This window comes from Malania oleifera, chromosome 9 (assembly GCF_029873635.1).
Source record: "Malania oleifera isolate guangnan ecotype guangnan chromosome 9, ASM2987363v1, whole genome shotgun sequence".
Taxonomy (NCBI): Eukaryota; Viridiplantae; Streptophyta; class Magnoliopsida; order Santalales; family Ximeniaceae; genus Malania; species Malania oleifera.
Genome location: NC_080425.1, coordinates 5,890,522 through 5,962,610, shown reverse-complemented (window position 1 = coordinate 5,962,610; position 72,089 = coordinate 5,890,522). Strand labels below are relative to the sequence as shown.

General features: G+C 37.7%; 4 protein-coding genes across 5 annotated transcripts; 2 read left to right on the top strand and 2 right to left on the bottom strand.

Moving 5' to 3' along the window:
* Nucleotides 1-40,282: 40,282 nt before the first annotated feature.
* Nucleotides 40,283-41,545, bottom strand: LOC131164321 (probable purine permease 11). The gene has a single exon (XM_058121430.1). The coding sequence runs from the start codon at nucleotides 41,543-41,545 to the stop codon at nucleotides 40,466-40,468; it is 1,080 nt and encodes a 359-aa protein (XP_057977413.1). The 3' UTR covers nucleotides 40,283-40,465.
* LOC131164320 (probable purine permease 11) lies at nucleotides 40,283-45,803 on the bottom strand. 2 transcript variants are annotated; one of them, XM_058121429.1, is made up of 2 exons: nucleotides 45,564-45,803; nucleotides 40,283-44,821 (listed from the first exon to the last, which is right to left on the bottom strand). In XM_058121429.1, exon 2 carries the CDS (start codon nucleotides 44,778-44,780, stop codon nucleotides 43,713-43,715), a length of 1,068 nt encoding a protein of 355 aa, XP_057977412.1. In that variant the 5' UTR covers nucleotides 44,781-44,821; nucleotides 45,564-45,803; the 3' UTR covers nucleotides 40,283-43,712. The 2 variants fall into 2 exon arrangements, with proteins under 2 accessions (XP_057977412.1, XP_057977410.1); XM_058121427.1 differs by having other exon boundaries at nucleotides 43,652-44,817.
* Nucleotides 45,804-54,258: 8,455 nt separating this feature from the next.
* On the top strand, nucleotides 54,259-57,333 carry LOC131164319 (protein transport protein Sec61 subunit beta-like). The gene is made up of 2 exons (XM_058121426.1): nucleotides 54,259-54,416; nucleotides 56,859-57,333. Exon 2 carries the CDS (start codon nucleotides 56,861-56,863, stop codon nucleotides 57,107-57,109), a length of 249 nt encoding a protein of 82 aa, XP_057977409.1. The 5' UTR covers nucleotides 54,259-54,416; nucleotides 56,859-56,860; the 3' UTR covers nucleotides 57,110-57,333.
* Nucleotides 57,334-64,627: 7,294 nt separating this feature from the next.
* Nucleotides 64,628-66,004, top strand: LOC131164971 (remorin 4.1-like). The gene is made up of 3 exons (XM_058122541.1): nucleotides 64,628-64,922; nucleotides 64,995-65,076; nucleotides 65,243-66,004. Exons 1-3 carry the CDS (start codon nucleotides 64,645-64,647, stop codon nucleotides 65,447-65,449), a joined length of 567 nt encoding a protein of 188 aa, XP_057978524.1. The 5' UTR covers nucleotides 64,628-64,644; the 3' UTR covers nucleotides 65,450-66,004.
* The last annotated feature ends 6,085 nt before the right edge of the window (nucleotides 66,005-72,089 follow it).

The following is a 72,089-nucleotide window of genomic DNA, read 5'->3' as shown; positions in this document are numbered from 1 at the left end:
TAAATCGTCTCAGGAGTTCACAATAACACACACTCCCAACGACTAACCACCTATCCTAACCCAAAGTAGGGTAGTATACACATACTCAGAACAACTGTGGATACTTTTGGCGTATTTGCACTTCCAACTCCCAAGAAGCTTTCTCAACCTCGTGATTCTGCCACAATACCTTCACTAACGGTATTTCCATGGTACGTAACTTCTGAACTTTACGGTCCAGAATTTGAATAGGTACTTCCTTGTATGCTAAAGTATCCCCAATCTCCAAGTCCTCGTAACTAACAACATGCGATGGATCCAACATGTACCTTCTCAATACGTGAAACACATCGTGGATTCTCGAAAGTGCTGAAGGTAGTGCAATCCTATAAGCCACTGGACCCCATCGCTCAAGAACCTCAAATGGTCCGATATACCTCGAGCTCAGCTTGCCCTTCTTTCCGAATCTCATCACCCCTTTCATCGGAGCGATCTTCAGAAATACTTTACCCCCCACCTCGAGTTTCAACTCACGACAGCGAACATCTACGTAACTCTTCTGCCGACTCTGAGCCAATTTAAACCTATCCCAGATCAAACCCACCTTCTCAGACGTTTGCTGCACAAGTTCAGGTCCTAACACCTAACGTTCACCAACCTCACTCCAATACAGAGAAGATCGACATCTCCACCCATACAAAGCCTCGAACGGTGCCATTTTGATACTAGCCTAAAATATGTTGTTATAGGAGAACTCTACTAGTGGCATAAACTGTATCCAACTACCACCAAAGTCTAACACACAAGCCTGCAACATATCTTCCAAGATATGTATTGTCCTCTCTGACTGTACATCAGTCTGAGGGTGGAACGCTGTACTGAAAGTAAGCTTTGTCCCCAGTGCTTCCTACAAGCTCATCCAGAATCAAGGAGTAAACCTCAGGTCTCGATCTGACACAATGGACATCGGTACCCCATGCATCTCAACTATTTCATGCACGTACATATCTACTAGCCTACTCAAAGGGTAGCAAACCTTCATCGGTAAAAAGTGAGCAGATTTCGTCAACTTGTCCACAATCACCCAGATAACATTTTGCCTATGAAGTGTTGGTGGCAATTCGGTCATAAAATCCATGGAAATATGTTCCCATTTCAATTTCAGAATAGCTAAGGGCTGTAATGGCCTTGCCGGTCTCTGATGTTTAGCTTTCACCTACTGACATGTTTAGACACTACTCCACTAGCCTGCACGGCTTTATACGCTCAAATAAAGTCGGTTGGACCACCAAACTAGCAATGGAAGCCTAATGATCACCAAGCACTAACTCTACACCTAAGCTCTCCAGATCCCGTCTGATGTGATGCTGAGCTACGATTGTAGATATCACAACATGTTCCGACTTCCAACTTAACGCATCAGCTACCACATTAGCTTTCCCCGGGTGATAATTGATGGTGCAATTGTAGTCCTTAAACAACTCAAGCCACTATCTCTACCTCATATTCAACTCCTTCTACGTGAAAAAGTACTTGAGGCTTTTGTAATCAGTGAAAATCTCACACTGCACACCATACAAGTAGTGTCGCCAGATCTTCAATGCATAGACAACAGTAGCTAATTCCACATTATGCGTAGGGTAATTTTTCTTGTATTCCTTCAGTTGCCAAGAAGCATAAGCTATTACCTTACCATGCTACATAAGTACACACCCCAGAACCTTCAGGGATGCGTCGCTATAAATCACAAAACTGTCATCCCCAAAAGGAATGGTTAAAACTGGAGTAGTAACCAGCTGGTGCTTCAACTCCTGAAAACATTGTTCGCAATCAGAAGTATATTCGAACTTCACCCCCTTCCTAGTCAATCGAGTTAAAGGCCCAAATAGCTTAGAAAACCCCTCCATGAATTGACGATAATAACCCGCCAGTCCTAGAAAACTTCGAACCTCCTGTACACTCTTCGGCCTCACTCAGTCGACCACAACTTCAATCTTGCTAGGATCAACTGAGATACCATCCTTAGACACCACATGGCCTAAGAATGCAACCTGATTCAACCAAAATTCACACTTCTTCAGTTTAGCATACAACTTCTTCTTCCGCAAAATCTGTAATACTAACCTCAGATGGCTTTCATGCTCTTCCGAACTCCTCGAGTAAACCAGAATATCATCAATAAACACCACTACACACCTGTCTAGGTACTCGTGGAAAACCTTATTCATAAGATCCATGAACACTGCCAAAGCATTCATCAACCCAAAAGGCATGACTAAGAACTCATAATGGTCGTATTTGGTTCGGAAAGCAGTCTTCGCAACATCTTTAGACCTAACCCTCACCTGATGATATCCTGACCGTAGGTCGATCTTCAAAAAGATGCGAGTCCCCTGCAACTGGTCAAAGATATCATCAATACGAGGCAAAGGGTAACGGTTCTTCACAGTCACCTTATTGATCTCATAGTAATCAGTGCACATGCACATCGACCCGTCCTTATTCTTTACAAATAGAATTGGAGCTACCCAGGGCAAAACACTAGGTCGAATGAAACCCATGTCTAGTAATTCCTGCAACTGCTTCTTTAATTCCTAAAGTTCTTCTAGAGCCATCTGGTACGGAGCTTTAGAGATCGGTGCCTTACCAGGCAACAACTCTATCGCAAACTCCATCTCACGATTTAGAGGTAAACCTGGTAAGTCTTCTAGAAACACATCCAGGAACTCGTTGACCACCTAAATATCCTCGAGCCTTAACTCATCCCGCGGCAGTTCCCTCACGTAAGCCAAGTAGCCCTAACATCTATCCAAGAGTAACCTCCTCACTTGTAGCGCCGATAGAACGTGTGACATTGAACGCACTCACAATCCTACAAACTCGTACTCCTGCTCCCTAGGAGGTTTGAACACCACCACCTTTCTACGACAGTCGATCACAGCATAGCTAGAGAATAACCAATCTATCCCCAATACGACATCAAATCCTGACATATCGTATACGACAAAATTCATCGGTAGCAACTTCCCCTGAATTACCACTGGGGAGTCTTCTAACATCCTCCTACAAAACGATACACTCCCAAATGGTGTAGCTACAAACAATACTTTATCCATGACTTGGGTCTCCCCCCACACAGTTTCACAAAATTAATAGATATAAAGGAGTGGGTCGCACCCAAATCAAATAAAACCACAGCTCTATTTAAAAGCAACATCATAGTATCCGTCACCACATTCCCTCCATGCATATCATCCGCTGAAGTAAGCGAGTACACTCTTGCTAGAGCTATGTTCTCCTGCTAAATCCTCTAGGATACCTGATTACCTCCCCGATTTTGACTCAAAGAAGGCGTACCATTCTTTGGTGCATGACAATCCCGAGCCATGTGACTTGACTGGCCACAATTGTAGTAGTTACCCCCAAACAACTGACACTCACCACTATGCCATTTGTGGCACCTGGTATAATGATCACCCGACTGGCTCGCCTTAGAACTCTGATGCTCAGTATTCTGTCAGTAAACCGAGCCCTGTTCATCTTCTTCCACGATCCCTGACGAGATCTAGACTGAGAACTAGAAGGAACTGGCCTCTTCTTTGGCCCCTGATCTGTCTCATCCTCTTAAATACCAGTCTCGATCATAATGGTCTTATCTACCAAGACCAAAAAGTCACGAATCTGAAGCATACCTACTAATCTATAGATGTCCTTCCTCAGGCCCTTCTCGAACCTCCGAGTCTTCTCATACTCATTTGAGATCAAGCATGGTGCGAACTGGGATAGCTCTATATACCGAGCAGTATACCCCTGCACCATCATACTTCCCTAAGTCAGAGCAGAAAACTCATCCGCTTTAGTGTCACATGGGGAAGTCGGGAAGTATTTATCGAAGAACATCTCCTTGAAATGGCTCCACGTCATCTCCACCGGACCAGCTCTCTGCTTCTCCAACAAACTCACAATAGTCCACCATCGCCCTACCTCCCTAGATAGCTGGAAAGTAGCATAAAGGACTCTCTGCCTATTTGTGCATTGTAAGACCTCTTGGTCTTCTCAACCCAATCCTCAACTATCATCGGGTTGGGTCCTCCAGAGAACGTTAAAGGGTGCATGCGTGTGAACCTCTCAATGGTGCACCCCACAGACGTAGGAGAGCGTTCACGTCTTCTGACACTCTGCTCGATCTCCCGCAAGACCTGCCTCATCAAACCTTGAGGCACAGAGGGAGACTCATCACTCGCAATCTCCTCAGAGCCACTTCTCAGGTCATTATCCTTGGGCTCCATTCTGAAAACACAATAGGCACCTATTAATACTCCTACAACACATATAGTTAACCCAATTATCTATCACTAATCATGTTAACCACCACCTGACAGGTTCAGGTCTGTCTTATCACATCGACACAAATGTCATCAATGGGTTGCAATGGTTTTACTAAAATCATCATTCTAGAAAAAACACGAAACTCTACCGATGAGTCCCAGTCTAGCAACAGAACAACCCTCAACCCACTCTACCCATTTCCAACATCCTATACTTTGGTATGTACACACAACTATACCTAACCAAGTCTACAAGACCTAATAACCTGGTTAGCTCTGATACCAAGCTGTCACGCCCTGAACCCGGTAATATGACCCAGGGGTGATTAAGTATCCTAACTTGTCCCTGTATCATACAAAATATCATGATACTCCACAATGAATGAGGGTCCGACCCCGTGGGGTTCTCAGACACCCTATACACATCCATATACAATCACGATATACGCAGCAAAAAAAGGTCATTCTATACATAAACTATACCATACCAGAGTTATACAAAAGGAGTTAGAGCTCCATAATACAAAATACCAAAATACAACCCGGGTGTCAATCATAACCACAAAAGACCACCCAGCACAGTCCTAATGCTTACCCAAGTACTATCCACAGTACACCGACCACTATGCTCCCACACAAGGACGCTAGTTTTACTTACTCGATGGACCTGAAAAATATGTACGTTGAGACACCTCTTAGTAAGGGCAGATATAGGTTATATCGGTGTGTGGCATTTGAGTGTCATCATGACACACAACATACATAGTTAAATGCAATTTCAGTATTTTCATAAAATAGTTCTAGTACAATGCATACACACACACACACACACACACACATAATCAAGCAACCCGGTGTCGTCACACCCTTCAGCCCGAAGCTGGCCTGAATTACACGGCATCCTGGCATATGGCTAGTCTCAGACTCCCATGGAATCGTATATGTATAAACTGGTGGATCCACACCCTTCGGTGATCAGCTGGTAAGGCTCACACCCTTAGATATAGAGTTGGACACTCTTTCAGTACCTGGAACAAGTCGGAACCCAGTTCCTATTGCATATCCACAAAACAACCATGCATGCTCATATAACCAAACATACCACACCCATTTGGTAATATAAAATCATGATTTTCCAAACATATATAGTTTAAACAAGTAAAGGCATGACCATCCCTATAACACAATATATATCACAATATATCTAAGGTTTTCCAACAAAACCAGGGATGTAGCCCATCACCCCCTTTTCCCAAAACTGTAACATGAAAAACCCATAATTTTTACCCATTAGATTCCCCAAAATAAGTAACCAAAACGCACACAGGACCGTGAATCACAGTTCTACTGAGTCCAATTTCAAAAATAACCGACATAAACTGAATCCCCTTACCTTTCCCCCAAATAAAAAATCCCGAACTCCAATGCTCCCAAACAGCGAACCGAGTTTCAAAACCTATAAGTCATAGTACAAAAAATACTCACAATACTGTTCTCTACTGAACTATCAGATCAGAATTGAAAACCAAGCCTTACCTCGATTTTGAGCCAAAACCCGAGAATGCCCGAAATGAAAATCCGATTCGTAGATATTGTAGAGAATCCTTCCACGGTCCTTATGGTAATGTCGAATCAATGATTCCCACAACAAACGGCGAGGAAATCTAGAGAGAGAGAGAGAGTAGGTTGAGTTCCTAGAGAGATAGAGATAGGATTTGAGTTTTTTTAGCCGAGAAGTAATGAAAATATCTATTTATAGCCCTTTAACTCGACCACCCCTCATCGACGAATGGTGTCTTCGTCGACGAGCTCATATAGATATCTCATCAATGAAGTGGTGACCTCATTGATAAGCCTTAGATCTCTGATTTTTCAAAACTCCTCGGCTTCTTCTCGTCGACGAGCACCTGAAATTTGTCGCCGAGAAACATGGGGCCTTCGTCGACGAACTCTAGCTTCGTCGACAAAGCTTGCTCAATTCCCATTTTACCCTTCTCTTTATTTATTATTTCATATATATCACAGTTCAGGTTCTTACATATACAATAATCAATAATAATCAAACCTTTGTCAAATAACAAAACTCTAATACCACATATCAAGTTAAACCGACTCGAAGTGGGGTACCGGGTAATCAGTCTACCACATACAAATATACCTAACAACGGAAGTCAATATTTACATACCATCTTGAATACAAATAACCAGAGTTCTAAACATCCATACACATTCCTAAAAATCCATATCATACTCTAGGGAATTATACATTCCTAGCCCAAAACACTTAACCTAACTACCAGGGTACCAACTCCCTCTATCTCGGAGCTCTATCTACTCGTCAGTCTTGATTCACTGAAAAGTTTAAATTTATAGGTGATACACCTCTCAGTAAGACAGAATAAATTATTCACAGTATATGGCACTATGAGTTCAGTTTATACTTACACAATCATTCAAATAATTACATCAATTGGGAAATGAAATTAGGAATAACTTCCCAAGAGGGGGGGTGAATTGGCTTTTAAAAATTTCTTTTTAGTTCTTTCAAAGTCCTTAACTTCTTTTAATATTTAACCAATTCTTTTACTTGTTTATCTATTTTGTCAATCAAACAAGAACTAAGTAAACATTCAATCTTCAACCACAACACTTATTGCTTAACCAAACAAGTAATCAATTATCCAAGTAGCCAAGCCAATCAATCATAAATTAAAAGTAAACAACCAAACCAAAATTAACACATACACCACTTTAGCAATGTAAGCACTTAAAATAGTTTGTTTGTTTATATAAGCCCTGTATATATGAAATTTGTACTTGTTGATATAAAAACCATGTATTGATGGTATTGCTTCTTCAATATGATGTGCAATATAACACCCAATCAACATAATATCTACACTCTTCTCAATATTCAGAATTCAACTAAACTCTCAGTTAATTTATCCTTGGGCTATTAACCAAGTAACGTACTCCCATATGGTTTCTGCAAGATATGGTATAACCAACGCACTCCCTTTCGGTTTCCGCAACCCAAATCAAAAATCAAACTTAAAGTTTACTTGATTTCTAAATCTATGTAGTTTATATGATTTTCAAATTTAAACCATCCACTCAATTGAAATATGTACTGAAAATAAAGAATAGGGAAAAAGAGAGTGAGATGAAGATTTTTATGAGGTTCGGCTTCAACACAGCCTACGTCCTCACCTTTGGCAAACCACCAAAGGATTCACTAAACCTGTTCCATTGACGGGTGGAGCAAAACCTGATTACAAGCGATACCCCATGCTCAAACACTCCTTCACTTAGGCTAGAGCCCGCCTCTCCAAACGATGTCCCCTCGTTCGGTCACTCCTTTAGGCTAGAGCCCGCCTCTCTAAGCAATATCCCCTTGCTTAACCAACGATCCAAACAATCCTTGGAACGTCAAAGAACTACAAGAAACACAAGATAAGATCTGCGTACAAGTATACTCTCTCAAAGAGCAAGTTAGTATAAGTTTAACACTATATACTTCAATGTAAAATATCAATATGAAATAGAATAAAGCTCAAGTGTAGAATTCACCAATATCCTTCTTAGATGTGGATTAGCACTAGGAATTCAGAGAAGAAAGGATTAGAACTTTAGAATATCTCAGCAAAAGAGTTTTGCAATGAGTGAGCAAGAGAACTTGTAAGAACAAGAGTGCTTTCAGTTTCACAAACAGATTTTTCAATTCTTGGTGTGTTTTTTATTTGCAAAACCATGTATTTATAGGGTTTCAAAATTTTCCTTGTTGCAAAAATTTCCTTAGAGAGTTTCTCAAATTGTTAGAAAATTTGGAGCTCAAATAGCTATAATTTTAAAATATTAGATTTTAAAAAATTTGCCCGTTAAACAGTGTTTAGATGACTGAAGAGTCGAGTTCAGACATCTGAAGTTCCTGAAACCCTTTAAAAAATGAACTGGACACAGGGTCAAATGACTAAAGAGTGGGTTCAGATGTCTGAAGTGTCGAGTTCAGACGTCTAAACAGCTATTGCCTGTTTCAGTTTTGTCCTGGAAAATCTTCATACATCTGAGCTTATTCTTCATATGTCTGAAGTAATTCTTTAGACATCTGAACAGTGAGTTCAGTCATCTGAACAGACAAAAAGCTATTTTAAAAATATTTTTCATTAAAAATGATTTGCTCTCTTATTCTGATTTTTACAAAACTTGTTTCAATAATCCTAAATAGGTATTTAGGTCTAATAAGTTAGCCTAAGAGCTTCAAAATATTTCAAAAGATATTTTAAACATTAAAGCACTTACATGAGACTTCTAAGACATTAACATTCTAAACGCTCAAGTCTTCATGCTCGCTTTGGCTCTTTCTTGGTCTTCAAGCTTTAATATTCTTTGAGCTCTCTCACTTTACTTTTCTTTAGCTCTTTTGACTTTAAACATTCCTTGGCTTTTAAAAAATCAAACATTCCTTGGCTTTCAACAAATCATGCATGACCTCATATTCTTCAAGGTTTAATATATCACCTTGAAATCCATGCTTTGACTCATTTAAGTTTCATTTGATCCTTGTGAGCACTTTGACCTTACTTTCTCATATATGAGCCCTAAAATAACATTACTCACACAAATATGTTAAATCCCACTTGTTTGTTAGCATCAAAAAAAGATAACAAGATTTTAAGCCTTATAAGGCCAACAGGAAAATATATACATATATAGATATGTATTCATGTTCATACATATATATATATATATGTAAACATATCTTCAAAAGCTTATATTTCCCGAATTCGTATTTCAATAGCTTTCATAAGCTTTCATATCCCATATTCATATTTCAATAACTTTCATATCCACATTTTCCAGCCTATGGGTATCCACCAGTATACTGCACAACGTGTCTATAACCTGTTCATTTCTCGTTTTCATAATCTAGCTCATGAGTTTTCGCCAATATAGAATCCACTACGTGCCTGTAACTCATGGTTATTCATTATCGTGTTTGTAATGAGTAACCATCCTGAGGGTAAATTCCAATCTCATCATCATGCTTTCCCCCAAGACTGGGTTGTATGGCCCGAAGGCTGGACCTAACTGCGGTTGGCCTACCCGATTAGATCAAGGGGGAACGCATCTGTAGTACGAATGGCCTACCCAATCCTAGTGTGGACCCCAAGAGGGCATCACAACCATTCACAGGTCCATTCTGTAATGACTCGAATAATAATAATATAATTTAAATAAAGAGGAAGGGAAATGGAAATAGTAACAGAAGGAGGCAGTCGAGAACATTGCACTTGGAAGGAATAACCAAGGGAAATTATCAGGGCCTCATTGATGAACACAGGGGATTCTTCGTTCATCGATGAGGGTATAAGAGGACCTTGTCGACGAAGACAAGATTCGTCGACGAGAAGATACCGAGAGAGGGTTTTGGAGAAGTCTGAAATTCGTAGATGAAGGTGCAGGTTTGTTGACGAACTTTCTATAGGACTCATCAATGAGGTGACGTGTCTCGTTGACGAATCCAGTCCTATAAATATCAAAAACCAGGATTTAAACATCAAAATTAATAAATCTCTCACTCTCTCTCTTCCCCTTCGGTTTTTCTCTCCACTCTCTTCTATTCCGGCTCCATCGCTCGCCAGATTGACGATCTGAGGCTACCATAACACTCCTGGCGAAGTTCTTTACATATTTTCCGAAGTGGATTGTTGGTTGAACTCTATTGAAAATCATCCTTGAGTTGAGGTAAGGCTTTTTATACAGAATTTGGTCCTATTGTAGTTATAGGAAATGATATTCGCATGAAAATACTGAAGTTTAGTACTAGGAGTTTTCATTTTCAGGGTATTGATTAGGAAATCCTACGGGTGTGAGACCAAAATTTATAGGGGCTTTTCTCAGTAGTCAGGTAAGGGAATAAACTAAAGCAGTTATTTTCCATGCAAATTAATATTATGTATGAGTAAACTTATTTTCAGGAAAGCATGTATTATATCTGCATATTACAAAGGAAATGCACGTTTGAGAAAATACTGCTTTTACGTTGAAATGTATATATATGTATGAGATGCCAGAAATTATGTTTTTTAGAATACAATGTATGGTTTTACACAACAAATGTGTGACATGAATATTACTTTACGTGAAATGTATTACGCTATGACTTTTTTACGAATGAAGCATGTTTTCAGGAATATGAAATGTTACAGTACAAATGATGTTGAAAATACATGATAATTGATTTATTTTCAGAATGATATATATGAAATGATTTCGGCGCGAGGCCGTATTTATGAAATGATTTTTGGCGCGAGGTCGTATTTATGAAATGATGAAAAATGCTATAATATCATGTATTATATGTTATCAGAACCCAGATGTTAGTTTAATTCAGTTCAGAAGCACGGTACCGTAACTTATAGATCAGATATCTATGATCAAATTAGTGCTACTCACCCCACAAGGGGGTGGGAGATGGATAGTTGACGTGGCTTTTAGTGTAGAGTGCAGACATCCACCTGGCAGTCCGGACCAGGGTGTGGCGGGCCCATCATACTTACAGACATTTTTGACTCGGCAGTGGTCAGCCAGCCATTGTCGAGTCTCACCTTCGGGCTGCACAACCCGTCATAGGGGGTAATACATGACATCAGCTAACTATTCATCCTGAGTGTATTTTTTGTATTATCAGCTATAACAGACATTTTATGATCAGTATGAATTATTAGAAAATATGAAAGCATATGATTATTCCACCATGTTATGATGTATGTTTTTAGATATATGAAACGTACTGAGTATGTATAACTGCAATAAATATTCATGTTGCCACACAACTGTATTTAGTTTATTTTCCCTTACTAAGAAGTGTCTCAACCCCGAACATTAAATGATTTTCAGGAAACCCAAAGAGACCGACAAGTTAAGGCTACCGTTGAGTTTATCGAGTTGCCCTGTTAGGAGGGTAAGTCTTGTACTAGGATCAGGAGATTTTTGTTGTATGATCCTAGGTTTATTTTGGCACTTTTGGAGATTATATATAAACACAGTATTATGGAATTACAGTAGACTCTGGTGTTATGTATTCTATGATTTTGAGAATGTGATTTATATTTACTGCTACTTAGGTTTCTGCTGTAATTGACAGGTGTCCCCGTTACCCATGGGTTCGGGTTGACTTTTCTATTTATTATGTTTCATTTTATATTAATATTTTTGAGGTCGTTATAGTTTGGTATCAGAGCCTAGGATACTAGGTTCTATAGACTCTAGAGTGCAGCAGTAATAGTACCAGAGTATAGGATAAGGGAATTTGAGGTCTAGTTTTGTAGTTTAAATGCAGGACTTCCGTGGTGGTTTGTGTGATTTTCCTAGGATGACGATTTCAGAAAATTCATGGTAAACTATCGTCGAGTTAGGTATCTAGGTTACAGGATTGAACATTGAATTAAGATCAGGAGAGATGAATTAATTAGGAGAATACATTATAGGAGTTGGATGATATATACAATGAAGGGGTTTCGAGTTAAATTATTTGTTTTTCAGGATGGACCCTGGTGGTAGTAGTGCCCACGCTAGTGGGAATGAGGGTACTGGACCCTCAGGTGTTGCAGGCAGTGATTCAAATGCAGTTTTACGCAGTGTGGCACAGTAAATTATGGCAGAAATAGCCAAGAGTTCGAGGGAATAGGGTGGTCCATCAGCAAGTTACGGTAGCTCGATCGAGAAATTCATAAAGATGAATCCTCCAGATTTCTCAGGAGGAACAGATCCTACAGTTGCTGAAAATTGGGTGCAAGAGATAAAGAAAATATTTGTAGTGCTGCAGTGTTCAGAGGAGTAGAGGGTGTTGTTTGTCACCTACAAACTGAATGAGGAGGCTGAGAGATGGTGGTCGGCAGTGAGACTTTTAGAGCAATAGAGGATAGTACCTGTGGAGATGACGTGGGAGTGGTTTAAGGAGACATTCTTTGACAGGTATTTTCCAGCCTTGTCTAGGGAAGCGAAGATTGAGGAGTTCTTGAATTTGAAATAGGGAGAGCAGACCGTATGGCAGCACGTGGTGAGGTTCATCGAATTATCTCGCTTCGCCCTGTACATTATACCAAATGAAGCAAATAAGGTACGATAGTTTGAGAGAGGTCCGAGGAGAGAAACTTATAAGCAGGTGTCAATACTGAAGTTGCAGGGTTTTTCTAAGCTAGTGGATAGAGCCACTATAGCGAAGATTGGGGAGTGGTTGGAGGCTGAGGAGCAGAGGTAGAAGAAGAGATCCGCACCTTCCGGTTCCCAGCAGGGAGTCAACCTTCATGGAAGAGAGGTGGCTATTATAGAGATCGGAGACAGGAGACCGGGAATCGCGGTTTCTAGGGTGTGCAGCCATCTCTAGCTTGCCTATTTTGCGGGAAGAGACACCTGGGGAAGTGTCGTGCCAGGCGAGGTGTCTGCTATAGGTGCGGGGAGCCAAGACATATGATGAGAGAGTGTCTGACATAGATTGGTGCTGCTCCTGTTCCTAGACCTGCTCGAGGAGGCTACCAGGCGCCACGTGGAAGCTAGCAGAGAAATATGGCCCCAGCAAGGGTTTTCGCTTTGACGTTAGGCGATGCTGAGGCAGCCGGCGACGGGGTGACAAGTACGGTTAATATGTTTTCATTTAAAGTTATTACACCTTTTGATTCTGGTGCCACACACTCATTTGTGTCCTTGAGATGTGTTAAATTGTGTGGTGTTAAAACACAATCACAAGATGTTAGGTTATTAGTGGCTACACCGACCGGGTCAGTGGTGAGATGTAGTAGGGTACTCCATGGTTGTCCAGTTGATGTTCAAAGGAAGATTCTATCTGCTGAGTTGGTGGTGCTAGATATGCACGAGTTTGATATCATCTTTGACATGGATTGGTTAGTAGCTAATTCTGCTATTATAGACTGTCGTGTTAGAGAAGTGATATTCAGACCTCCAGGGAAACCAGAATTCATATTTACAGGGTCGCGAGTGCAATCTTTACCTCAGATGGTCTCCGCTGTTAAAGCAAGGAAGCTGCTCCAGAGTGGCTATTTGGGATTCGTGGCTTTTGTGAAGGAAATGTCAGAAAATGAATTAAAGCTTATCAATACACCTGTGGTGAAAGAATTTACGGATGTGTTCCTATATGAATTACCAGGTCTACCACCTAATCATGAGGTAGATTTCCCTGTTGATCTACTTCCAAGTATAGCACTGATCTTTAAAGCATCGTATCGAATGGCGCCAGCAGAGTTGGCAAAACTGAAAGATCAATTGCAGGATTTGCTTGATAAAGGCTTCATACGACCTAGTGTATCTCCGCAGGGAGCTCTAGTACTGTTCGTGAAGAAAAAGGACGGGTCTATGAGGATGTGCATAGATTACAGAGAGATTAATAAAGTGACCATCAAAAACAAGTATCCTCTACCCCGTATCGATGATTTGTTTGACTGGCTCCAGGGTACACGGGTGTATCCCAAGATTGATTTCAGATCAAGCTACCATTAGGTAAAGGTGAGAGCAGAAGATGTATCAAAAACGACCTTCAGGACTAGATATGAGCATTATGAGTTTCTTGTTATGCCATTTGGTCTGACGAATGCTCTTGCGATATTTATGGATTTGATGAATGGGATTTTTCATCCATATTTAGATCAGTTTGTAGTTGTTTTTATTGATGATGTACTGGTCTATTCGAGGAGCTATGAGGAGCACGAGATACATTTGAGGCAAATTTTGCAGATGCTCAAGGAGAAGAAGTTGTATGCAAAGTTCAGCAAATGCGACTTCTGGCTTGAAAAAGTTGTGTTTTTGGGGCATGTAATCTCAGGAAACGAAATTTCTATGGATCCTAACAAGATTGAGGTGGTAGTAAGTTGGGCTAGATCGAGGAATGTACAGGAGATCAGGAGTTTCTTGGGGTTAGCCGAATATTACCGTCGTTTTGTCGAGGGGTTCTCAACTTTATCAGGGCCTCTGACACAATTGACTAAGAAGAATGCCAGATTTGAATGGGACGACAGCTATGAATAGAGTTTTCAGGAACTGAAGCAGAGGCTAGTCACAATGCCAATACTGATCATCCCGTCTGGGGGTGAGGGGTATACTATCTATAGTGATGCATCCTTGAAAGGACTTGGCTGTGTATTGATGCAGCATAGTAGGGTGGTGGCATATGCGTCCAAACTGTTGAAAGACTATGAAAAGAACTACCTTACCCATGATCTTGAGTTGGTTGCAGTAGTACGCGCATTGAAAATTTGCAGGCATTATCTGTACTATGAGCAGTGCGAAATTTTTTCTGACCACAAGAGCTTAAAATATTTCTTCACTAAGAAGGAATTGAATATGAGACAGAGAAGGTAGTTAGAGTTAATTAAAGATTTTGATTGTAGTATTAGTTACCACCCAGGGAAAGCAAATGTGGTAGTTGATGCACTGAGTAAGAAATATGAGGAATCAGTGTTGAGGGCTATGGAGATCCAGCATTCGATCATGATGGATCTGAAGAGACTCAGCATCGAGTTGGTTGAGAGTGACCCACAGGTATATATCGCCAGTCTAGTGGTACAACCTACACTACAAGAAAGAATTAAAGCTGCTCAAAAAGAAGACCCAGAATTAGTAGAGGTGATGGACAGAGTGCAGGATGATTAGGGAGAGGAATTCTGCATTTCAGATGAGGAGCTTTACGGTTCCGTTCTAGATTATGTGTTCCTGCTGATGCTAACATTAGGAGGACTATTTTAAAGGAGGCTCATAGATCCTTGTATACGGTTCATCCCGGTACTACGAAAATGTACAGGGATCTGCGAGAGTTTTACTGGTGGAGTGGTATGAAAAGGGAGATTGTCGAGTATGTAGCTCAGTGCTTGACGTGCTAGCAGGTAAAAGCTGAGCACCAGAGGCCAGTGGGTCAGTTGCATCCGCCATTTATTTCAGAGTGGAAGTGGGATCATATATCCATGGACTTCGTTTCAGGACTACCGTCGACATCGCATGACCAAAATGCGATTTGGGTGATAATGGACCAGTTAAGTAAGACCTCCCATTTTCTCCTTATCAAGATCAGCTATCCCCTCAGCCGATTGGCAGAGATTTACGTACAGGAGATAGTTCGTTCTTATGGGGTGCCAGTATCCATAGTGTCAGATCGAGACCCGCGTTTCATGTCACGTTTCTGAGGAAGCTTGCAGGAAGCTTTAGAGTCTTAGCTATCGTTTAGTACGATATTTCATCCTCAATCAGACGGGCAAACTGAGAGGATGATACAGATACTAGAAGATATGCTCTGAGCGTGTGTATTAGATTTTGGGGGTAGTTGGACTCAGTTCATGCCGCTGGTAGAGTTCGCGTATAATAACATTTACCAATCCAGTATTGGCATGGCACCATTTAAAACACTGTACGGTAGGAGATGTAGATCTCCTTTGTATTGGGATGAGATGGGTGAGCGGCGAGTTGTGGGGCAAGAGCTGGAATAGCAGGCGTATGATAAAGTTTGACTTATCAGGGATAGAATCAGTGCAGCTCAGAGCCGACAGAAGAGTTATGTCGACAATCGCCACAGGAATTTGGAGTTCGATGTGGGTGATCATGTATTTTTAAAGATAGCTCTATTAAAAGGAGTCATGAGGTTTGGTAGGAAGGGTAAACTTAGCCCTAGGTTTATCGGTTCGTTGAAGATTTTAGCGAAAGTGGGGCCGGTGGCCTTCAGGCTAGCTTTGCCACCTACACTATCTAGGATGTATCATGTATTCCACGTATCTATGTTGAGAAAATACATCCCATATCCTTCTCATATTATCAGCTATGGTGAGTAAGAGCTTAGTGATTCGCTAGTCTATGAGGAGGTACCAGTGCAGATTCTGGACCAAAAGGAACAGAAACTACGTAATAAGAAGATTCTGCTGGTAAAGGTTTTATGGAGGAATCATGCAATAGAAGAGGCTTCTTGGGAGCTTGAGGAACAGATCAGACAGAAGTATCCACAATTTTTCCAAGAAGTCCATACGTAATTAAGAAATGTGAGTAAATATGTAATGTTTCTTTTACAGGTACATGTAATGTTGTACGTAGTATGTGGTATTTTAGTTTCGGGGGAAATTTTCTTTTGGTATATGTAATCTCCCAAGACTTGAAATGTAACCACGATATTCCTCTGCCATAAGTGAGGGTAAGTAATAAAATAAGTAGACCATTTTGCCTTTATGGGATGATAGAAGGAAATACAGATAGTAAATTTCGAGGACGAAATTTTATAAGGAGGGGAGAATGTAATGACCCGAATAATAATAATGTAATTTAAATAAAGAGGAAGGGAAATGGAAATAGTAACAGAAGGAGGCTGTCGACAACATTGCACTTGGAAGGAATAACCAAGGGAAATTATTAGGGCCTCGACGACGAATATAAGGGATTCGTCGACGAGGGTATAAGAGGACCTCATCGATGAAGACAAGATTCGTCAATGAGAAGATACCGAGAGAGGGTTTTGGGGAAGTCTAAAATTCGTCGACGAAGGTGCAGGTTCGTCGACGAACTTTCTACAGGACTCGTCGACGAGGTGACATGTCTCGTCGACAAATCCAGTCCTATAAATATCAAAAACTCAGATTTAAACGTCAAAATTAAGAAATCTCTCACTCTCTCTCTCTTCCCCTTCGGTTTGTCTCTCCTCTCTCTTCTATTCCGGCTTCATCGCTCACCGGATCGATGATCTGAGGCCACCACGACACTTCTGGAGAAGTTCTCTGCATATCTGCCGGAGCGGATCGTTGGTGGAACTCTGTTGAAAATCATCTCAGAGTTGAGGTAAGACTTTTTATGCCGAATTTGGTCCTATTGTAGTTATAGGAAATGATATTCGCATGAAAATACTGAAGTTTAGTATTGGAAGTTTTCATTTTCAATGTATTGATTAAGAAATCCTATGGGTGTGAGACCAAAATTTACAGGGGCTTTTCTCAAAAGCCAAGTAAGGGAATAAATTAAAACAGTTATTTACCATGCAAATTAATATTATGTATGAGTAAACTTATTTTCAGGAAAACATGTATTATATCTATATATTACAAAGGAAATGCACGTTTGAGAAAATACTATTATTATGTTGAAATGTATATATATGTATAAGATGCCAGAAATTATGATTTTTAGAATACAATATATGACTGTATATAACAAATGTGTGGCATGAATATTACTTTACTTGAAATGTATTACGATATGACTTTGTTACGAATGACACAATTGGCTGAACCCCGATAACATATCGTGCGTGCTCTTTATATTTCAGCAAATTTATTTTTCGCACCTTTATTTTCAGCATATGTATGTTGTATGTTTGATTCATTATATGTAGTACATGTGTTGATTGGGTGTATTATTAAATAGAAAGACTCTAGGTTTGTATAATGCTGCTGTTGAATTAGTTAAACCAAGGAATAAAATTTTAATACCCAATTCAGCCCCCTTTTGGGAATACACCAAAGCTAACACTTAAAATAAACTGTTTTTATGAATTTTCTATTCATAATACTTCTAATACCCATAGGTATATATATGGTTTCTGTAAATCTAGATATATATATATATATATATATATAATAACTAAGAAAATTTCCTTAAAAATTTTCCTGGATGGGTAACTAAAAGTCATGATTTAACCCCTCATGACAGAGTTGTGCAGCCCGTAGGCGGGACCTATCACTGGCTGGCCGATCAGGACAAGTCAACTGAACTCCGAAAGTCAGATCGGCCTCCTCAACCCTAATTGACGAGGAGCCTATCCACAACATAGGCACAATCGACTGCAGAAAATTCACATACTATCTGAGTTATGTGGTTGCACTCTAAACTAAAAATACTACGATACCGTGCTCTACTGACTGAATCTGGTCCATCAAAATCTGATACTATATATATACGTAATTGATATTTCTATATTACTGTTTTACCATGATTTTGAAATAACCATAACACTGTAAAACTGATCTGAGAAATCTGAAAATCTAAATAACTGACTGAATATTTAATATCTGTATATCTAAATATCTGATTGAATATTTGTTTAACAACCCAAAGAATAATGGTATTTAAATAATAACAAGAAAGGAAAATGGAAACAGGAACAAAAGGAGGTAGCTTTGTTGACGACATTGCATTTTAGATGGGATAATCTCGAGGAATTTTTTAACTCCTCGTCGACGAACACAGGGGACTCATCGACGATGGTATAAGAGGAGCTCGTCGACGAGGACAGGATTCATCAATGAGAAGATACCAAGAGAGGTTTATTTGGACGATTGAAATTCGTCGGCGAGGGTTGAGGTTCGTCGACAAACTTTCTACAGGACTCATCGATGAGGTGATGTAGCTCGTCAACGAATCTCGTAGTATAAGTAGGGTTAAATGTGATTTTTTAGCCATTTTCCTACACAAAACTTCTCTCTCTCTCTCTCATCCTTTGGTTCTCTACCATTCTCTTTTCGATTTCGGGCCGAATTTCTGTCTGTTCGACGATCTAAAGCCACCATAACGCTCCTGGGAAAGTTCTCTACAAGTCTGCCGGAGTGGATTGTCGGTGGGGTTGAATTGGAAAACATCCCAAATCCAGGGTAAGGCTTTCTACCCAATATTTGGTTATTTGACAGTTGTAGAAAGCGTAGCACGCGTAGAAATACTGAACTTTAGTTCTGGGGAATGTTATTTCCAGGTGTTGAGTAGGGAACCCTGCGGGTGCAGGAGTATTTCTTTTAGGGGCTTTTCAGGACTCAGGTAAAGAGATAAACTAAGCTAGTTCTTTTATGAAAATGTATGTATATTATTATAACATTTGATTTCAAGGAAATAAATATATTTATATATGATTTATATTTGGAAAATACTGCTGAAAATGATGGTATGTTAAATATATGAAAAACCTGTTTTGTGTGGCATGAGCAAAAATTAATATGAAATACTTTTTTCTGAGAATGTGTTAATGATATGGATTTTTATAATGGAAAATCAGCGTATGTGCCTTGATATGATTTGCCGACGTACGGGCTGAGCTATGTGTATGATTTGCCGGCATACAGGCCGAGCTATGGAAATGATTTGCCAGCATACGGGCTGTGCTATGTATATGATTTGCCGACGTACGGGCCGAGCTATGTGAATGATTTGCCAGTGTACGGGCTGTGCTATGGATATGATTTGTCGGCGTACGGGCCGAGCTATGGTAAAATGTGAAATACCGGCGTACGGGCCGATAATTTTCATGATATACGTATATATGCAAAATGATATGATTGATTTGATAATTAATGATATGAAATATTCATGTATCACAGTTTCAATATATGTTATATGATATCAGAACCTGGTTGGCTTCGTCTAAGCTAGCACTTGCACGGTATCGTTGCTATGTGTCCATGGTCATCATGATCATGATATTTGTGTTAACGCAGCTGTACGGAGTGGTGTGAGATTGGATGGTCGGTGTGGTTTTTAAGAAGTGTGTGAGCACCTTTGGTGTACAGACCAGGTTTAGCAGACCCATTAGACTTACAGACTGTACTTTTGACTTGGCAGTGGTCGGCCAACCATTGTCAGGTCCCGCCTTCAGGCCACACAACCCAGTCATGTGGGGGTAATACATGACAACAACCAGCTAATCTACCAGGATTGTTTTCATATTATTATTTATATAAGATGAACTATGCTATGGAAACCATTATGTTCTGCCATGTTTGATTACACATGTTTTCCCAGAAATGATGTATATACAGTTTTACTGGTTATGTTTATGATTATATGTATATCCCAAAAATGCTCATGTTGCCACACACTAGTGTTAGTTTATTTCCCTTACTGAGAGGTGTTTCACCAAGAATTTTATAAACATTTCAGGAGCCCCTAATAGAAGAGCGGGTAAAGTCCCGCTGATCTAGTACAGTTGGTCTGCCCTTCCAGATGGGTAAGTGTTTTGATAGGGTCGGATGTATTTTGTGAGATGACCCTAGATATCTTTTGGGTTGTGTATAGTGTACATATATATATACAGTGATTGTAGTAACTCTGGTATTGTGATGTATGGTATAATGAGGTGTATATGATTGTATGTTTTCTGCTGCTTAGGCTTCTGCTGTATATTCTGATGTATCCCTGGTACCCACGAGTCTAGGTGGATTATGATCTGCTAAGTTTTGTGATATTGATTTAATTATATTATTAAAAAATGAGGAAATTAAGCAGATCGTCACAATTTGTGTATCTGGGTGTTATGGTTCTGAAATCATGGTATTCTGAAAATGCTGAAAATATATGTTTCTGTACGTATACTATAAATTATGGTATCTTAGAAATACTATAAATCATATTGTTGACTCTATGAGTCCAATCCTATTTTGATAATGACAAATCACTTGGTATTTGATCTGTGCATTGAGATTTTGAATAGGAACAATATTTAGCATGCACGGAAGGCTAGAAAGTCATGGAAGCCATGAAAATTAAAGTATATACATCTTCGTACCATTATGGAACTAAAATAGTAGAAGAATGAAGATGCAAGCGGCAAGTTCAAGATCGTTGTGGGAATAAGTATTTAGAATTGAATGTATTTACATATTTCATATGATTTAATTCGAAACTCAAAATATACCCTAAACTTACCTTAGGATTCGTGCATCTCATGAAAATCTTTGGGGGATACTTATGGACTTAGAGATTTTTTTTTAAAAAACCTCAGAAAATATTTTATAAAAGAGAAAATAAAGAGAGCAAAACAGATTTATGAAACTAAAATGAAAAAATACCAAAAAGTGTTCTGTTCAGAAGACCGATGTAAGAACCTGAACCGTGATATATGGGTTTAATTAATTAAGAAAGATGCAAAATGGTAATTAAACAGGCTTCGTCGATGAAGCCAGAGTTCATTGACGAAGGCCCTATATTTCTCATCGACAAGGTGTAGGGGTTTGTCGACAAGGAGAAGCTGAGAGGTTTTTTGGGAGTGCGACGAATTCAAAGGCTTGTCGACGAGGAGAAGCCGAGGGGTTTCAGAAAAATTAGAAATCCAAGGCTCGTCGACGAGGCCATCGTCTCTTCGACGAGCTGTTTATATGGTCTTGTTGACGAGGACGCCATTCGTCAACAAGAAGTGGCCGGGTTAAAGGGCTATAAATAGATATTTTCATTACTTCTCAGTTAAGAAATCTCATTTTCTCTCTCTATCTCTCTAGAAATTTTTCCTACTCTCCATCTCTCTAAATTTCTTCGTCGTAGGAAGCGAGAATCGTAAATCCGATGTTAGCACGAGGATCGTGGAAGGATTCTCTACAAGTTCTATGAATCAGATTTTCAGTTCGACCATTTTTGAGTTTTGGCGTAAAATCAAGGTAAGGCTCAGTTTTCATTTCCGTTCTAGTAGTTTTGTAGAGAATGGATTCATGAGTATATTTTGTACTGTAAGTTGTAGGTTTTGGAACTCGGTTCACTGTTTAGGGGCCTTGGAGTTCGAGATTTTCCATTTGGGGAAAAGGTAAGGGGATTCAGTTTATGTCAGTTATTTTTTAGATCGAACTCAGTGGAACTATGGTCCACAGTCTTGTGTGCGTTTTGGTTACTCATTTGGGGGGGGGGATCTAACGGGTAAAACTATAGGTTTTTCATGATTACAGTTTTGGGGAAAATGGGGTATTGGGTTGCATCCCTAGTTTTGTTGGAAAAACCATATGTATATGATGATTTATATTATGTAATAGGGATGGTCGTGCCTTGACATTATTTACACTGTATATGTTTGGAAAACCATGGTTTTAGATTATCAAATGGGTGTGGTATGTCTAGTTATATGAGCATGCATAGTTGTGTTTTGTGGAATGCAATTGGAACTAGGTTCTGAGTTGTTTCAGGTACTGAGAGTGTTCAACTTTATATTCGAGGGTATATGAAATCACTAGTAATGTTTGGCAAGAGTTTTCGGCTCTATATCCGAGGGCATGAGCCTTACCGACTGATCACCAAAGGGTGTGGATCCACCAGTTTGTACTGGTACAATGTCATGGGAGTCTGGGACTAGCCATGTGCTGGGGACACCATGTATCGTGGGTTGGCTATGGGCTTATGCCGGGTATCACGAGCCGGTTTCGGGCCGAAGGGCATGACGACACCGGGTTGCTTGATCATGTGTGTGTGTGTGCTTGTATGCACTGTTTTGAAACTAGTACTAGAACTACATTTAACTGTGTATGTGTTGTGTGTCATGATAACACTCAAATTCCACACACTGATATAACCAATATTCTTCCTTATTGAGAGGTGTCTCACCCCTGCTATATGTACATATTTTTAGGTCCTTTGGATAACCATAGCTAGCTTCTTGGTGTATGAGCGTAGTGGTCGGTGTACGGCGGTTAACGCTTGGGTAAGTGTTAGGACTTTTGTTCTCAGGTTGTCATTTTAGGGTATGGTTGATAACTGGGTTTATGATTTGTGCAATGGAGTTTGAACTCCTGTTGTATAGACTTTGGTATGGTACTATATGTATATATATAGAAAAACCTTTTTCCGCTGTGTATGTGACTATATGTGGATGCATATTAGGTGCTTGGGAACCCCACGAGGTCGAGCCCTCATTCATTGTACTGTATCTTTAGATGATTTTTTGGATACAAGGACAGGTAAGATTACATTTTCACCCCTGGGTCCCATTTCCGAGTTCGGGGCATGACAACCGAAGTCCCTACCTAGAAGTCTAAAGTGTCAACTTCAGAAGACTGAAGTGTACGCTTAATCGTATGAAGATTCAACTTTAGAAGACTGAAGTTTAAGTTCAGTTGTTTGAAGAATTTCTTCAGAATACCGAAGAATAAGTTTAGTCGTCTAAAAATTTATTGAAGAAACACAGAAACAGGCAGAAGCGCATCAGAAGACTAAACCTTGACTTCAGTCATCTGAACCCGCAACTTCAGAAGTCTAAACCCCAACTTCAAGCATCTGACCCTGTGTCCAGTTCAATTTTTTGAAATTTTAAGGAACTTCAGTTGTCTGAGCCCTACTCCTCAGTCGTCTAAACCTACAGGAAGATTAAAAATTTAATCTTTAGTGAGAGAACATGCGAGTTATTTTTTAATCAAGTTGATCCAATGGTTAGGACTCATCCTAAGGGCAATGTTACCTATATAATCAACATCTAAACCCTAATGCCCTAACCTTTGGCATACGATTAAGTCTATTGAACGCTTAGCACAACTTGGGAGAGCATTGAACACACTGCTAAAATTCTTTCTTGGGATTTCAAAGCTTATACATCAAATCTGAGCTAAGGCTACATTGATCTTCAAAAGGCATTCTAACAATTGATGTGCATTCAACTTGGTATTAAGGTTTGGTAAATTGATTTGCTTGTTAATACTTATTCTCAAAGAGTTTTTCATCTCAAAATCTATTATTGAATATTATTTGAGAGATTGATCTTGAGTGTATTTATATACATATAGATTGTTTTGACAAGATCACTACTTGAGAAAAGCTTTGACCTTGGTTAAATATTTTTTGTTCAAGTTTGTATTCATTTAAAGACTTGATATTTTCGATATTACAAAATCACTTGATTAAATATCCTTCGAGCCCATAACTATATATATTATTATGGGATATTTTCTGAAAAATATTATATTAGGTTTTTGATCTTTGGAACTCATATCATATATATATACATATTCATATACAAAGATCATATTGTGTTTTGGATATTTGGAAGAAAACTTATTGATCTAGATCTTTATAATATTCAAGACAAATTTCTTAATAAGATCACATTTGGTATTCTTGCATCTAGTAAGTTGAACTAAAACCCTAAGTTTTCCAAAGCATTTACTTATATAATTATTTTGGGAGATTTGATCAGAGGGAAATTTTCTGAAGCATATCATTCATATAATGATTACATCGTTACATACATACTGAGCTTCAAGTTTTATCATATGGATATGTGTTAGGTTTTCTATTGTACTCACTAACTTTGTTAGAAGCAATAGTGAGTTGTTTTGCAGATTTGAAATTTATATTGTAATCACGATTCAAGTTGTGAACCGGGTAAGGAAGAAGTTGTGCCTCTTGTAAACAACAGATGTAAGGGAAACTCCGTCCCGGTTAAAGGAGCGAGGATTTAGTGGAATCCTTGAGTGGGTTGCTTAAGGCAAGGACCTATACTAGGTTGGTTGAACCTCGTAAAAACTGTGTTTGTCTTCTCTCTTCCTTTAGCCCTTCTATTTTCACAATGCATTTCATTACCTATCTTGCATGTGTGTATGTTGAATAATCTCACACGCACTTGATAATTAATTAGGTAAAATAAAATTCATTGAGATAATAATTTGAATAGTTTCAAACCCCTGCAATTAATTTTTTAAATATATAAATAGGGATTAAGTGGTAATAATATTAAAATTTTTTAAAAAATACCCAATTCACCCCCTCTTAGGATTACACCTGAATTAACACACACGTCTGATGCAAAGTGTGGTGAGACAGTCGAACGCGCCTGTGAAGGGTTGTGATGCCCTCCTGGGGTCCAGACCAGGATGGGGTAGGCCATTCGTACTACAGACACGTCCCCCCTTGATCTAACTGGATAGGCCAACCGCGGTTAAGTCCAGCCTTTGAGCCGCACAACCCAGTCATAAGAGGAAGCATGCCGATGAGATTGGAATTTATCCTCAGGATGGTTACTCATTATAGACACAATAAGGAATAGTCATGAGTTACAGACACGTAGTGGATTCTCTATTGGTGGAAACTCATGAGCTAGATTATGAAAATGAGAAATGAACAGTCATGGGTTACATACATGTTGTGCAAATATACTGGTGGATACCCATGGGTTAGAAAATGTGGATATGAAAGTTATTGAAATATGAATATGGGATATGAAAGCTTATGAAAGCTATTGAAATACGAATTCAGGAAATAGAATGTGACGCCCCGATTTCCAAACAATTTTTTTTTCAATAATAAATAAATAGTTATACGTCATCCATAACATTCACAAATCGGCCACGTCAACAACCCTACTACCATTCATACGATCCGACCCGCATTGGGTACCGGGTAAAAAGTCATTTTATTTATAAAACCTAACAGTGAAAGACAGTGTATTTATACTATTCAGAATACAATACCCAGAGTATCTACATACACACATATACATCATTATCACAAACTCAAAAACTACTCAACACTTGGGGAATTACACCTCCCCAAGTCCAGAAACTCACCCTGTGTGTCAGGGTCTCACCTCTTAATGGTCACAGAGCTCTATCGCCTAGCCTATCTCTGTCCCCTGAAAAATTTAGATAATTTGGGTGAGACACAATTTAGTAAGAAGGAATAAATTATTTACAGTGTGTAGTCATATGAGTACAATTATAATACACTTTACTTTTCAAATCATCATTTCCACTAATCACATCAATCATTCTCATTTTAATATTTTCTCAGAAAATACCCATAATTCTATTTTACATTTTTCAACACATGTCATGTGCCACACAGTGATCATCTAATATTCATAATATATTAATTTCAGATTCCAAAGCATCACAATTTAACATTACTCAAATGCCACACAATTTATCTAATATTTATATCATAATAACTTTCAGGCAAAATACCATCAGTTCATTTTCACATATTAATTTAAACAATGATTCTAAAAAAAACTGTTATAATTTATTCCTCTTACCTGACTTACTGAGAGTCTCGTTAAAACCCAAATCCTACGCCCTTGGCGTCCGAAATTCAAATCCTGCAATTTGCATTTTTCCCAGATTAATTAACCTATTTCCCCAAAATAATACCCATCTAACCTTCCCTAGGCTCTATATACCTCAAATTAACATTTAAACTAATATTTAACACTCCCACTTAATTTTCTGAATTTTGCCTGCGGGTCCCAAAATTCCACCCGCGGCGCTCACCCGAGCCCTAAATTCCAAAAATTCTACTTCAACTCCAGATGCTCAATATTTTAGCATTTCCAAATTAATCCTAATTAATTAAAAATAAACCCCTTAATAACCCCTGTACCCCAAATTTGGGGTTTTGCCCATGACGACCCCACGAGAATTCCGTCCCGCTAGACTTGTAGAGAACCATCCCTAGATTCTTGTGGTTGTATCTATTCATTAATCAGGCTTATAATTTGCAAGAAATTAAAGAAAAAGGAGAAATTGGTTTACCCCAGGAGATATGTTTACGCCGCTCCTACCCCTGATCCGCTCCGGTAGATATGACAGCAGCAGAAAATGGAGTCCAGTGGTATCTTCCAATCTTCGATCGGGCAAAAAACCGCCACAAAACCAAGGAGAGAGGGAAAGAGAATGAAAGGAGAGAGAGAGAGTGTCTGCGAGCAGGAAAAAAATAAAAAGAAAAGAAGATGAAAAGAAGAAGAAGAAAAAAAAAACCAACGAAAATGAATAAAAAAAAAAAAAAAAAAAACCTCCTGAAGCTAGAGTTAAAATAATAATAATAATAATAATAATAAATTTAATTAATATTAATAATATATATTATTAATAAAAATAAAAATAAATTTTTATTATTTTTATTATTATTTTTCTTTTTTTTAAATCCGATTAATTAATTATTTATTTATTTATTATTACTTTTTTGAGAACCACTCCGATAATCTTCTATATCCCTTTTTGGGGTTATTACATAGAAGCTTTTGAAGATATGTTTACACATATATGTATGAACATGAATACATATCTATATACGTATATATTTTCTCAATTGATGTAATTATTAGAATGATTATATAAGTATAAATTGAACTCATAATGTCACACACTGTGAATAATTTATTCCGTCTTACTAAGAGGTGTCTTGCCTAGAAATTTAAACTTTTCAGGAAATCAGGACAGACTAGTAGATAAAGCTCTGAGATAGAGGGGAGTCAGTGCCCTAGTAGTCAGGGTAAGTGTTTTGGGCTAGGGATGTATGATTCCCTAGAGTATAATATGGATTTTTGGGAATGTGTATGGATGTTTAGAACTTTGGTTATTTGTATTCAGGATGGTATGTAAATATTAACTTCCGTTGTTAGGTATAATTGTTTGTGATAGACTGATTACCCAGTACCCCACTTCGGGTCGGGTTACCTTGGTATGTGGTATCGGAGTTTTGTTATTTGACAGAGATTTGATTATTATTGATTATTGTATATAAAAAATGGTAGAAAAATTGGGTCGTCACAGTTTTGGTATTAGAGTTTAGGTTGCTAGGTTCTGTAGACTTTAGTAAACAACGGAATACAATACCGGAGTATATGAATGGATTTTAACGAGAGTAGGAGATGGGTAGACTGAGATATGAGTCGGTCATTGTGGAGGATAAGGTTGAAATTTAGGGTTCTATCTTACGGCCTGGAGGCAGGAGTTTCATGGTTTTTTCTGTGATTTTTCTAGGGTGACGACTTCATGAAAACCATAGTAAACTATCGATGGTTCTTGTTTCTGAGTGGTGGGACTGAATTTTAAATTGGGAATGAGGATGTTGAGATGAACGGTTATAGAAGATTATTTTATGGGTCATAGTTTGCTGAGTGTATTAGTTATGTTATGATGATAGAGTTCTAAGACCGTTTTGTACCATTTTCAGGATGGATCCTGGAAGTAGCAATGCACATGCTGGAGGTAATGAGGCAGAACCTTCCAGTATGGGCAGCGGAGACCCTGATGTAGTGTTACGTAGCATCACTCAACAGGTGATGGCAGAGATTGCTAAGGGTTCAGGGGAGTGGAACTACATGATTAAGTAGTTCACACGCATGAGACCTGAGAACTAGTTCAGGATATAGAGGAAATGCTAGTAGTGATCCCTTGTACTAAGGAGCGTAAAGTATCCTTTGCTACATTCAAGTTGACTAGAGAGGCAAAACCCTAGTCGAGATCAGCAAAATTGTTAGAGGAGCAGAGACCTAAGCCTGTATCGGTGACTGAGAGCCACTTTCGAGAGTTATTTTTCGAGCAATACTTCCCTACTACCATTAGAAGTGCGAAGGCAGCAGAGTTCCTGAACTTGACTCAGGGACACCTAACGATACAACAGTATGCCACCAAATTCATTAAGCTATCTTGCTTCGCTCCATAGTTAGTACTGGATGAAGAGAAGAAAGCAAGGAAATTTGAGGAGGGTCTGAGATAGGGTTTATATGAGTAGGTAGTGGACGTTCACGTTTAGACCTTCTTAGAGCTGGTAGATAAGGCCACAGTTATTAAGACCAGCCTATAGAGAGGTTTTAATGCCCCAACCTGGGTCTGCCAGGGAGCACTGCGTCTCTCCTCCTCCACCTGGACCAGACAATAGGGGGCGAGCCTTATCAGACTAATGACTGGCTCCATACTAATATGTAACCTTTTCAATGTGTTTTGTCCTCACTCACACACTTCTTGAGAAAACTTCCCAGAAGATCACCCATCCCAAGATTTCTCCAAGCCAAACACGCTTAACCATGGAGTTCTTATGGGAAGGTTCCCGAAAAGAAAGGTGCACCTTGTTGATATAGGTAGTAGCATCTAATCCTTTTAAGCCTTTTTTTCACGGGGTGTCACATTCCCCCCCAATTACAGAACGCAACGTCCTCATTGCGAACCCACATTTCCTAACCTAAGCGATGTGAATCTTATCACACTTCCGGCTGGGTAATTGCTCTAATACCATTTTGTAATGCCCTAACCTAGGTCTACCAGGGAGCACAGCGTCTCTTCTCTTCCACTTTGACTAGACAACAAGGGGGCGAGCCTTATCAGACTAATGACTGGCCCCACAGACCAACATGTGTCCTTTTCAGTGTGTTTTGTCCTTACTTACACACTTCCTAAGAAAACTTCCCGAAGGTCACCCATCCCAAGATTACTCCAAGCCAAGCATGCTTAACAGTGGAGTTCTTATGGTAAGGCTTCCGAAAAGAAAGGTGCACCTTGTTGATATGGGTAGTAACATATAATCCTTTTAAAGCTTTCTTCCACGAGGTATTACAGGGGTGCCTCAGTATAGAGTTAGAGAAAGAGGTCCACGCCTCCCGATTTTCAGGTAGGTTCCAGTCAAGGACCTTGGAGGAGGTAGGATAATAGAGGAGGTCGGAGACAGGGGATGAAAGATCGGGTAGTACAGGGCAGATCGATGCCCTCTTTTTGTCCCAGATGCTACAGGAGACACCTAGGAGAGTGCCGAGTTAGAGAGATGATATATTACCGATACTATCAAACTGGCCACATGGTGAGAGAGTGCTGAGCACTATCAGTTATTGCGCCTGCTCCTAGACCATACCTAGGAGGTCACCAGGCACCCTGAGGCAGCTAGCAGAGGAATACCGAGGAGGTCACTAGGCACCCTAGTTCTCAGAATAGTTCTCAATAGGGACAGTGGAAGAAGAAGAAGAAGAATTATAGTTCGAGTTATCGCCAAAATACCGAACAACAGAGTTCTCAGGGGGATCTATCCTCCATACCATGTGCCAAGTGTCGTAAATGGCACAATAGTGAATGTTAGCCGTTATGGGGTAACTGCTACAACTATGGCAAATCGGGCCACATATCTCGAAACTGTCAGGCACAAAAGAGTGATATGCCTGCACAGAGCCTGAACCATAGGAGTAATCAGATGCCTTAGGGGAAACTATCAAATAAACACAGCTCCAGCGAGAGTGTACTCTCTTACTCTTGTAGGTACGGAACACGCTAAGAACGTGGTGATAGGTACCATGTTATTGTTTTTGAATAGAGCTATTATTTTGTTTGATTCGGGAGCAACCCATTCGTTTATATTTGCTAGTTTTGTGAAATTGTGTGGGGCTGAAACCCAAAGGATGGATGTGTGGTTGTCTGTGGCCACACCGACTAAAAGTGTAACGATCTGTAGTAAGATGTTAGGAAACTGCCCAATGGGAATTCAGGGAAAGTTGCTATCGGGGAACCTAGTAGTGTACGACATGTGTGTATTTAACATCATACTGGGGATGAATTGGTTATTCTCTAGTTATGCGATAATTGATTTTCATAGGAAAGTAGTTGTGTTCAAAGCTCCTGGGGAACAAGAGTATGAGTTCGTGGGATCGTGTGTGCGTTCAACGCCACAGATTTTATCAGCTATAGAGGCGAAAAGGTTAATCTTGGAGGGTTGTTAGGGATATCTAGCCTGTGTGAAGGAACCACCTCGGGATGATTTGATACTTGAAGATATCCGAGTGGTTAATGAATTTTCGGATGTATTCCCGGAAGGCTTACCCGGTTTACCTCCTGATCGTGAGGTGGAGTTCACTATTGATCTCCTACCAGGTACGGCGCCAATTTCTAAAGCTCCATACCGGATGGCTCCCATTGAACTTAAAGAGTTGAAGGAGCAGTTGCAAGAACTATTGGACAAGGGCTTTATCAGACCTACTGTTTCGCCCTTGGGAGCTCCAGTATTGTTCATGAAGAAGAAGGACGGGTCGATGCGAATATGCATTGATTACAGCGAGATCAACAAGGTAACAGTGATGAATCGATACCCGTTGCCTCGTATAGATGATCTATTTGACCAGCTGCAGTGAACGCAGGTCTTTTCGAAGATCGATCTACAGTCAGGGTATCATCAGGTGAAAGTTAATACGGAGGATGTTGCGAAGACTGTTTTCCAAACTAGATATGGTCACTACGAGTTTCTAGTTATGCCTTTTCGGTTAACTAATGCTCTGGCGGTATTTATAGACCTAATGAACAGGGTTTTCCATGAATACCTGGATCTGTTTGTAGTGGTGTTTATGGATGATATTCTAGTACACTCTAAGAGTTCGGAAGAGCACAAAAACCATTTGAGGTTGGTACTTCAGGTACTACAAGAGAAGAAGTTGTATGCTAAGCTGAAGAAATGCGAGTTTTGGATGAATCAGGTCACGTTTCTAGGCCATGTCGTGTCGAAGGGTGTTATCTTAATTAATCCTAGTAAGATAGAAGTAGTGGTTAACTGGGTGAAACTGAAGAACGTACAAGATGTTCGGAGTTTCCTTGGACTGGTTGAGTATTATCGGCGGTTTGTGGGGAGATTCTCTAAGTTATCTGGCCCTCTAACACTGTTGACGAGGAAGGGTGTGACTTTTGATTGGAATGACGAGTGTGAGCAGAGTTTCCAAGAGTTGAAACACTGGCTGGTCACTGCTCCAGTTTTAACCATCCCATCTGGGGATGGTGCTTTTGTGATTTACAGCGACGCATCGCTAAAGGGGTTGGAATGTGTGCTGATGCAACAGGGGAAGGCAATTATTATGCTTCTCAGAAACTCAAGGAGTACGAGAAGAATTACCCTATGCACGATATGGAGTTGGCGACAGTAGTAAATATGTTAAAGATCTGGAGACACTACTTATACGATGAACAGTGTGAGATCTTCACGAACCACAAGAGCCTTAGATACTTTTTCACACATGAGGAGTTGAACATGAGGCAGAGAAGATGGTTAGAACAAATCAAGGACTACAATTGCACGATTAGCTATCACCCAGGGAAAGCTAACGTGGTAGTTGATGCATTGAGTAGGAAGTCAGAGCACGTGTCAGTATCTGTAGTAGTAGGGCAGCATCATATCAGACGGGATTTGGAGAATCTTGGAGTGGAGTTGGTGGATGGTAATCACCAGGCTTTCATTGCTATTTTGGTGATCCAACCGAAATTATTTGAGATGATTAAAGCCACGCAGACTAATGATGCAGAGTTAGTTAAGGTTGTAGAGAAGGTGCAGCAAGGGTTGGCTGCAGATTTTAACATCTTTGAGGGAGGTGTGCTGAGGTTTGGGACCAAGCTATGTGTTTCAAATAATGAGGGGATAAGGAGGACGATCTTGGAAGAGGAGCATCATTCTTTGTAAACGGTACATCCGGGTAGTACGAAGATATATCGAGAGCGTGAATCTTTCTAGTGGAGTGGCATGAAAAGGGAGATTGCTCGATTTGTGGAGTAATGTAAGACATGTCAGTAGGTAAAGGTTGAACATCAAAGGCCGGCAGGGCCATTGCAGCCATTGAGTATTAGGAGTGGAAATGAGAAAATATTTCCATGGACTTTGTCACCAGGTTACCACCAGCACTTCACGGGCAGAATGCCATCTGGGTAATCGTGGACAGGTTGACCAAATCTACTCACTTTGTACCGATGAAGGTTAGCTACTCTTTGAGTAGGCTAGCTGATTTGTACGTGCAAGAGATAGTCGGAATGCACAAGGTATTAGTGTCCATTGTTTCAAATCGAGACCCGAGATTCACTTCTCGATTCTATAAGAGTTTACAGGAAGCACTGGGAACAAAGCTTACTTTCAGTACAGCGTTCCACCGCCCAACTGATGGACATTTAGAGAGGATGATACAGATCTTGGAGGATATGTTACGGGCTTGTGTATTAGACTTCGGTGGAAGTTAGATTCAGTTTCTACCATTGGTGGAGTTTGCCTATAACAACAGCTTCCAAGCTAGTATCGGGATGGCACCGTTTGAGGCATTGTATGGTCGGAGGCGTCGGTCTCCTTGGTATTGGGTTGAGGTCAGTGAACGGTAGATATTGGGTCCCGAACTCATACAGCAGGCTTCTGAGAAGGTCAAATTAATCGGGGATAGGATTAAATCAGCTTAGAGTCGGCAGAAGAGTTACGCGGATGTTCGCCATCGTGAGTTGGAATTCGAGGCTGGGGGTAAGATATTCCTAAGAATCGCTCCGATAAAAGAGGTGATGAGATTCGGTAAGAAGGGCAAGCTGAGCCCGAGGTATATCAAACCATTCGAGGTACTGGAACGAGCGGGTCCGATGGCCTACAGGATTGCACTATCCCCAACGCTCTCGAGGATCCATGATGTGTTCCACGTATCCATGTTGAGGAAATACATGTCGGATCTGTAGCATGTGATTAGTTACAAATATTTAAAGATTAGGGATGTTTTGGCATATAAGGAGATACCTATTCAAATTCTGGACCATAAAGTTTAGAAGTTGCGGAATCATGCGGTTAGTCAAGGTATTGTGGCGGAATCATGCAGTTAAGGAAGCTTCTTGGGAGTTAGAGACGAAAATACACCGAAAATATCCACAGTTGTTCTGAGTAGCAACTTGGTAGCAGGATCGGTATGGGTATGTATGTAATATTCTACTATTGTAGTAAAGTTGTGTGGTTAGTCTCTGGGAGAGTTGTGTAATATTGTGAGCTCCTGAGACAGTGTATGTATGTAACCATGGTATTCTTCCGCCATAAGTGAGGGTATGTATGTATTTGGGACGGGGCTACTATATGGGTGGTCGCCGGCTCTTTTTAGAGTTGGATATGTGTTTGGGTATGTAGTGGAGTTGGTAAAAGAGAAATTACAAATTTCGAGGACGAAATTTTTGTAAGGAGGGGAGGTTGTAAGAACCCGACCCAAGATAAGTATATTAAATAAATGAGGAAAAGAGAAGGAAAGTTTAAAACGCAAAAATCTGCAGGGCTCGTAGACGAGGCTTCTTTACTCGTCGACAAAGCCTCTTGTTCAGCTTGGCGATGAGATTCAGTAGCTTATTGACGAGGAGATGACGAGGGATTTTGGGAAATATTGAAATCTTAGGCTCGTCGACAAGGCCACCTTGACGTCGACGAACTTTCTTCTACGGCTCATCGATGAGGACGCCTTCTCGTCAACTAGGATGGCCAGGTCAAAGGCTTATAAATATCTTTTTCACTTGCTTAATAGCTAAAGAAGCTATAATGTAATGCCCCGAACCCTTAAACCCGGGCCCGGTGTGTTATACCTAATAAAATCCCTAATAATCTATAAATCAATATATACACAGCAGAAAACATAAACATGATATCCATATAACATAATACCAGAGTTTACTAATTCTAATTATAGTCCACAATAAATCATTCATCACCTGCATTTCCATAAATCTACATAACTCCCAAAACATTTCAGTATTTTCACAATCATTCCTTACTCAACAGCCTTAAAACATAAAAAAATAAAATATAAATATTTATATTCCCCAAAATTAACATTGAAATATACCCTTCTTTTTTCTTTTTTTTTTTCTATTTCCCAATAATGCTATAAAAACCTCAAGCTCTCTAAGCTCAATCTTGAGGAAATCCTGAAAAAGATAATTTCATATTCGGGTGAGACACATCTCAGTAAGAAAGAAACCATATATTAAACACAACGTGTGGCTAACATAAGGTATATAACAACATATAATATTTAACATTTAAAAATCGTTAACACAATTTTTGAAACCATTCTCTGATCCTAATCAAACATGTGCAAAAAGTTCTCACGAGATTACCCGAGGATAGGGGTGATTACCCGCCCATACAAGTAGCACCCCTTTGCTCTGATATTTAGGTAACCCTAAGGTGACTAATAAAGCATACCAGGGCACTCACTTTACTCAGTAAGCCCTCAAGCGTTAGATTGATCTCGTACTCACACCGTTCAACAATAGCTTACCGGCAAAGGCCCTAAGGATAGGGAAATCTACCCACCCATACAAGTAGGTTCCCTCTGCCCTAGTATGTTATGCAGCTACTATCACATCTGAAGCTACTAGTGCACTCGCCTTACTCAGCAAGCCCTCAAGCAAAGAGTGCGCCCCGCCCAAACGTAACATGTTCTACATATATAAATACTTCTAATATCATAATACATAATTCTTTTCTGTCATTATTCAATCATATACATCCGTTCATGTTCATAACTTAAACATTGCATTTCATTTCACTTTAACTGTCTCTTTCCCATTTTACATTGTTCACCTTTCACATTTCATTTTCATTCCATTCATTTCCCTTTTCATTTCATTTCATTTCATACCCAACATCTTTTAGTCGTTTTATCCAGCATCTTTCAGCTGTTTTACCCAACATTTTTTAGTTGTCATACATTTACCCAACATCTTTTAGCTGTTTTACCCAATATTTTTCAGTCGTTATACATTTACCCAACATCTTTCAACTATTTTACCCAGCATTTTTTAGCTGTTTACCCAACATTTTTCATTTGTTTACATGGTTGCATTAACACACACAAGCAACGTAGTCCATATCATGTTTTATTCACGATGCATTATTTACTTAACCTGTATCTCATACATTTAACATATATTTGCACAGAATCTCATGCTACACAGTTTAGTAATAAAATTCATATATTGCCTGTAAAATAAGTCAACCAAAATTTAATATTTATATACTGAAAATACCTTTCATTTCTTATATAATTATCCTGAAAATATTTTCCCACTTTCATCAATTCATTTTCGCATATATGTACTTATAAATAGCCCTAAACTCAGAAAAACATAATTTAAATGGTTGGCATTTTAGCCTCATACTGAGACATATACACGTAAATATAACACAATTCATTTTTCATTAAATTCATAAAAATTCTGATTTAATATATATTTTTCCTCTTACCTGGTTTCTTGAACTACGCCAACAGGGACCCTGAAAAATACCTGTGGCGCTCATCCGGACCCTGAATCAAAAATCCTAATTCCATTAAATTAATTCTAAATAAAATATTATTTTAATACTTCCTAGGCTTTTAAATACCCAATAAATAATTATACCCTTAAATATAGCCAAATTACCAAATTTCTCAAATCTCACTCTCGCTTTGGAGTGGGGCCTAGAAAATCTCAATTAGAACTTTACTTATGTCAAAATGATGATGATCACGATTAGAACCCCATGGTGGTGTTTGATCGTCGATTCAATAAAAGATTTAACGAGAAATTAAGAAATTAGGAGAAAGTTATCTTACCCCAGGAATGGTGTCTATGCCGCTCTCACGATAAATTCGCTTCAGTAGAAATGTCGGTGGTAGAGCTAGAAATCCAACGGCACCTTCTGTTTCCCGATCGGTCAAATATCCATCGAGAAATTGAAAAGAGAGATAGACAATGACGAAGGAGTGGATAGACGAGAGCAGGAGACTAAGAGAAGGGAGGGGCGCAGAACTGAATTGCTAAAAGCAGAATCCAAATTCAAATTGGATTCTGCTTCCTTTAATAAACCATATAAATATTACTTATCATATATATTTATATACTGATATATATATTTTAATTTAATAATGCTTAATTAATTTTTTGATTAATAATTATTTTTTTTTCTTTCACACTATTCCTTTTTATTTGTTTACTTAATTAATTAATTTAATCATGTTTAATTAATTAATTAATTAGTAATTAATTTTAAAATTTTTTTTCCCGGGTTATTACATAAAACCTCTCTCTCTCTCTCTCTCTAAAACTCGAATCCTCCCCCTCTCTCTCTCTCTAGGATTTCAAGCCGTCAGTTGTTAGAATCTATGATCCGATGTTACCATGTGGATCAGGAGAAGAATCTCTACGTTTATAGTGGATCAGAAATTCTTTTCGAAGATTTTCGGGTTTTGACCCAAAACTGAGGTAAGGGTCCGATTTTAGTTTTGTTTCAGTATATATGTAGTATTAAGAATTGTAGTGAAATATAGTTCTTGGATGTTTAGGTTTTGGGGACTCGATTCGTAGTTTTGGAGCCGTAGAGTTCGTATTTTGGCATTCGGAAAAAGGTAAGGGGATTCTGCTTATATCAGTTATTTTTGGAAATCGAAATGGGGAAACATATAGTTTATGATTGTATGTATGTTTTGGCTACTTATTTGGGAAAATCTATTGAGTGAAAATGCAGAATTTTCGGGTTACAATTTTTGGGAAAGTTTGGGGATTTTGGGTATCATCTCTATTTTGGTTGGAAAATCATATGTTGTATAAAATGGTAGTAATGGGATGATCATACCTATATTTGTATTAAACTGTATTTCTCGAACTGAAAATGATATGATTTGTGTATACTCAAATAAGTGTGGAATGAAATGTTGTAAGTAAAATGTTCCATGGTTTTGTAAAATAGTTAGGGGTGGCTAATTACCGTACGCTGATTAGTATAGGGACATGAGTTCCAAAATTATTCCAGATTTTGTAAATCAACTAGGGGCGGCTAATTACCGTACGCTGAATCAGCTAGCGGCGGCAAATTACCGTACGGTGACACCATGTATTGGCTAATTACCGTGGGCGAGAGTGTCCGACTCTATATCCAAGTGTGTGAAATATTACCAGTTTGTTCCAGTTGGTTACCGATGGGTGTGAGTGGACACCGTACTAGCAACGATATCAATGTGAGGCTTCAGTTATCGTAGGGTATCGTGTGCTTGAGTGTGACGACACTGACCGTATATTTGATATTGCATGTACTAAAGTTGAATTGTGAAAATACTGGAACTGTGTTGTGTTATGTTTTATGCTGAAATAACACTTGTATGTCACACACTGATATAACATGCTTTCTTCCTTACTAAGAGGTGTCTCACCCCAAATATACAAATGTTTTTCAAGTCTTTTAGGTCACCGAAACTAGCACCCTAGCGTTCGGAAGCATGGGTGTCGGTTAGCTACGTTTAGTACCTGTGTAGGTATGAGTTTTGTAAGCGGGTTGTCAGTATTGGGTTTTTGTAGACACCCGGAGTATGTATTGTATTTTGGGATGTATATTTTCAATTATGTATGGACTCTAGTATGGTATGATGTATGTATAGAAAGAACATTTCCGCTGCGTATTTGATGTGTATGGACATGTATGCAATTGTGTATAGGGTTTACATGTACTCCACAGGGTCAGACCCTCATTCAGTATAGTATCATGTATGTTTTAAATGATACAGAGACAGATTAGGTTACTAAAATCACACCTGGGGCCTATTTGCGGGTTCGGGGCATGACACCACTAGTCGATGAGTGGCAATAGTCGACGATTAACATCGTGATTCAGTCTCCGACAGCTAGTTCTCGAGCCAATCAAAGGGAGATCACTCCCAACAGTTAGATAACGTATAGAATGACTTTTTGGCTATAAATACAAGTCCATAGACTTGTTTAGTATGATTTTTGACCATTTTTAGTGAAATATATCTTTTAAATACCAAAACCTAAGCACTTTGCACTTTGCATTTTAGTTCTTTACATCAAGTGCTCATTCTCTCTTGCTGACTCATCTTATGTGATTCAATCCTTGAGAGATTAAGTGTGAGGTTTGTTATTGTATTTGCAATCGGCTCAATAAGGAGCATTTTATTGTAATCTTCCATCTTGTTGTAAAGGTTCTTTGTGAACCGTTTGGTGAAGGTTCTTTGTGAACCAAAGTGAAGGCTTTTGGTGAGAGCGGCAGGGATTTGTTTCCGAGTGTAGGGATTTTTTTTCAAGTTGTAAGACTTCTCCCCCGATGAAAGAGTATCCTTAGTGGATTGTGGAATCCTTGGCTTGGTGCTAAGGCGGGGACGTAGGCTTGGTGCCGAACCACGTAAAAATCTTGCTATTGATTTTTCTCTACCCTTCTCTTTATTTTATTTGTCTTGTGCTTGATTTACTTTATATATATTGTGATATAATTGCTTGCAATCTTGTCAAAAGTTTTATTTTGTAGAGAAATTCAAAATATGTGAAAAGAGTCCATTCACCCCACCCTCTGACTCTATATATTCCCGGGTGGGACGATTACCATTTTGTCTATTTTTTTTTTAAAAAAATAATATGGTGTCATGCAACTTAATGTCTTTTGACCTAAAATCATTTGAGTTTGGGAAGATGATGATAAGGTAAGATTACTATTATTTATGACATGACTACATAGTAGTGTCACCTGAACATTTTTATCACTTTAGTGTATTGGTTAGAACTAGCATCCATAATTTGAGTTTTTACTACTTGATTTTCACCTTCAAATTATACGTTAATTAAGTTTTTATCATTTAAGTTCAACAATGGCCTATTCTAAGTTATTTCACTTGGCTTACTTAATTTAGGGAAATCTTAGTTTACTCAATAATGAATCCTAACTATTTTCGCCAAAATTACTTTAAAATATTTTCTGATAAAAATTTTCTAAAAAATGCATATTTTTCAAAATGGATGCTTCTTGTAAATGACCCTTTTCAATTGTAAATTAAAAAAAATCAACAATTAAATAATTTTTTTGATTGCCTTATGCCGAAAGTCCACAATTATTGTTGTGATCTCTAATTGTAACGAAACATAATTGTCACATCTTTTCCTTTATCCTCTCTATGTTTTCTTTCTATTCTTAATTTTTCTATACTATTCTCTAAAATGTTTTGGAGAATTTTGCCAATTCAAAGAGGTCAAGGGCATTTTTTCTTAAGATATTTGGATGCATCACACAAGTCAATGCATTTTGTGGCTGCTTGGGATGAAAACTATAGGTATTAGAACATGAGGATGTACTATGTAATTGGCCAAAAATTGTTTTTCTTGTCATTTTTTCTTATCCTATTTTTAGTATGTAGGGGTCTTTGTTTTTAGAATGCAAAATAAAAATCACAACCTAAAAATTACTGAAATTTTTCATCATGTGCTTGGTGGAGTACCACATGAAAATTGTATAGAACTTTTAATCCTCCTAGGGGAAGGAGGAATTTGTAATCTACTATTTGCATTAGCTCTACACCTACCCTTTCAAGGCATGGGCCTATTGTTCTATATTATTGCTTATCTCACTCTTTTGGAGTTACTGGAGTCTGCATAGACATCATAGTGGTTAGAGTTTTAGATTTTGATGTTGGAAGTTTCAGGTTTGAGCCTTAAAATGGAGTGAAAAAAAAAAATGTATAATGGAAAATGGACTATCTTCCTTTGTGTAGTCCAAACAGACCTCAAGGACGATAAATAAATAAATAAATAAACATTTGCAACATCCATATATCCCATAAGTTTCCTAGCACGTTGTTTTCTAATAAAATTTTACTGCCCTTCTTTGAGCATCTTGGATTTTTTATTTATTATTATATAAATATTTCTTAGGGCAATTGAAGTTTATATTTCCATCAAATTAGATTCAGCTTAAACATAGAAGTTCTATTGAACTAAAAAACAAGCAATGTGCCTGTGTTTCTTTTCCTTCAAGAGAGAAAGAGAGAGAGAGGTGAAAGGGGCATTAGAAGCCTTAGAAACCAAATAGCAATTCTCCAACCAAAACTGTATATAAGTTCACTCCTAAGTCCCAAATATATCTTTTTCTTCAGATATTAATGTCAATTCAAGTTAACAGACCTCCAAGGTAGCAGCAGAAGCCTCATTCCCAGTGTTCTTTGTTGCCTTGGAGTCATCTAGATAATGCTGATAGATGTAGGACAGGAAGCCCCAGATTGCCAACACCATGGCCACCACCTTCACCCCATCCATCTTATCATGGAAAAATACTACTGCAAGAATTGGGACCAAAGGCAATGCCAAGGTACTGATCACATTAGAGAAGAGAGAAGACACCTCGAAAACCAACCCCAGCATCCCAATCGATGAAATTTGCCATGTTGCCGCCGTCCAAAACAGAGTCATCACATAGGACACCCTGCCCTCCCTATATTCTCTCATCTCTTTCCCCAAATCCTTCCATTCTCCACTCGCGAAAAGTCCAACCACACATACGCAAGTCGCAACGAATGATGGGTGTGTTTGCATTTCCAGGACAGCAGAGAAGGTCTCTCTTTTTATGATCTTCTGAAAGGATAGCTGCACTAGGGAAAGGTACAAGGAGTATGCTGCTGAGGCACCAAGAGTGCATAGGAATCCGATCACATATTTCCCTTTTGAAACTCCGGTAGGGTTGTCTGAGTCCCCATGAATGGCAAGAAGGGAGGGTGATATGGTGAGAAGGACTAGAGAGTTGAGGATGAAAGGCGTGAACTTTTGGGAATTGAGGAAGAATGAAAAGAGAGCATTGAAGGCTAGTTGAGTCGCACAGAGGAGGGAGTAGGTAGAGACCGGAAGGTATAAGAGTCCATAGGAGTACATCATGTTGTCACCAGCCAAGAGTAGGCCTAAGGCGAGGTAGAGACCAGTAAGGGAGGAAATGGGGGGCGGTTTCATGGATGAAGTGTCAGTGGAGGAGGCAGGGGTGGGCAATTCCCGGGGCAAGAAGAAACAGAAAAATGGAAGCAGAAGTGGGAAGCCTGCAGATTGAACAAGTGTTGCCATCCATTTGCTGTTTCCACCTTTGTCATAGTATAATCTCCCCAAAAGAGTGGCTGTGCATTGGCCGGCAAGAAGGAAGACGGTGTAAAGGCCCACCCGAATCCACCATTTGTAGTGTACGAGACGAGGAAATCGTGTTTGGTTCATCATGGAGGTATCTTCATGAAAATTTGATCCTCTATATTTGATGGAGAAAAGAAAACAAGCATATATGGATAGTTAGGAAAAGAAATAACAAAACACACGAGAATACCTTTTTATAGTAATGTAATGGCAGCATGGAGTGAAACTATGCATTGCTGGTGGGATTTAACTTGCGATCCCTTGAAAGTGATAGTAAGACACAAATTTCTTAAGGTTGAAATTGGAACATTTGGAAGATTAGCTTCTGGGCTTTAATTATTTGAAACTTTACTCAACTATAACAATCTACCAGTAGCAGAAAATGAAGGTTAGGTCGGCTTGACTTCTAAAGCAGTAGCAAAAATCATTTTTGTTTTTGAAATCAAGAGAAGCAGTTTGAAAGCTCAAGCAGAAAGCATATAATAGCCAAGAATTTAAAGCAATTTATCAGGTCAATATATCAAACTGGCAGTTTACTGCCAAGCATGTGCGTACTTTTGACTTTTCTTCTTGGATTGCTCTGCCCATGTGCGAAATTAAAAGTTGGATGCTGTGGATTGTGAAATTTGAAGAAAATACAGGCAATTCTTCCATTAAATTGAATAGGACATGGTATAGTGTATAATTTTCATTAATTACTCATCAGCTGAGGTGATAGAGTTTAATTAAATCTTACTTCTAAACCAGAGTATATGCATGAAGAAGACGATGATGATGATGAATACTCAAAAAAAACTCTATAAAAACAGAACAATCAAAAACAAAAAAAGGGGCTAAATTAGAAAAACAAAAATAATTAGCAAGTTTAGTGGATAACCTCTTGTTTGCAGTTGCAGGTCTTGAACAGCATCCATGAAGATGCTGACTTGCTGAGAATTATAACCAGATCCAAGTAATGGTGTTATATATATATATATATATATAGAGAGAGAGAGAGAGAGAGAAGGAAAGAAGACAACTTGGATGAAGAATCCAACTAGCTTGAATTTCAGCAGAATTGACTTCATTGCACCATGTTTTGACACATTTCATTCCCAATTGGTGTCATATATATATATATATGGTCAAAATTGGTGGCCAAAACAGATACATCTTTCTCAATTCTTGGCTTGACATGGATTGTTTCATTTATAGCTGCTTCAGTCCCACATCAGTTGGGTAATGGACAGAAAGCAGAGTACCAAATGACTTGTACAAGCACACCTTCCTCAGCCTTTTGACTAGGATCAATTGTAGTATTGGAAATAAAAAATAATAATAAGACATGCATCATAAACTAGCCAAGTGAAAGAGTCATTTTGCTTTCTTTGATGAACTACTGTAACTCTATGTTTGGTATGTAGTGATGGAATGAAAAGTCAAATAATATAACAAACATGTAAAAGTGCAAAGATCAATCCCATTCCATTTATTTTATCTTTTGCGTGCCAAACAAGTCATAAGTTGAGGAATGAGGGCATTGAGGTCTTCATCAAGACCCATCTCATTTAACTTAGAAATAATGACCTATTTTAGTCCAAAAATTCAAAATTAATTTTCAATAATAAATCCCTAAAATGCTTATTTTTCAAATTTTCAAAAATAAATGAAAAACTGAGAATAGAAATAATTTTCTTCAGTTGAGTTAGAATTAGTGCAATTTCTCAAATTTCTCAGGCGTATGTTTTAATTAAATTGCAAAATAAACCAAAAACTTAAAATTAAAATTAAAATTAATTCATTTTAAACTAATTAAATGATTTCAAATTGTGTTCTCCATGCATCATGCGTGTTTCCTCATGGATTCAAAAACCGCAAACCTAAAACTTGCTCAATTTTTTTATCATTTACTTGCTACTGGAGATGGGTTTGTGCTTGCATACCACACTGCAAACTGAAGAGCTTGAGAAACGGTGAGATATTACAGCCCTCGTGGTTCCTAGCTCCTTGTTTTTGCAAGAAAATTTAACTGCCCTTTTTAAACATATTGTTTTTTTTTTTAAATTCAATTGATCTGGACAATTGAAGCTAGTATTTCTTCCAAAGGTGAAAAGGGAACTAGAAACAAAATAGCTTAAAATTCTACAAATGACTTAAAAAATTAATATATTTTTTTTACCAAAAGTGCATAGAAATCCCAAATTTATCTTTTTCTTCAGATATTATTGTCAATTAAAATCCTTAAATTTTGCATACAAACCCACTTCTCATCAAGTTAACAAACCTCTGAGGTAGCTCTGGAAGCCTCATTCCGAGTGTTTTTTGTTGTTATGGAGTCATCTAGATAATGCTGATAGATGTAGGACACAGAGCCCCATATTGCCAACACCATGGCCATCACCTTCATTCCATCGACTTTATCATGGAAAAATAGTGCTGCAAGAATTGGGATCAGAGGCAATGACACGGTACTGATCACATTGGAGAAGAGAGAAGACACCTCAAAAACCAACCCCATCAGTCCGATCGACGAAATTTGCCATGTCACTGCTGTCCAAAACAGCGTCATCACATAGGACACCCTGCCCTCTTTATATTCTCTCATCTCTTTACCCAAATCTTTCCATTCTCTGCTTGTGAAAAGTCCCACCACGCATACACAAGTCGCAACAAATGATGGGTGTGTTTGCATTTCCAGGACAGCAGAGAAGGTCTCTCTTTTTATAACCTTCTGAAAGGATAGCTGCACTAGGGAAAGGCACAAGAAGTATGTCGCTGAAGCACCAAGAGTGCATAGGAATCCAACCCAATATTTCGCTTTAGAAACCTCGGTTGTGTTCTCCGAATCCCCATGAACGGCGAGAAGCAAGGCTGACATGGTGAGAAGGACTAGAGAGTTGAGGATGAAAGGGGAGAACTTTTGTGAATTGAGGAAGAATGAAAAGAGGGCATTGAAGGCCAGTTGAGTTGCACAAAGTAGGGAGTAGGTAGAGACAGGAAGGTATAAGAGCCCGTAGGAGTACATCATGTTGTCACCGGCCAAGAGTAGGCCTAAGCCAAGGTAAAGACCAATGAGGGTGGAGATGGTGGGCGGTTTCGCAGAGTAATTATTGGTGGGGGCAGAAGTTGTGGGCAATTCGAGGGGCGGGAAGAAACAGAATAAGGGAAGCAGAATTGGGAAGCCTGCAGATTGAACAAATGTTGCCATCCATTTGCTGTTTCCACCTTTGTCATAGTATAATCTCCCCAAAAGAGTGGCTGCGCATTGGCCAGCAAGAACGAAGAGTGTGTAAAGGCTCACCCGAAACCACCATCTGTAGTGTGTGAGTCGAAAAAACCGCATTCCGCTTGTCAGAGATGCATCTTCATGGAAGTTTGATCTGTCTTTGATGGAGAAAACAAGCATACATTGGTACTTAAAAAATAGGAAATAACAGAACATTTAAGAATTATTGTTTTGTGACAAAAATTAATGGCATAATGCGAGACTTTTTGCATTACTGGACGGATTTAAGTTATTTAACTCACAACCCCTTGAAAGTGATTGGACTACACAAATTTCTAAAGATGGAAACTAAGACATTTGGAAGATTATTTTCTAGACTTCAACTATTTGAAGCTTTACTCAATTATCACAACCTACAAATAGCAGAAAATTAAAGTTTGGTTGGTTTGACTTTTGGAGTGTTAAGAATTCCACTTCTGAGTAATCACACATTAGAAAAATTAGTTGCTTATATACGTACCCAAGACACAAATATAGATTCAAACTTTTAGTTCAAGTTGGTGTTCATGTCTAACATCGATGTCTAACAATCCAACTCATTGAGTAACATATAGTACTAACAATCCAACTCATTGAGTAACATATAGTACTAGCAAAACTCATTTCTGCTTTCGAAAGCAAGAAAAATACCTTGAAAGCTTATGCCAGAAGCACAATAGAAAAAGGAATTTAGAGCATTCTGTCATGTATATTTATCAAACTAGCATTTTACTTCCTAGTATGAGCATGCTTCTCATTTTGATCTTGGATTGCTCAGCCCATGTTCGCAATTGGGCTTTGTTAGGATCAAGATTTCGGTTTGGAGAAAGGAAAGAAAAAGAAAACAAGAATCCATTGTACATTTTTTCTGTATGTGCCATGAATAAGGTTGGAGACGACGACCAGAGGGGAGCCCGAGCAGACAGAGGGGCTCGGACGAAACCGAATAAGGTGGAGAAGACTGGAGCTCGGCGGGACGGCTCGTCGCAGGGGAGCTCGAAACAGGAAGTCCTGAGCTGATTGTCGGACAGAAGATGTCGAGCAGTTTGAAGGGTTCGGACGGGACGGCTACTCGCAAGTGGACAGAAGATGCTGAGCAACTTGAGGGGCTCAGACGGAAGGGCCCGGACGGTTGGGGGCTTCATCAGAGGAGCTCTGAAGAACAGCCCTTCGCAGCTGACTGGGTGGGCTGGTGTTCCATGGGCTGTGGCTTCGCTATCGCAAGCAGCTGGGCCGAATCACTGTGGGCCGAGCTCTTTACCAGGTGGGAGTTGGGCAGGGCGCTGCGGCCGAAGCCCACTTGAATTCCTTACTAGTCATTTAATTCTTTACTGTTGTTTTGGTTAGTCGGCCAACGGGAGCCCAAGTGAAGGAGAGTCCATGTGGGTAGTTACAAGTTGTTTTAAAAAGAGTAGGACCAGCGGGAATTTTGGGAGGGGGGGAAGGGGGGTGGTTGTCAGTTAGACAATTGGGAATCTATTCGTTGCTTTGTAGAGTGACTCTTTCAAACCAGTCAATCTGAATTTCTCTTTTTTTTTTTCTTTGTATGCATTGCAACCACTGCACTCTATTCATCCCTTAGTTCTTCTGTAAGTAATCATCTAAGTACCCATCGCATTCTTATTGGGTTTATTTCCATTCTTGTTGGATTTATGACAATTGTAGTGGATTCATTATAATTGGTATCACAACCAAGCTCCTACCACTATGGGAGAGGGAACTCGCATGAACAAGATGTTAGACTCCATTGATGCCCTGAAGAAATCATAAGAAGAGCATCAGAAAACTCAGTAGGAGAAGCAAATCACTCAAGCAGAACAGCAAAAGCTACTTATCAGCGTGACTCGACAGTTGGGAGCTCTCTTCGATGCTGTGAAGCTTCTCGGCAAGCAGAAACTTGACCAGGAAGGGTCAGGAGAGACATCTAGCCACAAGTTTGGATACTAATACTGTGAAAGCGTTAATGGGGAGCAACACATTATAAATAGAGCAGGTATTCAAACTAAAACGGTGAGAGTTGATTTTCCTAAATTCAATGGTTCGGATCCAGCAGGTTGGCTCTATAGGGTCAATCATTTCTTCCTATTTCATGGAACCTTGCCCCATTAAAGGGTTTTGTTGGCATCCTTCCACATGGAGGACAAGGCCTTAATCTAGTTTCAAGAGTTGGAGAGGTCTAGTTTATTAACAAGCTGGGAGGCATTTGAAAGAGCCCTGCATGCCCGATTTGGGGTCAATCCTTATGATGACCCATTGGAGCAATTATCAAATCTTAAACAAACTTCTATTGTAACCTTGTTCAAGGAACAGTTTAAGGAATTGTCCAATAGAGTCAGAAACCTTGATGAGGATCATCGGCTCAGTTTGTTCATAGGGGGATTGAAGGAAGAAATCAGGTGGGCAGTGAAACTCTTGAACCCAATCAATGTGCATATGGCCTACAGCAAGGCCCATATACAAGAGAAAAACCTCCTAGAAACTAAGAGGTATATCCTGCCCAAGCACTCTACCCCATCTCATCACCTTGTTGTGACCAAACCAGCAGCTAAAACCAACACCTAGGTCCACAAATACTCACCCGAACAGATAAGAGAAAAGAAAAGCAAGGGGTTATGTTTTAATTGTGATGCCAAATGGCATTTGGGGCATAAATGTGGGGCTACTAAGCTTTTCTTACTAGAAGAAAATGAACTCAACCGAGAAGGAGGAACCCCCTGAGGTCATATGGCATGATTGTCCGGGAGAAGGAGGGGTGGAGCAGCAACCAAGAGAGGACAAAATGGAAATTACCCTACACGCCCTAATTGGTTCCCCTCACTCTAAAACAATGAGAGTGGTTAGCTGTTTTAGGGGATAGTCCTTTGCGATTCTGGTAAACACAGGCAGCACACACAACTTCATTGACCCAACTCTAGTTAGGAGACTTAAGCTGACCCTGGATAGAGGTGAGAAGGTGAAGGAGAAGGTAGCTAATGGGGAAGAGATATAGTGTGAGGGAAGATATCCAGCAATGAGCTTTGAGGTGCAAGGGACTAGATTTGAAGCTTATATGTACTCTCTGATTTTGGGGGGCTGTGATATTGTATTAGGAATTCAGTGGCTCGGTACGTTGGGCGAAATCATGTGGAATTTTATAGAACTTACTATGAAATTCCATCACAATGGCAAAACTGTTTGTCTGAACGGACTCAGCTCCCAAGGGTTAGTGGAAGAAGGAGTGGAGGGAAAACTCTCCCACTTGGAAAGGAAAGGAATCCTGCTACAACCACTGGAAGGGATAGAATAAGACGCAACGGACAACACTTGCCCGGCTCTAACATCCCTATTGGATGAATTTCAACAAGTATTTGCAGATTCGAGGGGATTAATGCCCACTAGGTCATGTGACCATGGGATAATTCTTAAGGAGGGAAATTCTCCTACCTGTGTAAGACCCTACAGATACTCTTATTTTCAAAAGGAGGAGATAGAAAGAATTGTACGGGAGCTATTGGAGTTAGGAACCATAAGACCGAGTCATAGTCCTTACTCCTCTCCCGTTTTGTTGGTAAGAAAGGCTGATGGCACATGGAGAATGTGTGTGGACTATCGTGCCCTGAACCAAGTTACCATTAAAAATAAATTCCTTATGCCTGTGATTGAGGAGTTGTTGGATGAGCTACATGGGGCTGAGTTCTTCTCAAAACTGGACCTGAGATCCGGGTACCATCAAATAAGTGTAAAGGCAGAGGACATCCCTAAGACAGTGTTCCGAACACACGAAAGACACTATGAGTTCCTTGTGATGCTCTTTGGGCTAACAAATGCACCATCGACCTTCCAAGGCTTGATGAATGAGGTATTCCGACCCCATCTTAGAAAAATCATTCTGGTTTTCTTTGACTACATTCTGGTGTACAACAAATCTATGGAAGAACACCTCAAACACCTAAGAATGGCCTTACAAATTATACTTAATCAACAATTTGGTTTACCAAAAGAAATAAATGCAAATTTGGCTATCGAGAGGTGGAGTACCTCGGGCATTTGGTATCGAGTGAGGGGGTGAGGGCGGACCCCACCAAGTTACAAGCTATGATTGATTGGCCTTAACCTATAACTCTCAAAGCTCTAAGAGGGTTCCTAGGTCTCACAGAGTATTATAGAAGATTTATTAAGGGGTATGGAGTCATAGCCGCACCCTTGACCAGTTTCCTTAAGAAGAACGGGTTCCACTAGAATGAGGAGACTGAGAAGGTTTTTAGGGAACTAAAGGAGGTAGTGTCTACTCCCCCCATTCTAGCCCTACCAAACTTCACGAAGAAATTCACAATTCAATGTGATGAATCAAGTAAGGGAATTGGGGTAGTACTCATGCAACAAGGGCAACCAATAGCATACTTCAGTAAAGCATTGAAGAGCAGAACCCTTCTCATGTCAACCTATGAGAAAGAATTGGTAGCTTTAGTGACAGCAGTTAAGAGGTAGAGATCCTATATCTTAGGGCAACCATTCATTATTAAAATAGATCAACAAAGTTTAAAGCTCATGTTAGAACAAAGAATGGGCACTCCAGTACAACAGAAGTGGATCACCAAACTACTAGGATATGATTTTATAGTACAATACAAAAGGGGACGAGAATTGAGTAGCAAATGCTCTATCCAAAAAGGATTCGGAAAGTGACATTCTCACCCCAACAGAAGATCATGCAGCAAACATTGAGGCAAGTATAATGGTTATTTCCTTCCCCACTGTTGGGTGGATCGAAGATTTAAAAGCCGCGTATGCAGATGATAGTGACATGCAAAATATTAGGCAGCAAATTCAATCGGGCACACCAGCAGAAGGGTTCACTCTAATGGATGGGTTATTATTTTACAAGGGCAAGCTATTTATAGGCAGGAACGAACAGATCAAGCAACAAGTATTACAAATAGTTCATGGCAATGCAATAATAGGGCATGAGGGATATGAAAAAACAATACAGAGAACCAGAAGAGATTTCTATTGGCGTGACATGAAGAAAAAAATTAAACAGTTCATTAAGGAATGTCCCATTTGTCAGCAGATGAAAGGGGCTGGTTTACTACAGCCACTTCCCATCCCAAGAAAGGTGTGGACAAATCTTAGCATGGATTTCATAGAAGATTTACCCATTCACATGGGAAGGACGTCATTTTAGTGGTAGTGGACCATCTCTCTAAATATGCTCATTTCCCACCCCTAAGTCATCCATTCACGGCAAGTCAAGTAGCACAAAGTTTCATGTAGAACATTTTCAAGTTACACGGCATGCCAAGATCAATTGTCTCAAATAGGGGAACCACGTTTTTAAGTAAATTCTGGCAAGAACTCTTTAATCTACAAGGAGTCCAACTGAAATTCAGTACGACTTACCATCCACAAACCGACGGTCAAACAGAGGTGGTGAACAAGTGCTTGGAAGGATACCTTAGGTGTTTTGTGGGGGACACACCAAAAATTTGGGTGAAGCACTTACAATTAGCTGAATATTGGTACAATACATCTTACCACACCTTGGCAAAAACTACCCCCTTTCAGATTGTGTATGGTGTACCACCATTGCACCTCCTGAGCTATATTCCGAAGACCACTAGGGTGGCGATGGTAGACGAGTGCCTCAGGGACAGGGAGGTAACCCTGGATCTCCTTAAACATAACCTGTGACAAGCACAAGAGCAAATGAAAAAGTATGTTGACCTAAAGAGAAAGGAACGAAAGTTTTCTATGGGCGACTGGGTTTACCTTTGGCTCCAACCTTATCGACAAACAACCCTGGCAGCTCGGCGGAGCCATAAATTGTCATCGAGGTTTTACGGACCCTTTCGCATGGTACAAAAAATCAGAGAAGTAGCCTACCGGCTTGAACTCCCAGAAGGAACCCAGATCCATCTGATTTTTCATGTATCTCAGCTCAAGCCACATCTTGGGGCTTCCGCTCAAGCAATCCCACAACTGCCCCCCACGGATTACCATGGAATCCTCGACCCAGAGTCGGAAAATATTTTAGAGTGGCGTATGAAAAAAAGGGGGAACCTTTTGGAAACTGAGATATTGGTTCGGTGGGAGGGACAGGAGAAGGAGGAGGCAACATGGGAGTGGTACCACACGATGAAGGAGAAATTCCCTCACCTTGTGAGCAAGGTGCTCTGAAGGGGAGGGTATTGCCATGAATAAGGTTGGAGACGACGACCAGAGGGGAGCTCGAGCAGACTGAGGGGCTCGGACGAAACTGAATACGGTGGAGAAGACTGGGGCTTGGTAGGACGGCTGGTCGCAAGGGAGCTTGAACAGGATGTCCTAAGCTGATTGTCGGACAAAAGACGCTGAGTAGTTTGAAGGCCTCAGACAGGATGGCTACTCGCAAGGGGACTTGGAAAGAAGATGCCAAGCAGCTTGAGGGGCTCGGACGGTTGGGGGCTTCATAGAGGAGCTTTGACGAATAGCTCGTCGCATCCGAGGAGCTCTGACACAGAAGAACAGCCCTTCGCAGCTGATCAAGTGGGTTGGTGTTCCATGGGTTATGGCTCGCTATCGCAAGTAGCTGGGCCGAATCACTGTGGGCCCGAACTCTTTAGCAGGTGAGAGTTGGGCAGGGTGCGGTGGCCGAAGCCCACTTGAATTCCTTCCTAGTCATTTAATTCTTTACTGTTGATTTGTGTAGTCAAGCCAATGGGAGGCTCAAGTGAAGGAGAGCCCATGTGGGTAGTTACAAGTTGTTTGTATAAGAATAGGACCAACGGGAATTGGGGGTGTTGGGGGGGGGGGGGGGGAATCTGTTTGTTGCTTTGGAGAGTGGCTCTCTCGAACCAGCCAACCTGAATTTCTCGTTCATTTTCTTTGTATGCATTGCAACTATTGAGCTCTATTCATCCGTGTAACTCATCTAAGTACCTCGCATTCCTATTGGGTTTATTTCCATTATTGTTGGATTTATTACAATTGTTAATGGATTCAATACAATATCAAATATTGTCAAGAAGGAAAAAAAAATTATAATAAAACTAGAAGGCACCCCAAAGGTGAGATGCTGTGGGATTGTAAAATTAGAAGAAAATGCATGCAATTCTTCCATTAAATTGATGAAAACATGGTACAGTACATGGGTTTGTATTTAATTACCCATTTGCTACGGTGACAAAGTTTCGGGCGTTCATTATTGCCATGAATCCCACTGTAAGATTTCTAGAGCAAAGTATAAAAGAAGAAGAAGTAGAAGAAGAAAAATAAATAAATAAACAATAATGACGATGAGTACTCCAAAATAAATAAATAAATAAATAAAAAACAAAAACAAAAACAAACACAAAGTGGCTGAAATTTTGAACAGAATGAAAGTTCACAGGATAACCTCTAGTTTGTAGTTGCAGCTCTTCTCGAACACCCTCCATTTTCCCCAAGACTTGCAGCCAACCATGGTTGGTCTCCCTCTGCACAGGAAGGAAGAAAGTCTCTGCGCTCACCAAGGTGACAGGACAACCGTTAGATCAGATCCAGAAATGACACAGCCGTTGGATCTCTCTTTAAAAAGATACTATAAAATAATGAAGAAGAAGAAATTTCAACAGAGAAAGATTAAAAAATAGGGGGAAATAACGGAGAGATAATACACTCACTTTGCTGAGTACTGGCTCGCCGCAAAATTCGCAAAATCGCCGGAAACAACGAGCAGTTCATCTGAAAAGGTGCGCCAAAAATCCGCAGAAAATGCATAGGGTCACCACTATCCTAACCTACAAATGCATAAGGACGTCTCTGTGAATCCATTCGCAGCCCATCGATGAATCTTCTCTCTCTCTTTCTCTCTCTCTACCTGCGTCATGTGCTAACAGATGAGATTTTGTTCAAATTTGCGAGGGAATTTCTAAAAAAGGAGAAATTGAATCTGGGTGTGGTGGCGCCTGCCGTGGTGAAGGAGAGCCGGAGACGAGCCCGGGCGGGAGGGGGTGGCGCTGGTGGAGCAGATCGGGTTTTCGGGTTTATCCGATTTTGTCGGGTGGCTGACCTGGCTTGTATTTTTAATTTTTCCTTGAGGAAATGAAATAATTTTTTTTTTCTAAAAAAAAACGAAAAAATAGAAAATAATATTTTTTAAAAAAAAAAATTAAGAATCTCAAAAAATTACCAAAATATTCATGTAATAAAAAATTCTAAAAAACATGTATAAATGAGCAACAATTCAATTATGGTGATATAAACTTAATTTTATTATTAGCTGTATTTAAATTATTTTACATGTTTCTCTCACTTCCTTTAAAAGATAATGAGAATTCAAGAAAATGTTAAAAAATTAAATATCATAAAAATTGGATTGCTCTTGAGCAATATTTCTTTAAGCTTATTTTTGTGTACTTTTAACTTCTTTGCAAATATATTTTATTTTTTTCTTAAAATTTTATGAATTTTGTTGATATTTTGCTTTAAATATAAATTTAAAATCACATAATATTTTTTAAAAAAATTTACTAAAATTTTTATATAAAATAAATTATTAAAATTATTAAAATCAATTTTAAATATCTTTATTATTAATTAAGAAAGATAGAATGTTTTCAATCATTTTCAAAATTCATTTCTCTTCTAAAAAATTACACTCAATTTTTAAATTAGTTTTTATTAAAATAATATTAACTTTGTTATCTTTGGAGATAACACAATTATTGTTTACATTTGAGGTCGAGGCGAGCACCATAGATGGCAACGACGAAGTTGCAAAAGAGTGGTGTCTGAAGTTTGTGGACGGATAGCAATTGGAAAGGAAAAATATACAAGAGCAGAAAAGGTAAAAGGTAAACAAGAGAAAAAAAGAAGTGGGGGCAACGGTTAGGAGTGAGCATAATTCGATTAAAACCGAATTAATCGAATTAATCTAGTAAATTTGGTCGGTTTTGTTAGGTTAAAAATTTATTTGGTTCGATTCAGTTTTCATTTTCAATGAGTTTCTATTTCAATTTTTTATTCGATTTTTGGGTTCGGTTAACCGAATTAACTAAATAGTATAAATTAATAATAAATAATTATATATATTATACATTAAAATATTTTATATATTATATTATTTTATTTTATTTTATGTATATTAAAATTATATATTATTTATATTTTATATATATTAAAAATATATATTATATATATATAAATATGAAATTAGTTAAAATCAGTTAACTGATTTAAGCGAAATTCGGTTCAATCAATTTTGAGTTTGGTTAAATATAAAATTTAAATTGGTTCGGTTAATGAGATTTTTTAACCGAATTTACTAAATCGATCAAATGTCACCCCTAGTAACGATGGTGTAGAGAGAGGGAAAGGTGGCAAATTAAAAAAAAAATACTAAGTGTTTTGCTCTAATTAAAAAACATTACATGAATCAGCATATTTGAAACGCATCAATTTAGAAAAAAAATTCACTTTGAGCTATTTTTAAATAATTTTTTATTTAAATAATATTAAAAAAGGGCAAAAAATAATCCAAGATAGTTTTATCCATTTCTATTTTTATTCTTTTAATTCTGAAAGTAGAATTTCATCCGGACCCCAACTCAGCCTTAATGAATAAAGCATAGTGGGACTAAATCTCTCCGATACGTAACCGAGACGCGTGCAGATCCCTTCTCCTTCTCCTTCTCTCCAAACCCTAGCGCCGCGATCGAGGGGAAGCCAGCTCGCTGCACTACAAGCCCTCGAACTCCCCCGACTCGGTCACTTCAGGTATGTCCGATCCCCCTCTCTCTCCCTATGTTGCGGACAGATCTGGTTCGTTCTGCATTGTTTCTTCTCATTTATGCGCAGGCGTTGGCCCGTGTTTGATTGTTTCACCAAATTGTTTTTCTTTCGAAAATTTATCTTGTTTGTACATTGATCTTGTTTCTGTGGACTAGAGGTTGTATTGATATTTTCCTGTTATTTTATTTCTAAAATTCATGAAGGAAATTTAAATCAGGTAAAACTGAGTCCTGCTCCATGTTGGATTTGACGATTAGATTTTCTCCGGTTGACTTTTGTTTCGTAACTGCTGCAGTTTCGGGAAGTTTGTTAAGGAGATGGATTATTTGTTGAAATTGCTCGAAATTTTTAAAACGGACTGTGTACTCATGATAGTCAATGCTGAATACTGATATATCCGCCTGCAGATTGCAGGGGTACTATATTTCTTTCTGCAATAGTGCTAAACCTAAGATGGTTGTGTAATACAAATAAATAAATGGATAAATAAATAAATAAGAACATAAATTTTTTTTCAGGCTGGTCAATCTATTGAAAATAACTGGTTTATACATGAAATTGATTACTCCAAGCGGTAGGAAGGCATTTGTATTTATGAATTTATAACGGGATGCGCAGTATGCCTTTTTCCTATTAATTTTTTGGGAACCTTGGCTGTATGTTGTTGAGTGTTGTTAAAATGTAGATATCATTTCTTGGAAGCAGTGGAAATGCTTTTCAAGTCACTAATGGAAGGAGGAAACCTTATCTGCCCAAAATTTCAGCTACTGTAGCTCTCAAGAAGAATTTGTGAATTGATTTATCATTTTACACACTTCTCAAATGTTGAATGTTGTAGTCAATATAATCTTGACCCTAATTCGGTAGTTTATATAATCTATATATATTCAAGAAGTCTCTCTCTTTCTGTGTCATAATCCTATTGATTGAAATGCATTGTAGTCAACAGTCACAAACTTAAAAAATTCCAGCCGCCTGAAAAGATAGAACCTTGTTCATGCAAAAATAGTGTGGAATTTTTTACTTAGGGTTTTATATTGGCTTTCTCTAATTGTTAATTATTTTTCATAGCTTTGGAATTGTTGAAATTTGCTTTGGTTTATGATTAATCTGTTCAGTAAGTAAAATATGGGTATGAGAAAGAAATATTTGGAAAAATTTTGAACACTACAGCTTGAATATAAATGGCAAAATCTTGAGAGGCCAATGTTTTTCTCGTTGCTTTTAAAAGCAATGTGATGGATAACCACCTATGGGGAACTTTACATGTTGTTTGGTAGCTAGGACTTTTATATTAGGTTGGGTATATTTCTGTCTGTTTTAGAAGTTTGGTTAAGGTTTATTTTGTGTATTTAAGTATTTTGGTGTTATTTTTTAATTCCTTGTTGTATTGGAGTTTTTATGTAAATATTAGTTATAAATGGTGGTATAAGTGCTGGACATTTAAGTTATTGTACCATAATTGTTTTGAATCAGATTGCAGCAGTCTCACTCTCTCTCTCTCTCTCTCTCTCTCTCTCTCTCTCTCTCTCTCAGGCTTCTTCTTCTTCCTTTGTCCTTCTCTCTTTTCTTCTTCCTTCTTTCTTCTTCCATCCCCATCTGTCTTCTGGTTCTGTCTTCCTGCTGCTTCTTCTTCTTCTCTCTCCATGTCTAAATTCTGTCACTTGTCCTACAACACAATGCTTTTTAGATGAGATTCAAATTTGCATTCATGGAAATTGAGTTTTGAAGTAGTTTCTGGAACATGGTGCAAGATGTTATTTATGTTTCATTTTAACTTTTTTATTATTGGAACTGAAAACCCTATTTAACAAACAAAGCAATCTGTATTTGTTATTTTACCTCATCAAGATTATTTGTTTTTAGTGGGCTGGAATTTTTGTGAGTTTATATCATGGAAGTTAACTGAATTCCGAGTCCTGATGAGATTTTGTGACTAGAAGATTATGTTAATGAAAAAAAAAATTTCAATAATCAGTCAGTGACAAGAACAATAGGATTATTCATGCTTGAAGTTAAAAGTTTGGCAACACATTCTGTTAGACTTGCCCTCTTTATTTAGAGGCCTAACAATTGTCATTGCATAGCTTTCTCAATAGTCATGAATTTAAGTTGGATATTTTGATGCTTTATATCATCCTACTACATGATTCTCTTCTTTCTTCATATTTTATGCAAGTAGTCTTCTTCGTAAAGGAAATTCAACAGGGACTAATTCAAAATTTTTGAAATAATTTTCTACCATTTGAATATGTAGAGTTTTGGTCTTGCCAGGTTTTTTGAGATTTTTGTCCTGCCCAAATGGAAGCGTTTAGCCTTTTCATTCAAGTAAAACATAGGGACCATTTGTTTACTATTTGCAAAGTTTTAGGATCAAAATATTGATTTTCAGTATTGTCCTGAACTTCCAAATGGTGTTTGTTACAGAAATGGTTTTGAATGGAGGAGCTCCCCCAAGAGGAAGTGCAGCGGCTGCTGCTGGTATGCGCAGGAGGAGGACAACAGGTGGTGGTGCTGCCACCGGAGGGGCAAGCGGGACAATGTTACAGTTCTATACAGATGATGCCCCTGGGCTCAAGATTTCCCCCAACGTTGTTCTCGTCATGAGCATTGGTTTCATTGCTTTTGTTGCCATTCTTCATGTCATGGGTAAGCTCTACTTGCGGAAGGACGCTTAAGCATGCAGTAATTGCGGGAAAGAGAGACCATTGGAGTTACTTTTGGTTTTTGAATGAATAAAAATAAACCCTAATGATGTTTTGATAATGTGTGAGTGGTTGGAATGATTGACTTTCGGAATTTTAGCGCAGGTTGGAGGAGATATAGGAGTTTTCTGATTTGTATTAAACATTGTTTCAATATTTCAAATGCTACTTGAATGTTACTTCAAATATTTTACAAACATAGATATCAGACGGGAGATAACAATTGATCCTGTTTCACATTTTCATTCAGTTGTAGGAGGTACATGGAGGTATCCACAATGATTTGATGAATTTTATTGCTTTTTGTATTTTTATTAATTTTTTCTTTCATTTCTTGAATTTGGATTTGTTTAAATTTGTTCAAATTGTAATTTTATATTGGATTTTATCCAAATGCGCACACAGCTGAATTCAATCTAAAGATTCCAATTCCAAAATGCACTATTCATCAGAATAATTTATAGTTGGGGTGGCAAAATGAGTTGAATCAGGTTTGGGTTAGGTTAGGCAGGTTTGGGGAGGGTCCATATATATATATATTCTAACCTGCAAACCTAACCTAGCAGTGCAGCACCAGGCTGCCAGCACCTGCCCCCACTCCAGCATGCGCACTACTCTCCCTCCACCACTCCAGCATGCGTCGCGCTGAAGCCTCTCCCTCTCCGTTTCTCGCTACTGCTCTCTCCATCCAAGGGGTAAATTTTAAAAAGGAGGGGGGGGGGGGGGGGGGGGGGGAGGGGGGCGCAGAGAAAGTTCCAGAAAGAAAGAGAGAGGAGTGGATGTTCTTACCACTGGGATGGTGGAAGAAGCGAGCAGAAATGGATTCGAAGCTTTTCTGACGAGATTAGGAGGAACAGGGAGACCCGCCGTTAGATACTTGAAGATCAGAGCTTGGTGCTCAAGCTCCTGCCACCGTGGCACCGTGAACGGCGATCGACGCCGCCATGCCTGAACACCCTTCTCGTTTTTCTAAAGCGATTGAAGGAAGATGAGTTTTTTCCCGTTTTATTATTAAAAAGAAATAAAATATTAAATAATACTCTTATTGAAAAAAAATTTCCTAAATTGATAGTTTATGTAATCTCGCAGCTTAATGTTACGAGATTTAAAGACCCAGCGAATGAGAAATTGATGTGTGGCACGATGGCAGAGCAAATCTCGCACGCCAAACTGTGAAATTTAAAAGTCCAGCAAGTGAGAAACTGATACGTGGCACGGTGGCAGAGCAAATCTTACTGCGAGATTTAAGGATTCTTATATTCCTTTATTTTTCTTTTTTTCAAATAAAATCCTTACAAAAAGGTAACATTAACATATTTTATATATATATATATATATATAGAGAGAGAGAGAGAGAGAGAGAGAGAAAAAAAAAAACTGTCAAAAAATTATGAAACACTATAACTAGATTCAAAAATAAAAATAAAAAAATAAAATCATTATTTTAAATAATATTTATAAAATTAATACAAGTTAAAATTTTAATCGAATAAATGCTCATTTTTATCCTTGAATAAAAAAATAATCCTTAATATAACTCAAAAGATAAAAAATAAAATTTTTAATAGAATATAAATTATTTAATTTCAGAACTTGCTTTTTAATTAGTGATATAGGAACAATCTTATTGTACATTGACAAATAGTAAATATAATTTTTAAATGACTTTTTTTTTCAAATAATATATATATAGATAATCTTATTGTATTAAATTTAATTCCAACTTAATTAATAAAAGGATTTATTGATAAAAAAGATATTTTTAAGATTAAACATTTAAGATTTAACATATATCATATATTAAAATTACTAATTTATATTTAATTATTAATTAATTAGTAATTCGGGTAATTCAATTAACCAAATTAAAGACTCCCCATACCTGAACTGAAAATCAAATACCTGAAATTATCTAAATCTAGAACCGAACCAAACCGATCGAACTCGATCGGTTAATTCAGTTAAACCCGAATTATGCTCACCCCATGATGCAATTTTACAATAAATAAATAAATAAATCTCCCTTTTATTATCACTAATTATTATTATTTTTTCTTTCATATATGCAAATTAACATGTATAGAAAACATGCACACAAACATATATATATATATATAACCCACCAATGATGAATACAAATAAAAAAAAAAAATCTAGATGTTGTATTACTATTTTTTTTAGATCAAAAAATTAAATTCATTTCATTTACTCTAATGGAACAACCTACTTATAGATTACCATCTAAACAATACTATTAATTCTATAATCAAAGGTTCATTTTATAGATTTAAAAAATATTTTTAGATTTTTAAAAATGATTATCTATATATATATATATATATATATATATATATATATATATACTATTTGAAAAAAAAAGTCATTTAAAAATTATATTTACTATTTGTAAATGTGCATGAACAATAAGATTGTTCCGATGTCACTAATTAAAAAGCAAGTTTTGAAATTAAATAATTTATATTCTATTAAAAATTTTATTTTTTATCTTTTGGGTTATATTAAGGATTATTTTTTTATTCAAGGATAAAAATGAGCATTTATTCGATTAAAATTTTAACTTGTATTAATTTTATAAATATTATTTAAAATAATGATTTTTATTTTTTTATTTTTATTTTTGAATCTAGTTTTAGTATTTCATAATTTTTGGACATTTTTTTTCTTCTTTCTATATAATATGTTAATGTTACCTTTTTGGAAGGATTTTATTTGAGAAAAAAAAAAGGAAGGAAAATAAGTACCCTTAAATCTCGCAGCATGATTTGCTCCGCCACTGTGCCATGCGTAAGCTTCTTACTCGCTGGGCCTTTAAATCTCGCAGCTTGGTGCTGCGAGATTTGTTCTGCCACCGTGCCACATGTCAGCTTCTCATTCGCTGGGCCTTTAAATCTCGCAGCACCAAGCTACGAGATTACATAAGCATCAGTTTGAAAATTTTTTTCCCAATAAGAGTATTATTTAATATTTTATTTCTTTTTAATAATAAAACGGGAAAAAACTCAAGAAAGATAGCGAGAGTGAGTGTGTGTGTGTGTGTGTGTGTGTGTGAGAGAGAGAGAGAGAGAGAGAGAGAGAGAGAGAGAGAGATGTGGTCATGGGGGTCAGGGACTAGGGGGGCTATGTTCGAGTGTGTGGCTAGGTGTTCTTTGCACAGTTGGGGGGAATTCTGGATCTACCCAAAGTGATTAAGTTGGTTTCAGTTTTGCTATCCATCATCCAACGATTAAAATATATAAATTGCTGCAGGATAAAATCGGACTGTTTTTTCGACTTCCGTTAACCTAAAAAAAGGAAAGGAAAAAAAGGCTTGGAGGACTGAGGACCCGAGTGTAGTCCAGGGGATCGCTTCGATGCCTAAGTAAGGAAAATGTTTTAGAGAGGCCAAATGCAATAGTAAAATGGGTGTCGAATGACTTACTTTGGTCTCTTCCCCGCGTCCCTTTTTATAGTGGTTAAGGTTGATCCTTGAGTGGATTTGTCTTTATAGTGCAGGGGCGTAAATCGTTCTCGAGTCATAAGTGCCCGCATGTATCACTTCGTCCATTTAAGGTGCCGGCATGGATTTCTCCTCTTTATTGGGTTGGAGTTGATTGCTCATATTAGAAGATTTGACTTGAGGGGTGATGATTAGGTATTGACTTCCTCTTATTAGCTGATATATTTTGGGCGCATCATAAATTAATTTTTTAAAATGGGTCATCCGTTTATTAAACGGTCGTATTTTGGTTTATATGTTAGTCACCCATTATTAAACAGGTCAACTTGAATTCGTTTAATTTCTATTTGTTTATGATCCATTTTAATTCGACCCATTAACCCGTTTTGTTACCCCTAAATTCTTATACTTGAACTATTTAGCACACCACAAATGTTTTGTCGAAACTTTTAAAATTGACACTAAAATCTTGTCAACTATGTAGTTACAAAATCTCCTATTAATGAAAGTTGTATTAAGTCTAATAATGTGATTTGTGAATAGTTAATATGTTTTTTACAAAATTGTCCTTATAATTAAGGAAGATTATGATTAGAAATTTATTTGTGGCTTGTTTTCTACTTAACGAATTTTTGCTCTTTTTTTAAGGGGTATAAAATTATTCATCTATATATAAAAAAGCAATAAAACTATTTATCACCTTATGTTGCAAATTCAATTAAAAAAATTACTCTACTATTTCCAACCCCTCATATTAGAATTGTATGGTTTGTAAAGGATATTGAAGGTTTCAATTGTGATATAGTAAATTAGAAAAATCAAGTTGAAATTATGACTTCTCAATAAATTTTTGTCATATTTGGATACTTCAAAAAAATTTTGGCTATTTTTGTGAAACCCTATATTTTTCAAATTTAATTTAATAAATTAATTTTTATATATAAGTATACAAAACAAAATAAAAAATAATAATACGTATTATAATATTTTGATTTTAAATATATATTTAATCAAAATATATTTTACACGCGCGCACGTGTATATGTTTAATGGAATGACATCGTTTTTGCAAATTGAATAAATGTTTATAGCTTGTTTAAGCGTGAAAAAATGGTTTTTATTATTTTTAAATTTTCAAAAAAATATAAAAATTTATTTTTATTTTAATAGTATTTATGTGAAATAAATTGGAAGTAGTTTTATTTTTCATTTTTAAATTTTTTAATAGTTACAAAAATATCATTTCGTTTTCAATTTTTTCAAATTTATATATAAAAGTGAAAACCATTTCTTCACTATTTTTCTATATTTTTAACTCTTACTTTTTATATGAGGGCATGAAATTTGGATCTTGGACTTTAATTTTTGTGGATTATGTATAAAGTTCCTTCTAAATCGACAAAAAAAAAAAAAAAATTTAAGTTCAAGCATCAAAATCCATCATTTTGAATATTACTTTATATAAATTTTTAAAAATTGAAAAACAAATTGTCTTTTTTACTCTTTTTTTTCATATGAATCTTGAAAAATTTTTTTAAAAAAAAAAACTAAAAATGGTTATTAATGTCATAATTAGATGTTTTGCTACAGCAGTTAATGGATATTTTGTATAATAAATTTTTATTTATAATATATAGAAAGAAAGTAGAGTAGAAAATGAATCTTTATATATATTTTCCTCAAACAAATTTGTTAATTGAAACTAACGTAGAATAGGTTTTTAGAAAGAAATCAAATCTTTTATGAATAGGTTGATGTGCAGGGCTTTGAATTATGAGTCTTATCCTTGGCATTTCAAAATAAATAAATAAATAAAATATAAAATTTACACATGACAAATTACTTAGAGAAAACATAATGCATTATCTTGTAAGAGTCGTCGAGCTTATAACAATTTGAGACTTCAATTTTGGAGGTCCTTGATTTAAATTTTGCAAGGGGTGGAAAGGTGTGCGGGATAGAAAAAGGTGCGCGAAAAGAGATGAGTTACTTCCCATTTTGTAGCTTAGCCATAAATACCTTTAATAAATAAAAATAAATAAATCCATTGTAATTGAGATCGTGTTGGAGAATTTGAAAATTAAACTTTAAACTTGGTCTTGTATAAATTCATTCGGTGATTAAAACTTAGGACTTCCATGTTAGAGGTATTTAAATTCTGAAAGGTGTGGGAAGAGATATAGGATAGAAGATGAGTTACCTTCTATTGTATTCAAATTTGTTCAAATGTTTACAAATCAAACCTTGGATTTGAACTTATACAAATTTAGACAAAACTATAATTGTCTTATTTTTAAATTCATACAAATCTAAATTTAAGGCCTAGACCTCGAACTTAGAAATATTATATCATGTTCCCAATAAAAATTATTGTAGTATGTGTCTCATATCGAATGGAATACATGTACAGAGAAAGCACGCTGATGATGAAAGTGAAGCGAAGTGGAGGGGAAACGATGACATCTGTCTTTTGGGCTTATAATTTTTTGTTTTATTGGTTTGAATGATTAATAGGATGGGGGTGTGGGAGCAACACCCCCGCAATACGGTACAGGGATGTTTGAAGAATTTTTCTAATACCTATGTATGGTTAGGGTTAGTATAAATTTATTTCTACTTTAATATATTGAAATTTAACCACCGGTTGCTCCTGTAAATATAGACATACTACCGAACCACGTTAAATCCGTGTTTTTATTACTTTATCTATCTCTTTGTTTTTTTTTTACTATTCATCATAATTGTCTCACGTTTCATAACAAAAATTTAATTTTACACATAATTAATATTTATTTTTTTCTAAAATTTTAATCATATTTAAAACTTTTTTATTTTAATAACATTTCTTGCTAAAGAAAAAAATATATATATCATAAAAATAATAATTTTTCTTCTCCATCTTTCTTCATCAAATAAAATCCTACTCCAACTAGCCTTTAAAACTTTTGGATTTTTAAAATAGGGTAGTTTTTGGCGGTTACATGTAGTAAGGCTTTCAAATAAAATCCCTACTCCAAACTACTCCCTCTCTCTCTCTCCGTCAACGGAATAAACGACCGAAGATAAAAAAGAACCAAAACCTATATTCCTAACAGCATCAACGCCCTCGCTAAGAAACTTAAAGAAAACACCAATGAGATGATTAAATCGAGAGGAAGCGGAAGAGGAAAAGGAAGAGGATGGGCGCCGCTACCGCCGAGCAACACCACCGACAAAATCCCCAAACCCGCCGCCGCCATTTCGCCGGCAGCTTCCCTCTTCGGCGGCGGCGGAAACTCACAACTCGGCGGCTCCTCCCCCAGAACCGTTAATGTCAACGCAAAGGAGGAGGCAATGGCTCGTCAGGGCGACTCCTCCGGCCACCGTCCGGGGTGGAGCATGAGTTCTCTGATGGCCCACTTGCCGGATACTCCCTCGCCGGTCTGCAGCAGCGGCAGCGGCTCCACCCCTCGTACCTATAAATCTCTCTCTTCCTCCCCCGACAACCACCATTCTCAAGTATCGACTGAGTTTTTCACTCCCAAAGATCAGGTAAAGAAACGATTTCTTCCATCTTCTGGGTCTTCCAATTCTTCAGTTTAGATTAGTGGGTGAGTCTTCGTTCGTTAATTTTCAAATAAAAAAATTCTGGGTTTTGATCTTCTTCAGCAGAGATTTTAATCTTCTGGGTCTTTTTCTTCTTCATCTTAGTTTAGTGGGTGTGTGTTTGTTAGTTTATTTTCGTACAAAATTTCCATTTCCTGCTTTCAAGAAAATTGACATTTATGTTTTCGCTAATTAATCGCCACCTGCTTTGATGTATTTAGTTTGAATATTCTGATTTTTGTTTTACATTTTATGTGTTCCCTAATTAATTGGCAAGCTATCTACACCAACTATTGAAATAGATGAATGGATGAGGACTGCAAGGTACTTTGGTTTCCGCCAATCCGATTTACAGAGTGAGAATTTCAGAGCTTCTCTCTCTCTCTCTCTCGCTCTCTCTCTTTCTAGATGTTATTATTTAACTTCTGTTTGAAAATTGAAAGGTACGAAGCAAGAAGACAGCCCCATGTTCTTAAGCATTGAATCTACAATTGCTGGGATTGATCATGGGAATTCCAGCATGCAATTCCCTTCTGTTTATTCGGAGAACGAGCATTCAGAATTGACAGCTCGCCTATGTGACTTCGATGCCTCCAACGACCTCGAGAGCCCGATCAATGGACGTTACAGATTTATGAGTCGTCCAAGGCCGTACCCCGAATTTTTACATGAAATCAAGAGACAGAAGCTTGAAGATCAGATTAATGAATGGAAGAAAACCAAACATAAGAAAATCATGAACAAGTAATTATCTCTCTGTCTCTCTCCCTCATGAAATTTGATCGAAGAAGCTCTTTCCATGAATGTTTTTGGCAGGTTGCGGGTAAAAGAAGCTGCTATCAGTGGTTGGGAATTGAAACAGAGGAGGATGGCCATGAAAGAAATGAAGAAAGTGGAGGTATAAAAGCAGATTTTTCTTTCCCCCAATACCCATGGGGTTTGATTTTCCAACATGAGTTCTGTGTCATTATAGGATTTAAATATTTATATTTTCAAAAACAAAAGTTGCACAATCGATACAAATGGAACCAGCTTCTTTTTGTTGTGTATTTATTTTGGGGCAGAGCAAGCTGGAAAAGAAACGTGCAGAAGCATTAGAGAAGATGAAGAAGAAGATAAGCAGAGCTCAGAGAAAGGCAGAACAGAAGAAAGCAGTAGAGAGGAAAGCCACAATCAAGAGAATATCAACAATCAATAAAATCTCAGAGAAGATCCGATCAGCAAAAAGCTCACTGTGGCTCAAGCTGATAAAGGTCATTTTAGTTCATTAATTTGTGTGCACTTCTTGTTGCAAACTATGCAGCTAAGGATGGTGGGAAACAGAGAGAATAGCAGAGGCTAAATTGGCAGAGCAAAGCCTGTTTCAATTTTTGGTTCTTGTAATCACACTTTTTGAGACCAATGATCAGGTGGTTCAATGGAGCTCTTCCATCCTAGCTTTTCATGCAGTGGTTCACTAAACATGATTATCCTCAGGCTACCAAATACATAACGAACAATAAGCTGGATCAATTTGAAGATCAGAAAGAATCAAGAGCTCAAATCTCCTCAAGTGTTAAAAAGACTGATTACACTTACAAGGAACGGTTGGATTTAGAACCCACTAATTGAAGGATACATGTTGGCACTTGGATCCATTCAAGCAAAAGGTATTGTATAATGTGAGTCTCATAATATTTCAATGGGTCTAAATATTAATATAACATTTTATGATTGATGGATTCCAAATCTTACATGATAAACCCTTCTTTCAGTAAATATTTTTTGTTAAGACCATTCTGGAAGGGGACATGTTCACTGGTTCATCAATAATTTTAGTTGATCAATTCATGAGTGGTGCTTTGTGGGTGTTGATTGTGCAAAAATATTCAGCCGTTAGTGTCATGAATTCTTCAAGAGTCTGTCTATAAAACAAACTAGTTGGAAGATGATTTTTCAGTGATGCCTAAGTTAGATTTGGATGAGAGGAAAGTATGCAACAGTTAAATGGAGTCTCTTATGTGTACGTGAATGCAAGTGCAAGTTAGACTCCTAAACTTAAGCTTGTGTATGTTTGGTTCCTTATTTCCTAATAGCATTGACGGTAGAAAAATGCCTGTTTGATCGATATAAATGGTTTCATCCGTCCAAGCAATAAACCTTTGTTGATGTCTTCATAGTTGTGGCAATTATGTTTCACTAGCAGTTTCTCAAATTATGAGCTAAGCTACAAGAGGTAGGTTGTCACTTGCCCCTACTCTCATGACCGGCCTACTTGGGTTCATGGGAACAACACTATGGATGTATTGTTTTCATCAGATTAGCCATCGTTTGCATTTATTTTGCTGTTCTTTGTATTTTAGAGGCACTCAATGCATGTACACATGGGATGCTTTCAAGTTTGTCTAATTGAGGGAATATCAACCATTCCAACACATTCAATCTTAATCATTAAATGTCTTCATATTTAAGTGTCACCTTGGTTAAGTTTTCACTTTGTTGTTCTTGAGCTCCTTTAAAGGGACATTGAAACTTCTCTTCTATCGTTTAATCTTCTTCAACCTAGTGTTTAACTTAAATTATCTTTTTTCACACCTTCACTTCTTTAACCTAGTTAATCTCTTACTTATTTCTTTCACTTTTTCATTTGTTCTTGAGCATTTTCTTGTGTTACAAGTCGCCAGAGGAAGTTGGTTTTGTCTCAAAATTTCGAAGAGAAATCCGAGTCTTTTTTCCATTCAGCCTCTTTTGCAATGCAAATAGAGGCCAAGCATGAAGCTAGCCCCCATTTTGAGCATACTTGCAATAGCAAACTAATACTCTATTGGAGAATATGTTAAGTTAGTGGCGTTGAGGTTGAATTTTCTAGCACTGCTTGCTCCCTGGCTCTATATTCAAATTGTTTGTTCATGTACCAAGGCACTCTTTGTAAGTCACTATCCAAGATTCCAACTACCAAGATCTATGTCTTTCCCCTAATTCATAGGAATCTTAAGCTCATTAAGGAGGTTCTAAGATTCCCTCCCCCCCCCCCCCCCCCGCCCCCCCCACCAACAAAAAAAGCAAATTGAGAGATGATGCTAGTATTAATTTATTGCTAGCAAGAGTATAAGCATCCTTCCTAATACCATTGGACTCCACATGGGGTGGGAGGAGAAATTATTTTAGTTACTTTATTTTAATTCTCTAATTGGCATGTAACTGACTGTCTATAAATATGTTCAATTCAATTGTCGATGTTCAATTCAATCTTCCTTTTAAACTACTCTTGAGGAGCAAAGGGAAAAGGAGTGGGGTGAGAGGAACTCATGGATGACAAGGTGGTCTCCAATGAGGTTGACCCTAAAATTCTTTTACCTTCGACTGAACTTGAAAAGAGAAATATAGATGAGTGATCCTCAGCCGTGACACTTGATGTCAAATCAAACACCATTCATTTTTCAAACCCATGCACCTTCCTTTGCCTTAACATGCATCCCTAAGTGAAAGTTAAGAATGGATAGAATGGTAATTTTATGATCATTTATGCTTTTTAATTGCTTGGATCTTGGCCCTGGACTTTGGAATGATAACTTTGTACTTTATAGTAGATTTGGTTTTTTAAATTTTTTGTTTGAGAGCATGAGTTTCAAGTTTTGCATTTGAACTTACCTAGATTTGAATGTCGTGTAAAATTGTTCATATCATTGATCTTAAGCTTGTTGAGATAAGAGATAATGCATGTTCAATGCAACCATTTATGCTAGAAGATATATCAAATTGCTAATGCGTTCATTCCACTCTCAATGCAATAGGACAGTGAAGTGTTAATTTTTAGTTTTAAATATCTTATGCAACAACTAGGATAGTTGTGTTGTTCTCCAAGATCAACTTTCCCCCTTATTTAACAACAGGGATATGTATAATTCTTCAGCATGCCATTATTACATTTAAATTAATAAATTATTATAATAGCAAAATTAGAGTCAGTTAAAAAAATAAAAGTAATTGTAATAAAAGATGTAGGAAAATAGATAGAGACAAGACAAAAATTTACGTGGTTCGGCTATGCCTACTCCACAGGCGAATGAAATCAAAAACTTCACTATCTTGTGAGAAATTACAAGATGATTAGGAGCCAGTTTTGTACAAAATATCTTTCTTCTCTTTATCTCTCCTCTTCTCTCATCCTTTTTATGTGTCTACTCTCTTCAAATATTTTTCTATATCTAACAAAATGAGAGGGAGAGTGCCCTTTTATAATATATCATGGTGGAAGATGAAAGCATCGAAGATGAAGGGGTGACAACCATATTTTTCATAACACTCCCCTTTGGATGTCACCTATATATTAACTCCTTTTACTAAGATCTTTAAGAAGTCTCATTCTGATGAGATGAATCAATTTCTTGAATGTTGTAGTAGGCAAAACTTTGGTGAACAAATCTGCTAGATTATCACTTGATCGAATCTACTGAACATCTATATCACCATTCTTTTGGAGTTCATGTGTACAGAAGAATTTTAGAGAGATATGCTTCATTTTGTTACCCTTTATGTATCCTCATCTTAGTTAAACTATACATGCAATGTTGTCTTCATATAAAATTGCTGGAATATTTTTAATTGATTGAAGACTACAATTTGCTTGGATATGATAAATTATTGATCTGAGCCACACGCATTCTCTACTAGCTTCACGGATAGCTAGTATTTCAAAATAATTAGAGAATGTTGTTGTAACTGTCCACTTTATTGATGTCCAAGAGATAACAGTTTTTTCGTAAAGTACATATCTAGTTTGAGATTTAGTATTGTGAGGATTAGATAGATATCCAGCATCTCCATATCCTACTATTTAAGATTTGGAATTAAATGAGTAGAATAGACCCAAATCTAACGTACCTCTTAAATAATGTAGAATGTTCTTAATTTCATTCCAATGTCGCCAAGTAGGAGCAGAATTATATCTTGCTAGTAGATTTACAGCAAATGTAATGTCAGGTCTTGTATAATTGACCAGATACATCAAAGAGTCGATAAAACTTAAATATGGTACTTCAGACCTAAGTAATTCCTCTCACTCATCATGAGGTCGAAATGGATCATTCTTAACATCAAGTGATTGCAACATCATCAGAGATCCCAGAGGATGAACATTGTCCATATAGAATTGTCTTAATATCTTTTCGGTATATTTAGATTAATGAATAAGAAATTCGTCATTTATATGTTCAATCTATAGGCCAAGATAATATTTTGTCTTTCCTAAATCTTTCATCTCAAATTCGGTCATTAAATAATTTGCAGCTTTAGTAAGCTCTTCAAGAGTCTCAACTAAATTCAAATCATCAACATAAATAACAATTATAGCACATTCGGATTCTGATTTTTTAATAAAAATGCATGGAAAAATTGGATTATTTCTGAATCCTTCTTTCACAAGGTACTCACTTAATCGATTGCACCACATGCGTCCAAATTGCTTTAGTCTATATAAGGAACGTTGGAGTTTAATTGAATATTAATTTCTAGATTTTGCTTTAGGCAATTTAAATCTTTCAGGGATTTTCATATAAATTTCACTATCCAACGATTCATATAGGTATACTGTTACTTGTTCATAAGACGCATGCTCAGCCGTTCAACGACTGCTAGCTCAATTAAGAAATCTGAAAGTGATTCCATCCATTACGGAAGAATATGTCTCCTCATAATCAATTCCGGGTTTCTGCGAGAAATCTTGTGCCACAAGCCTTACTTTATATCGAGTAATTTCATTATTTTCATTTAACTTGCGCACAATTACCCATTTGTATCCAACGGGTTGGACATCTTCTGATGTCTGGACTACAGGTCCTAAAACATCGCTTTTTAATAGAGAATTTATTATGATGTGATAGCTTCTTTCCATTTTGGTCAATCACTTCTATATCGACATTTATTAACAAATTTAGGTTCAGGATCCTCATTATTTCTAGTAATGTCAATAGCCACTACATATGCAAATATGTTGTTAACAACAACTTTATTTCTATCCCACATTTCTCCTGTGTAATGAAATGAGATCGCATTATTATTTCCAGGTACCTGTCTCTTTTCAATGGATGTCACTTCAAGAGTTTTCTCTTCAAAAGATCCCTCTTTAGGAGGTTCCATAATAGGGATTTCATTTTCAGGATAAACGGATTTGTGAATGTCAAATGGATTATCCACCTTTGTAACCTATTTTGGAGTGTTTACAAATTTTAATTTTCTCCTTCGGGGAGTTTTATCTTTTGCACCAATAGACCTTCCACGCTTAACTTGTGGTTTAGGTTTATTAGCCGGTTGTTGTCCTTCAAGGACATCAATATGTGCTGGAATATTTGCAGCAGGTATTGTAGAGACCCGAACCCAAAAAAATAAATAAAAATAAATAAAGAAAAGGAAAGAAGAAAATTGGTTTGGCACAAGACCAAACCGTCGATGGTTTCAGGGAATCTTAGAAAAACCACCGACGGTTACAACTACCAAAAGCAAATTAAGTGCCAAACCGTCGATGGTTTTTAAAGCCCAGAAAAACCATCGATGGTTTCCTACGGGCCAACTTCTCTATAAATAGGTTTAAGCTCATTTTTTTTAGAAAATTTTATTTCCTCTCTTTCTCTCTATTAGGGTTTCGACCCTCCAGTTGAGTTGTCTCTCTCCTTTGTATCTCTCGCTCTCCTAAGGTCTCCCAGGGCTCTGGTTAGCTCTCTGATTGTCCCTCTCCATTCTTGGCTTGCTGGCTTTCTCTCTGTGGCAAGTTTACGGAAGCTAGAGTTTTGTTCTAGGGAACTGGGTAGGCTTTTTTTCAGGATCAGGTAAGGGGAATAAATTATGTCAGCTGTTTTTAAAGATTAACCAATTAAATTGAAATATAGGAGTATATAAATATTATGATGATTTTTAATCTGAGTATATATTGAGATATATGACTATATGAAAGTTTATCAAATTATGGTTTAATATTCAAATGTGTGGCATAAGATTATTTTAGTTATTGTATAAATTAAACCTATTGAGAACACGTGGATGATTGAAAGTAATGTAGAAAGAGTGTTATGAATATGGTACTGATGTATTGTGCAATTGTATATCTGAGGGATATGTTTGGTGATATCTAGGCAGAGGAGGATGGCGATATGTAACACTCTGATCCTCGGGTCTTAGCCTGAGGGCTTGCTAAATTGGGAAGGCTTGTTGAGCAGGCCTATCGTACAGGGTAGGGTGCTAGAAGAGGGCCCAATGTCAGTGAGTGTCTGGGTATGCCCCAAATGTGGTCGCCGAAGGATAGATAGATTGCTTGTTACGTGAACATGAGTCAAGGAGTAAGGAGATAGATATATTGATTTATGTGATTGTTTTACGATTTATATCATATAGTATAAAATGTTATTTATATGAAGCACATATTGAATGTTATATATAAATGATACACTAAAACTCATTAGTCATACACTGATGATAATTTATTATTTCTTACTAAGAGGTGTATCACCCCATCATGATCAAATGTTTTTCAGATGCTATGAGAAGTATGATAGTAATCAGAGTAGCGTAGTGGAAACGTGGGTGGGACTAGATAGAGAGATTTAGATTAAATGCTAATCTTGTTATTTTGGGTTATTCTGAAATTCCTTAGGATGTATTAAATTGATATTGAAAATATTGTTGTTGATATCTTATTTATGTTTTAATTAATTCAGATCTATTATTGTGATACTAGGATTTTTATTGTAATAAAGGATGGTTTTTAGTACTCTGGTATTTGTTATGGAAATCTTTCGATGTGTAATTTATTTGGTATTAGAGAGAATTATTTAATATAACCCTCCGAACCTCACTCTCGGGTTTGGGGTGTTATAAGTGGTGTCAAAGATCTATGAATGGAACACATAACACCTTGGGCCCCACTCTCACGTTCGGGGT

Coding starts and splice junctions, on each gene's coding strand:
- LOC131164321 (XM_058121430.1), bottom strand. CDS start 41,545: ATGATGAACCAAACACGATTTCCTCGTCTCGTACACTACAAATGGTGG.
- LOC131164320 (XM_058121427.1), bottom strand. CDS start 45,583: ATGGCACATACAGAAAAAAT. Junction 44,818..45,563: donor ATGGCACATACAGAAAAAAT/GTACAATGGATT, acceptor CATCAAAGACAG/ATCAAACTTCCATGAAGATG.
- LOC131164319 (XM_058121426.1), top strand. CDS start 56,861: ATGGTTTTGAATGGAGGAGCTCCCCCAAGAGGAAGTGCAGCGGCTGCT.
- LOC131164971 (XM_058122541.1), top strand. CDS start 64,645: ATGTTCTTAAGCATTGAATCTACAATTGCTGGGATTGATCATGGGAAT. Junction 64,923..64,994: donor CATAAGAAAATCATGAACAA/GTAATTATCTCT, acceptor TGTTTTTGGCAG/GTTGCGGGTAAAAGAAGCTG. Junction 65,077..65,242: donor AAGAAATGAAGAAAGTGGAG/GTATAAAAGCAG, acceptor ATTTTGGGGCAG/AGCAAGCTGGAAAAGAAACG.